At 39.1% G+C, this 56,331-nt stretch overlaps 3 protein-coding genes and 1 pseudogene across 5 annotated transcripts; 2 read left to right on the top strand and 2 right to left on the bottom strand.

The window, feature by feature from the left end:
• Window positions 1-12,522: 12,522 nt before the first annotated feature.
• On the top strand, window positions 12,523-18,451 carry LOC143588168 (homeobox-leucine zipper protein ATHB-15-like; annotated as a pseudogene). The gene is made up of 15 exons (XR_013145054.1): window positions 12,523-12,746; window positions 14,062-14,221; window positions 14,294-14,403; window positions 14,925-15,015; window positions 15,108-15,203; window positions 15,286-15,639; window positions 15,727-15,801; window positions 15,879-15,985; window positions 16,071-16,263; window positions 16,353-16,523; window positions 17,023-17,103; window positions 17,216-17,350; window positions 17,422-17,738; window positions 17,821-17,927; window positions 18,016-18,451. The product of XR_013145054.1 is annotated as a homeobox-leucine zipper protein ATHB-15-like (transcript).
• Window positions 18,452-28,944: 10,493 nt separating this feature from the next.
• On the bottom strand, window positions 28,945-31,220 carry LOC143586231 (gibberellin 20-oxidase-like protein). Its single transcript, XM_077067824.1, has 2 exons — window positions 30,692-31,220; window positions 28,945-29,590 (listed from the first exon to the last, which is right to left on the bottom strand). Exons 1-2 carry the CDS (start codon window positions 31,207-31,209, stop codon window positions 29,035-29,037), a joined length of 1,074 nt encoding a protein of 357 aa, XP_076923939.1. The 5' UTR covers window positions 31,210-31,220; the 3' UTR covers window positions 28,945-29,034.
• A 14,148-nt stretch (window positions 31,221-45,368) lies between these two features.
• LOC143586221 (uncharacterized) lies at window positions 45,369-46,289 on the top strand. The gene is made up of 2 exons (XM_077067820.1): window positions 45,369-45,749; window positions 45,840-46,289. The coding sequence occupies exons 1-2, from the start codon at window positions 45,523-45,525 to the stop codon at window positions 46,111-46,113; spliced, it is 501 nt and encodes a 166-aa protein (XP_076923935.1). The 5' UTR covers window positions 45,369-45,522; the 3' UTR covers window positions 46,114-46,289.
• A 5,425-nt stretch (window positions 46,290-51,714) lies between these two features.
• Window positions 51,715-56,037, bottom strand: LOC143588139 (protein IQ-domain 26-like). Of its 2 annotated transcripts, none has more exons than XM_077069237.1 (3): window positions 55,570-56,037; window positions 52,604-52,810; window positions 51,715-52,501 (listed from the first exon to the last, which is right to left on the bottom strand). In XM_077069237.1, exons 1-3 carry the CDS (start codon window positions 55,942-55,944, stop codon window positions 51,920-51,922), a joined length of 1,164 nt encoding a protein of 387 aa, XP_076925352.1. In that variant the 5' UTR covers window positions 55,945-56,037; the 3' UTR covers window positions 51,715-51,919. The 2 variants fall into 2 exon arrangements, with proteins under 2 accessions (XP_076925352.1, XP_076925358.1); XM_077069243.1 differs by having other exon boundaries at window positions 52,637-52,810.
• Window positions 56,038-56,331: the final 294 nt, after the last annotated feature.

Raw genomic sequence — 56,331 nt, 5'->3', positions numbered from 1 at the left:
AAGAAATAATAATAGGGGGTAAGTTTTACCTTTAGAAAAGTCGTGGGCAGAAAGCTTCCGAAGACGAGCGCCCAGTGCCGGGACCTCAACCTTGGCCTTCTTCTTTTTCTTCTTCTTGGGCGCGGCATCAGAAACTGGTGTTTTCTGTTTCCCAACAGTTTTTGATGCACCTACCCCCGCAGCCTGAGGTTCGCCCTCAACGGATTTAGGGCCACCTTCCTCACCTGCTGATGGATCAGTGATGGCCTTCAAATCTTGCTTACGGGTCAAACTTATAGACGAAGGTGAAGGGTTGGCAGAACCAATCGGTAACTCCTCTTCACAGAGTGATGACTCCTCACTGGATGAAAGAAGAACTATCACTCCGCTTGAGGTAACGGCGGTTACAGGGCGGGATTGAAAAATACCTTCGCATTTTTTGACAAATTCCTCACCTTGGGCGTACATAGCCTCGGAGACAGTAGGCTCCGGCGTAAGGGTTATGGAAAAGACGAAGTTACTTTGCATACGCTCCAAAAAGGGTACGTCACGCTGAGTAATAGGACGACGAACCATCATGCCTCCTATCTTGTCCACAAGCGTAGAAAGGATCGTACCTTCACCTACAATAGAAGAACGTTAAAGAAGGAACACTAGGAACTTGGAGTATGACAAATAAACACTTACTCTCATCAGAATTCTCATAATATGGTTCCAAGGTAGGAAACGACCACAAACGACTCATCCGGGCATGAACCATCGCCCCTTCGTGAATGGGACGCACGGGTGTTGGTGTTTTGGTCAAAGTGCTTAACCACTTGTGACCCTCATATTCAATAACGGAAATTTCGGGCGCTTCGTCTTCCGGTTTCCGTTTTGACATGGCAAAAGGGATGACATCCTCCCGAATCCAAAAGAACTTGGATTTCCATCCATGAATACTCCGGATCCATTCGAAACCAATTGGACCCTTTCCAGTGGTAGTAAAACCATACCACCCATCACGATATGTCATTTTGTAGAAAATGGCAAACATGCTAACAGATGGTTCATAATCGTGGGATTGGCAACAGAATTCGAAGTGACGAATTCTCAGCATCCCGAATGGGTGGATTTGAGATAAATGAAACTCATACTTTTGTAATATAGACCGAACAAACTTCGTCACGGGCAACCGGAAATTACCCGTAGTGAAGTGGTCTAGGTATACGGCCATCTTCTTCGGTGGTCGTGCCGTTGCAATGGCCCCTAGGGTAGGGCGTTCAGCCTCCCACTCCGGAGGGAAGCCGTACACATTTCTAACATCCTCGAAGTCTTTCTCTTTAATATCACACCCGACTTCACTAATAGTGGGAGAATTCCTTTTCTGAGCAGCCATTAGAATCGAATACAAATAATGGATAGAAGAAACAAAAGTTTTATGATATGAGTAGGGGAAAGAATATGTAAGTGATAAGAATGAATTGAAGACATCAAGGCCTATATATACTCATCGCAATTAATGCGACCGCCTGACTAACGGAGGAAAGAGAAAAATTCGGGCCACAGGATGACTGATACGTCAGGCGGGAAGTTCGAAAAAAATGGTTACAGGCTGTCAAACAAACGTCTTATCAACCCCCGCCTCGAATCCTCTCTCCGCCACGTCATCAGTACTATTCATTCAACTTACACAAGTACAAAATTCAAAAGGAAAAGATATCTCACAAAAGATATTACTAACATAGAGTTTCTTTTCATTAATATTCAAAGTAGTGATTACAAAAAATATGAAAAGAAATTACAAATCCAAGTTTTAACGCCTACACCTATCCTAAGGGTTAGGAGGCATCGTATCTTCCGGAGCAGTATGAGCCACATCTTCCGCCTTGTCATCATCAGATTTGTCTTCATCAGACTCGTCATCATCAGATTCATCATCAATGTATACCCGCAATTGCTTCACACCATCTTCAGATGAAGCAAATTCCGGAAGAATATTTTGTAGCGGGAAGACAAGGTCATCATACTCTTGGACCCGCATGCCAAGCTCTTGCTCCGCGTCAAGTCCGTGAAGGGGATGGCTTTCAATAGGTTGTTCGGACTGGGTGAATGCCAATCCTTCGTTAAAGCCTTTTACTCGGCCAACCCCTTCAGAAGCGGTCGTCAAGTTCACGAAGCAGTCAGTCAGCTCCGTGCTTCTCTTAACATGACGGATGACCTATAAACGAAGTTTGTTAACACCATAAAAATTAAAATGCGAAAGTTAAGTAATATCCAAGAGAAACTCACTGAGTCAAGACAACGGTTGAGGAGGTATTGCCTCTCCCGTTCAGCGCGTTCCGCCCTGCCACGAAGCTCTTCTAATTCGGTAGAGGCGTGGTCACGTGTTTCGATTTGGGATTGCAAGAGGGAGTCGTATGCAGATTGCATTTCAACGATAGTCTTATCCTTCATTTCAGAATACTCCCCTTGCAATCTTAAAGCTTCCTCGAGCTCTTTGATCCGGGCGTTCTGCTGAGACACTTCTTCCTGTGCCTTTGCCAGTTCGTCCTTCTTCCTTTGAGTTTCAGCTCGGGAAGCTTCAAGGGTGGCATTAGACCTTTCACAGGCCTCTTTCCAACTCTTGGCAGCAGCAGCACTTCGATCTTTTTCCTTTTGGAGTGCAACTTCAGCATCGGTTTGTTTCCACCTAGCCGCAGTCGCTGCTTTACGATGTTCCTCGGCTTCCTCCTTGGCAACCTTCAAGGCCTCGGAAGCCGCACCAAGCTTCCCACCCATCGTTCGCCACTCCCGCAATATTTCTTGACTACAAGCTAAGCTGTTAGTCAAAGAAGTAGCAAGATCGGTATGAAGGTCCTGGCGGGAGCGAGTTCGCTGATATGCCATTTCAGCGGGTGGCATACAGTGCTCAACGAAACTCATACAGGTTTTGGGATTGGAGACCCGCGACCCGTTGACAATATCCCAAGACGGGACGAATAAATCATAGTCTCCTCCCAATTGAACGTTCTCGAAGTACTGGGAACTGGAATTACTGAGACGAACAGGAGTAGAGGACGATTGTTGAGGTCCGCCTTGCAAGGAACCTCCTCCAGCTTCGTGGACAGATGGTCCAAAAAAGTAATCATCTTCCCCGCCCGGTGCAAAGGGCGAAGAAGTAGGATTGAATTGAGGACCGGATTGGAGAGGAGGATCATCAACCCTGAAGCCTCCTGCAGTGACTTCAAAGTCACCATGCTAAAAACCAGTGGTATCCCCACCTTGAAAAAGATAATCCAATGACCCGGTGGCCATTGGCTGAGCGTCAGACCCCTCCGCAGTCGTTTCAACAGGAGGGGTAACAGGGTTGTCCGCCTCCTTCTCCGGAGGAGGCGAAGGTTGCTTCTCAACATTTGGTGTCGGCATTGACAGCTTACCAAATGTGCATCCTTTAACAATGGACGGGTCTGCATAAGAACACCATAGTCAGACCTCTTTATTACGGTTGACAAAGTTAGCAAGTAAAAACGTACCTTTCACTGTCCCCAAACGTTCCGCAAGTTTGGGCGGAGGTGGTTGCCTCGGACGATGCGTCCGGCGTTTCTTGGCCTTCGGTTCCTTCCCGGCATCCGCAGTGCTAGTACCCGCGTCACTCGCTTGCGATGCACGGAGAGACCTCTTCCGGTACAGCTCTGCCAATAAATGAGAGACAAATGAAACTTTAGGAGCATCATCTGAGCTTTCTTCCTCAAGAATGGCAGAATCGTCACTTGGAATGACGATTATCCCGTCGGAGGTCAGCACGTTAAGAGGAGGAGGGTTTAAAATGTACGCACCTGTTTCAAAGATAGCTTCCGAAACAACCGGTTCGGCGCGCACTTTGACAGGAAAAAGGAAATATTGAGCAGTCTTCTCAAAAATAGGCACATCCTTTACGTCACGGATAGCCTTGCCCACACAGCCCTTACCATCATCTAGGGTGTTTAACATTGATCCAAAATCTGAAGCATAAACGTAATTGTTAACAACAAAACACAACCATGGAAAGATAGGGAAACAATATGTTAAGACTTACGGCCGTCTAGCCCAATAAAGACAGGCTCCATAAAAGGAGAAGACCACAAGCGATTCATGCCCGCCCACACAAGGGCTTCCTCGGGAAGTGCCCGCATTGGTGTCGGAGGAATAGTGAACTTGCGAAACCAATCACGCTTCTCGTGGACAGCCGGCGTGATGTCAATAAGAGCGTCGTTTGGAGAGCGACTAACCATGACCTCCGGTATCACATCCTCGGAGATCCAGAAGATTTTTTCTTCCAATCCTTGGAAGTTTCTTCAATAACATTACCGATAGTTCTATCCGGCAAACTATGGCAAGTGTACCATCCGTTCCGATTCGCCATCTTGTAAAATACAGCAAATCGATCCAACCGAGGTACTAAGTCATGTGCCATACACACGAACTCGAAATGTCGAATTCGCATGACAGCACGCGGGTGAAGTTGAGAAAAGTGAATCCAAAACGCCTTAATCACCCGTTGGAAGAACTTTGTGACAGGAAGACGGAAGTTCCCAAGCTCAAAGTAATCGGCATATAACGCCATCTTTCCTGGAGGTGGAAAGCTGGCTATAGAACCAGTAGAAGGGAACTCCGGTTTCCACTCCGGTGGAATACCATAAGTCGTAATAAGTTTCTGGTACTCCCCTTGGTCCCAACAGACTTCTATCTCATCAACCTCAGATTGGGCAGGCGCCATTGAAAACACTTGGTAAAAATGTTTGGATTATTTCAAAGGAATCAGAAAGAAAGATTGAAAGATAGAAGAAAGAAAACAAGTTCGTAATCAAGATTCAAAGGCGATAAAACTTCAAAAAGAAGTTAACTCTCTCTATTTATACTCATCGCAATTAATGCGATAGGATATGGACAGTAGAGAGAGAAAAAACCGTCCAGTAACAGATCGCCACGTCACGCGGGAAATTCTAAAAAGAGAAAAATTTGTACAGTCGGGTACAGTAACAGCCGTCAAAAACGTCCTGTCAACTGCACACGCGCCTGCGAGTGGTCAACTTGTCCTATTTCATGATTATCCACAAACAACAAAAGATACTTTTCACCAACTTGCAAAGTCATAAACCCCCAAATCCACATTAAGTCCAGAATTTCACCCGCATAAAATACTTCACACGGAAGAAACACTGGACTGGGGGGACTTATAGAGGTAGGGTACCAAAAGGACCCAAATACCCTTAAGGACTACCCGCGGGTCACTCAGAAATCCCTCATAAGACACCCGCGGGGCACACAAGTCATCCGCATAATCATTTGAGGAAGAAACACTCTCATAGCACATGGGGAAGCATCATAGCACCCTCAGAGGTCATCCGCAAGAAGGAATAACCTTCCGCGTAAATGACCACGAGGTAATGCTCTAGGACAGTTGTCAATAACCAATTACCTTCTAGAAGATTTACCAAGATGCTTTCTTGGGCAATACGTGATCTTTTGGCCATTCAGCTAGTGACACCTGGCAAGGTCGTTATAACCGTGCACATGTCCAATATTCTCCCATTAACAAATGGAAAGAGGACGCGTGTCCAGGTTGTTATACATGCACATGCAACGTATAAGCTAAACCTAACACACAAGGTCACGTGTCCAGACAGTTATGCAGGCATCTTCCTAAGGGACAGCTGGTCCAATCACCTTCCCACACCCTTCGGCTATAAATACCATCTCGATCATCATGAGGTATTCATTCACAGTCACCATACTCTGAAAATTGACTTAAGTACTTTATCTCTTTGTAAGAACGGTACTTATTCTCACGCCGGAGGGTGGTTACGGGAAGACCCCCCCTCTTATCCTTCCCGTAACGAGCTCACGGTGTTCTGTTTTGCAGGATTCACGTCATTGGATTTTAGGAATTGTATTCATATCGTGTTGACAGTAACCGTATCCTACCTTGTGGACTCATTGGATCCAGGACCCATCAGTGAGGATTAGATCCGTGTTTCTTCACATGTAATATTTAACAACTGTATTAATTTATAAACAAGTTTATTATTATACACTTTTTTAGTTCATGTTTATTTTATTAAGCCTTCAATTTTTTTAAACATCTCAAATTGATGTTCTCAAAGATGGATGCACTTAAGCATTGTCCGAAGGACGACACATATTAACCCCTTTCTTATCCTTTCTACCCCTTCTCAAAAGCTTCGATCATGGTGTTCGCCTGCATAAATGACGGTCACCTCTCTCTCTCTCTACCCCACATGAACTCTCAAATCCCTTTTTTTCCTTTCATGAACACCCTTGAAGTCATGAGCCCATGAATGAAAGACGTTGTTAGACAATCCACAGTGTTATGGACGTCCTTAAAGGCCCTTAGGTGTCACTTATCTACCATGTCGTATCCTTAGGAATTCTTAAAAAATGTCATTTCATTTCCAACCGTATAAATATCTTTACAATTCTTAGTTTACACCTCATCATATACACCCTACATACAACATTTAAATAAAACGTTTTCTTACTTAATGGGGCGCACTCATATGGAAAAAAAATATAAAAAAAAATAAGGCCCTTATGGAAGGGCTTGATTACTTCAAACATTCAAACATGTAAGAGCATGTAATTTAAGGAGTGCTTGGGAGACAGTCAAGGGCGGACCTAGCATGTTAGATGCGGGTTCACGAGAACCCACTGAGTTTCGAATTTTTAATATAACGCCTACAAATGTCACAATTACCATGGATGTGATGTGTATGTAAGAACCATTAACGCCTACAACATTTAAATAAAACGTTTTCTTACTTAATGGGGCGCATTCATATGGAATAAAAAACAAAAAAAAAGGCCCTTGTGGAAGGGCTTGATTACTTCAAACATGTAAGAGCATAATTCTTCAATGGTAAGAGCATGTAATTTAAGGAGTGCTTGGGAGACAGTCTTGTAAATTTGTCCATTTAGGTGATTTTGCCTTTATTTAAAGGGAAAATTCCTAAAATAGCCCACTTATAGAATGTGATTTTAAGTTTGTCCTCCCAAATTCAAGTGTCCAACTTTGTCCATTTGGTATCTCTTCGTCGGCGACATGTTAGCGAACACCGACGATGTGTTAACATAAGATACGGGTTGACAATGCGTTATGTTGCTAACATAAGGTAGCAGCGATGCGTTAATGTTTAAAGCGGAGGTTCCACGATGCGTTAGTTGATAACGCATCGCTGCTACCCTATGTTAGCAACATAAACGCATCGTCAACCCTATGTTATGTTAGCAACATAAACGCATCGTCGGCGACTTGTTGACATAACATAGGGTTGACGATGCATTTATGTTGCTAACATAGGATAGCATCGATGCGTTATCAACTAACGCATCGTGGAACCCCTGCTTTAAACATTAACGCATCGTTGCTACCATATGTTAGCAACATAACACATTGTCAACCTTATCTTATGTTAACACATCGTCGGTGTTCGCTAACATGTCGCCGACGACAAGATACCAATGGGACAAATTTGGAAACTTAAATTTGAGGGGACAAACTTGGAACCACATTATATAAAGGAGAAATTCCCATAATAGCCCATTTAAAGGATGTGTTTTCAAAATTATCCTCAATAATTCAAGTTTCTAACTTTGTCCATTTGTTATCTCATCGCCGACGACATGATAGCGAACACCGACGATGCTTTACTGAAACAATTAGGATAACGACACGTGGCCGAAATCTGGCCGGAATAGGTCGTCGACGATGCTTTAGTGGATAACGCATCGCTGCTACCCTACGTTAGCAACATAACGCATCGTCAACCCTATGTTATACGTAACGTAGGGTAGCAGCAATGCATTATGTTGCTAATGTAACGTAGGGTAGCAACGATGCGTCATGTTGCTAACGTAGGGTAGCGTTATCCACTAATGCATCGTCGACGACCTATTCCGGCCAGATTCCGGCCACGTGTCGTTATCCTATTTGTTTCAGTAACGCATCGTCGGTGTTCGCTATCATGACGTTGGCAACGAGATAACAAAGGGACAAAGTTAGAAACTTGAATTATTAAGGATAATTTTGAAAACACATTTTTTGAATGAGCTATTATAGGAATTTTCGCTTATATAAATGGGCCATTTTAAAATTTTTCCCTTATTTAAATTCTACACCCATCTACTTTTAACGATTGTAGACAGTAGACGTATCATTATAAGTCTAGTCCTTCACAAAATTGCATTCACTAAAAAATCTGCTTAATCTTAAATGCACAATCTACTTTTACTTTAATTTATCCATACCGTATATTTTTTCCAACCAACCCAAGCATTTATATACCTTTTTATTGAAGGTTGAATACACAATAAAGTGGAGGTACGTACTGATTTGTTTTTACTATATAATAATAATAAGGTATTGGGTATTAAAGACAAATTCTAATACATTGATGATGAACATATATTTTTACAAATAATATTTGTAGCATAATACAAGTAATGTATTTGTTGGTGTAAAGTATGGATGAGCTTGGTATGGTACCGTCCTAGTATCGATTGGTAATAATCTTACATTTATCTAAACCTTAGTATGTATCGGTATTCAAAATACTTGGTTCGGTACCAATACTGTATGCAAAAATTTAGTAAATAGTAAATACTAGTACCAACCCTGATTTTCTTGAAAACTTAATACTGGTACTGAGTGCTTGTTCAGGTAGCAGTTCAATACCGAAACCCAGAATCATTTGTTATCCCTAGTATAAAATTAACTAAAAGCTCTAGAAGAGTTAATACAAATTTATACATAAACAAAAATTTTAAGGGAAACTTTTCAAAATAGCACTTAATGGTGGGAGATTTCAAATATGTAATCTTAAAATTGTTTTTTCAGATTTGTCACTTTGGGAAATTAACTAACGTCTCGTTGATGAGTTAGCTAACACATAGTTAATGGTGTGTTAAGTCTTCAAACACATAATCAATAATGTGTTAAGCCTCTAGATACGTAGTTAAAGATGTGATAAGGCCATGTGTAGTGGGGCTTGGGCTTGGGCGATTTTGGGCGACAATGGGGCGCGAACACCGTCCCCCGGGCTACAAAGGGGCAAAATGGGGAGGGCGATGTTCTGTTGTCGCTGCTTCCTTGTTTCATTTATTATTATTATTATTATATTTTGTATGTGTGTGATAGATATATGTATGTATATACATATATATATATATTAAATAATTTAACAGTTCTGTAATGATACTCATCATATATATATATATATATATTACTATTGTAGCCTCTACACCATTACACCCTAAAAACAAACTCTCATTACTTGCTGACTGGACGCCACACGACGCAAAACGTCCTAATTTGTAGCCTCTCGACTACGCATAGCTTAAGTGTTATGGTTGATAAGCATTTTTACAACCATTTTTAACAAAAATTTAGTGTGATTTTTCTTACGAGGTGTGAATTGTGAAATGTGAATTTAAACTGATAGGGCAGTAATCCAACGGCTAAGATAAGGGCAGTCTGGCATGATCACTGGTGTTGTCCCCACGGTATCCTGGCTTTAAAAGAAAAACGGGCCCACATTAACATCTTCTCAATTTGTCATTCGTCAACATGTCATGTCTTTGTCACGTCAATGTATGCGAGTATGTTATGCTGGCGCACACTGCCCCCCCCCCCCCCCCCCAACTTTCATTTTTGTTTTATTATACAAACACCACCTTATTATCTCACTATTTGCTTACTAGCCTTTTAAGTCCATATTTTTTTTTACTTCTTCTAACTTTAGTCCTCCAGTTTTATACCTTCTTTTTAGAATAATTGCATGTGCAATGCTACATGGCTAGCTCGTTCTAATAGTTTGATCTCATGGGTTTGTTGGATGGAAATGAATAAATAGTGTGTGTTATGTAGATTGATGTAACGAGCTAGAGGTATTGGTAATCCATTGAAACTAACCAAACTGTTTGAATCATATCAACGATTTAAGATTTAGCAGTTTACTAATACAGCATATGGTTTCAAACATGTTGTAAATCAAATTAGTTTAAATCGTTAAATTGTTAACCACTAATTAACGTAGCCGTGCCATATAAGGTGAGGGGTTTGCAACATGGCGACAATGCGGTAAGGGTGGTGTAAGGAGGAACAACAATGCCGCCCTGGATCAAAGATAAAGCACAAATGCTTTCAACGGACTGTTGGTGCTAGATAGCAGTTGATGTATGGGAATCCGTACCCACAAATGAATGTGGTATCGGGTATGACACATTTTCAAATACCGTAGCTAGGCTAAATGTCGTGGTATAACGTTGCCGGCGTTAGGCCAGTCCGACGTGGCAGAGAAAAAAGCGCCCACACACTGTGCCAATGCGGCATTATCAAACATTACAAGGGCTACGTTATGACGGGAGGTATTGGATTAATGATGAGAATAATTGATAGGGCGGCATTATGGTGGGTGGGTGGCAATAATAGAAAATGCACTCTCTAAAATCATTGTTCCAATGGTGTTTATAGGTAAAGACAATTTAGTCAATAGATTTAAAATATAAAATCTAAAAATGTTGTCGCAAAAGCCAATGACTTTTTGTTAAAGGTCTTGGAGTTAAAAGTAAAAAGGGAAATTGTAAAGGAGTGAAAGTGAAAAATTCTGAAACCAAAGAACGAAAAACAGTAAAAAAAAAGTGTATGAAAATGAAAGGTGTTTGAAAAGAATAAATATAAAAAAGAAAAGGCAAAATCGAGGCGCATGCAAAGCCGTCATCATGGTGTCCTCTTTGTCCCACGAAACCTCCCATGCCCACCCTTCCTTCTTTTTATTAAAATCTTTCCATTTAAACCCTGTTTTTATTATTTATTTACCTTTATGCCATCCCACAGACCACTAAATTGGTAGGTTTCATGATATTTTGATTTAACCAAGTTATTTTGTTTATAGTTTAAAGGAGCCTTATTCTTTTTTTTTTTTTGAAATACAATACATGCTCGAAAAGTTAATAATATTAAATACATGATTATTTCAATTGACACATGAAACTTATAAAACATATATTATAGATTTCTGGATTAACATATACACTGTTCTATTAAATATGAGATTGTGAAAAAGAAACGTAGAATATTTTAGAATACAATCCTACCATCCTTGTTTATTGATTCATCGGTCCACCCATTGTACGAAACCGTACAAGTTATGTAACCGCTTTCTAGTGTGGCATGTCCGACGACGGGCACAACTAGATCATAAGGACATTGATAACAATCCACATCAATTCAATATTACCATTTTCTATTTATAGTTTTATGATGGTGGGTAAAATTATTAATTTAGTTGCATCATTATTTATAATGTCTATCTCATAATTTTAATTACTTTCTTATAGCATTCTTAACTCATTCTTTAAAGTTGTCAAACTCATATAATTTATGGTAAATTTTTAAAAAACCATCAAAATCATCTCTCCAATCCATTCCCTATTATATGGATGAGTTATATGGCAACTAAAGTAAATCCCTAAATATAGGGACTCATTTTTTATCCATACCATATAATATATTACATATCTCCCAATCACCATTTACTATATAATAAGATAAAAGAGAAAAAAATAATAAAGAATTAATTTATGGATATGAATAGGGAATAGAATGTTGAAGAATTTTGAAAAATGATTGATAAATTTATGAAATGATGTTTTTTTAGCTAAATTATAGGGAAAATATATAGAATGAGATGTGAATGCTCTTATGCTATATGTTAACAGCATATCACATATGCAATTATCATTCTAGTTTATTCACATACTTATCTTTTACATTTTTTTTAATGACAAAAAATTTCACGTGTAAATCTATTTTTTCGGGGATACGTCCAAGGAAATCGATTTTTCGACTGCAGTGAGACCATACTCACTGACGCACAGGTTCCGAATGAAATCCGTAAACCCTCACCTCTTGTCGGGGTTGAACTCATGATTAAAGCTCTGATTCGTCTCTTCACACATACATCATTCGAATTGGTTCAAGTGAGAATCAAACATACGACTCCGTTAAAGAAGCACAAACCTCTTACCACTAGACCAACTTTTAAGAATGTCTTTACCAATCTAATAAATATATAAAAAAACAACTCATTTAAGTAACAATTTAAAGGTAAAAGAAATATTAATTAAAATAGTTAAAATAAGATAATAAAATCAAAATTCAAAGCACTCTTATAAAGGGGTAAAACCGTAATTTTCATAAAGATTCAAATATATTCATTCCTAGAGATACAAATAAATAGCCAAAAGCAAACCAACAAACAGCATATCAGGCAAACAAACATCCACCCAACAACTTCACATTTCATATCATATCATATCAATCACCAGGCAAAGATCTCTCTTCTTCTTCTTTACTCTTCTTCTCTTCCTTTATTATTATTTATTTATTATTTATTAAATTTTCTTTTACTTATTCACAGAAGAACCATCAAAATGTTCCAGAGACTAGGCACAATCAAATCTCACCAACATTAACGTGTTCACATATATTAATAATATATAATAAGAGTGAGATAGTATATTATTATGATGGCAACGAGCTGCAAGGATGGTAAAGGCGGGAATAATAATAATATAATGGATAATGGCAAGTATGTGAGATATACGCCTGAGCAGGTTGAAGCTTTAGAGAGGCTGTATCATGACTGTCCCAAACCCACTTCGCTTCGTCGTCAACAACTCGTTCGTGAGTGTCCGCTTTTATCCAATATCGAACCCAAACAGATCAAAGTTTGGTTCCAGAATCGAAGGTTGGTTGTTGATAATGTGTTGTTTGTTTCAACTCTTAAGTATGTGTAAATGATGGTGTAAATGCGAGATGGTATTGATGTTTGTTATTAAAGGTTTTTACAAGTACGGGTGTGAACGAGCCAAACCCGAGCGTGACTAGTTTTACTGGGAGCTCGAGCTTGGCTCTTTTCAGGCTCTTTCTCTAAAGTTTGAGCTCGGCTTTTGAGTTGTTATCAAGCTTGATTGTTTCAAGCTTTTTTTAAAGCTCGATCTCGGCTTATGAGTTGTTTTTAAGCTCGTTTCACGCGCTTGTTATTATTATGTATTAATTACATTTTTATATACTTATATTTATTTTTTAATTAAAAATTTGTATATAACCTAGTATATATTGTTTAGTTATAGTTATTTTTATCATAATTTTCTTATAATACTGATTATTAAATAAGTACACACTAAATTAAAAATTTACAAACAGGAGGCCGGTTTTAGGATTGTAAGCGCGCTCTAGTTCGTAAGCGAAGCTTGGCTTGTTTGTGTTTGGGATTGTTTATTTTCACCAACTTATAACTTATTAACTTATTAAAAAGTAATTAGTTATTTGGAAGTTTTTGGCGTGAAAGAAAAAAGTTAATAAGTTACACTTTAACTTATTGAAAAGTAAGGGTGTGTTTGGGATTGCTTATTTAAATGAAAATGGACTTTTTGCTAAAAGAACTTTAACTTATGAATTTTTTAAAAGAAGTTTACAAAAAAATGTTTGGATTAGCTTATGTGTTGGGAAAACCAAAATGACTAAAAAGTACACTCTTTTTTAAAAGGAGTGTAATGGGTTTTGAGGGTTAGAGGGGTGTAATAGGTAATTCAAATCCATGAAGTTAATAAGTTACACATTCCTAACTTTTCGAAACCCTTTTATTTTGCCTTGTCCAAAAGTTAAAATCCATAAGTCCTTATGGTTTGCCAAACACCTTATACCTCTTATTAACTTTTCAAAAAGTTTATAAGTTATAAGTTGATGAAAATAAGGAATCCCAAACACACCCTAATTAGTTATTTGGAAGTTTTTGGCGTGAAAGAAAAAAGTTAATAAGTTACACTTTTTTTAACTGATTAACTTATTGAAGAAAGTTATAAGGAGGTAAAACAAGGAATCGCAAACACCCCCTCAATAGCTTATATTTAGGCTCGAGCTCGTTTGATTCGAGGTTTTCCACTAGCCAATCTCAAGTAGACCTCTATTTACAAGAGGGTGTTATATATATATATATATTTCAGCCATTGTGCTAATATAGTAATATAGCTTAATGTATTAGTTTGATCTTGGTGTTGCAGATGTAGAGAGAAACAAAGGAATGAAGCTTCACGTCTTCAATAAGTGAACCGGAAGCTGACTGCTATGAACAAGCTGTTAATGGAGGAAAACGACCGGTTGCAGAAGCAAGTGTCTCAGCTTGTGTATGACAACGGGTGTTTTCGTCAACATACACAAAATGTGAGACATTTTATATATTGTGATTTTTTTTGTGTATAGAAATTGAAGTTTATAATGTTTTTTGAATTGCAGACTAAGGTTGCTACTAAGGATACTAGTTGTGACTCTGTGGTTACTAGTGGTCAAGTTGGTCAACGGCAGTCAACTCCCCAGCATCCTCCAAGGGATGCTAGTCCTGCTGGGTCAGTTGGTTTTTGCCCTTTTGAATTCATTTTTGTATTCTTTTTGTGATTTAGAAAGTATTTTGTTTAAATCTAGTGTTTCCAAATGTAACACATATGTACCTGTTATACGTTATTTAAGAGTGTCACTAGCCAGTTTGGTCGGTTTAACATTTTGGTTTTGCGGTTTTTGACAAAAAAATATTCTTTAATGAAAGCATAGAGTTGTATTAAGTTTTAAAAATGATAAGGATTGTTCATGTAATCGGTAATACCTACACACAACTTAATGTTTTTTATAACAAAATAAATCAGTAATAAATGTAAACGGTTCGCTTTACACTCCCAGTTTCGAGTTTCAAACCGTCGAACCCTGAACCGAAGCGTATATATTTCAAAACGGCTGACATTATTCTGTTAGGCCGGTTTCAGGGGTTTACGAACACCACTGTATAGTGTATAGCATATTTATTGCCACTGAGGGATTTGAAAATATATTGTTTTTTAGCATAATCCTCTAATTTCTTGTTTTTTGTTTTCAGACTTTTGTCCATTGCAGAAGAAACTTTAGCAGAGTTTCTTTCGAAGGCAACTGGAACCGCTATCGAGTGGGTCCAGATGCCTGGAATGAAGGTACCCGCTTAATTTATCATCACACTCATTTATCTACATTTAGAGAACAACAGGACTTGGTTAATATGTAACTGTTTCTTTGCTTATTGTAGCCTGGTCCGGATTCCATTGGAATCGTTGTTATTTCTCATGGTTGCACTGGCGTGGCAGCACGAGCGTGCGGCTTGGTCAGTCTCGAGCCTACAAGGGTAAGTAAATTTCATATTACAAAGTTTTAGTTTTATGAAACCACTTAAAGCCAACTTATATGTATTCAAATTCAAATTCCAGGTCGCTGAGATCCTCAAGGATCGCCCCTTGTGGTTTCGTGACTGTCGAGTCGTTGATATCCTCGATGTTCTGCCCACTGCCAATGGTGGAACCATTGAACTTTTATACATGCAGCTTTATGCCCCTACAACTTTGGCTACGGCTCGTGACTTCTGGTTGTTGCGCTATACTTCCGTTACCGAAGATGGCAGTTTAGTGGTCTGTGAAAGATCAGTAACCAACATCCAGAACGGTCCAAGCATACCATCCGTGTCAAATTTTGTACGGGCTGGAATGCTGCCTAGCGGGTACCTTATCAGACCTTGTGAAGGGGGCGGGTCGATAATACACATTGTGGATCATATGAATTTAGAGGTAAAGATTATGATGCCATATTTGCTATTTATTTACATATACGATATATTTGGAAATTTGATTATTATTATGTGTATTGCTAAACAGGCGTGGAGTGTACCCGAAGTGCTGCGTCCATTGTATGAATCACCAACCGTTCTAGCTCAAAAAACGACGATGATGGTCATACCTTTAATCCTTTTTTTTTCAAATGTATGTAACGGGCTTGGGGTTTTTAACGTTTGATCATTGTTGGACAGGCGTTACGCCAGCTGAGGCAAATAGCTTTCGAGGTTTCTCAGCCAAGTACTCCTAATTGGGGAAGACGGCCTGCAGCTTTAAGAGCGCTTAGCCAGAGGTTAAGCAGGTAGCTAATAACATATTTTGTGTCGCATTTATGTTATCAATTTGGTCCGCTAGAGATATAACATACCCTAAATTGTTCTTGTTAGGGGATTTAACGAGGCTGTAAACGGTTTTACTGACGAGGGGTGGTCATTAGTGGGTAATGATGTAACGGATGACATTACAATTCTTGTAAACTCTTCACCTGAAAAGCTAGTGGGATTAAATACTTCTTTCTCAAACGGATATCCGTCTGTTAACACCGCTATCTTGTGTGCAAAAGCATCTATGCTTTTACAGGTCAGCCACCAAACACCAACGTTTGTATGGATCAAGAATTTAAATTATATTCATTTACTTATGACCTTAATATTTTGTGTATTTTGTAGGATGTCCCTCCGGCTCTCTTGCTTCGGTTTTTGAGGGAACACCACAACAATGTTGATGCTTACTCGGCTACAGCGATCAAACTTGGTCCTTGTAGCTTGCCAGGTGCTCAAACCGGTAATTATGGGGCTCAAGTTATTCTTCCTCTCGCTCAAACAATCGAGCATGAAGAGGTAATCAATCACTTCTAGTTTACTTGCTTTATTAATTTAAGCAGTTAATACGGAAAAATATCGGATATCCATCAATCGATATTTTAAATATCGGTTACCATGGTGAGATATCGATGGGATACTGGTAATTTTAATATCATGTAAAATTCATATATATAGCAATTTAACACTAGTAATTCAGTATAATATTCTACCATTAACAAATTAACCTTTTGCAACTTGCATAACACTAACTATCGTAGCAAGTAGGTTCTGATTAAGACTTAAAACACTAACATTGAACATTCAAAATTGATAATTAAGAGTTAAAACGAGAATATCGGTGATATATCTGTCAAATGTCCATCCAATATCGATCAATATCGCCGATATTCTGAACGATATTTTTCCAAGGGACCGATAACCGATATATCAAAGATATTTCAGTGATATCGGCTGCATAGTAATTAAAAAAATCCAAGCATGTACCTAATCAAATATACATCTTTGTGGTATACAGCTTTTGGAGGTGATCAAGCTGGAAGGTGCCGGTTTTTGTTCCGAAGATGCACTAATGGGTCGAGACATGTTTTTACTACAAGTACGTGTTGTTTTAACGGTTCTCGTTTATTGTTCTGTTTTAACATACACTTCACACAAATTAATAATTTTCTGATATTTTTTATTTGATTACATTTATGTAAATATAATAGCTATGCAGTGGTATGGATGAAAAGGCAGTCGGTATGTGTTCAGAACTTATATATGCTCCAATCGATGCTTCGTTTTCTGACGAGACACCACATTTGGCTTCCGGTTTTCGCATCATTCCTCTCGATTCTTGCAAGGTGAGTACTTACATTTTATTCCTTAAATTGTGATAATTTAAGTACCTAATTACACTATAATATACAAACAGGGGGATTCGAGTCCAAACCGAACACTTGATCTTGCTTCTGCACTAGAAGTCAAAGGGTCCGGAAATAAATTATCTGGTGAGCGAGATGTCGGTATCGGCAGTGCAAGATCTGTGATGACAATTGCTTTTGAGTTTGCATTTGAGAGCCATATGCAAGAAAGTGTAGCTGCTATGGCTCGCCAATACGTTCGCAGCATAATATCATCGGTTCAGAGGGTCGCTTCTGCACTATCCCCGTCTCCAAACAGTGGTGTTCAGGCACCATTGGGTGCTCCCGAAGCACATACTTTAGCCCGTTGGATTTCCAATAGTTACAGGTAATGAATGTCAAAATGGTCACCTAGTCGTGTCAGGTTGGGTCGATCTGGTGAACTTATAATACTTTCGCTTATGAAACAGGTGCTATTCGGGTATGGAACTGTTTAAAGATGCGGGTGGAGAGGGAGTGACTCGATTCTTAAATCTATGTGGCACCACTCGATGCAATCATATGCTGCTCAATGAAGGTTAGTCATTATTGAAACATGCGCTCGTGGGTTATGTTTTGGTTATAACTTATATTATTGACTACTAAACCTCTACGGTTTAATGCAGGCGATGCCGGTTTTTACATTTGCAAATCAAGCTGGTCTTGATATGCTTGAAACCACATTATTGGGACTACAAGATATGAGTTTGGAGAAAATACTTGACGAAAATGGGGAAAAAAATTTGTGCTCAGAGTTCCCGCAGATAATACAACAGGGTTTCGGGTGTCTTCAAGGGAGTTTAATCTTGTCGAATACGGGGAAGCCGGTATCTTATGAGCGAGCGGTAGCATGGAAAGTGTTGAATGAAGATCAGGCTTATTGCATTTGCTTTATGTTTATCAACTGGTCGTTTGTTTGAGTCTTAATCGGGTCGCTAAATGATGGTAGTTGTAGTTCTTTTGATGTTTGTTTTGTTGGGTAGTAAAAGGATGGTTAACTCTTCGGATCTTGTCTTTTGAATGCGTATTTAATGCAGGCTTTGATGACGTTTAACGTGTCAAGTGTCTTGCTCTAGGTTAAAGCAAGCTTGGGTTTAGGCTCGAGCTTAAACTTGTTGGGTTTCAACGGTGGTCCGAGACAAAAATGGTTAAACTATTTGAACCTGTTTTATATGTTAAGTGACGTTTTGATAAATATTAATCCATATTAATATGTATATTTAAACGAACAACAAAAACGCAGAGGATGTTAAACTAATTAAAATGAACCAAAAACCGAAACCCGAACCCGGATACCATTACAAACGCGTATGAGCACAAAAAAAACATAAATAATCAACCATAGGGTGTTTGTCGATATACCTCGGTATGAAACCGGGACGATACACCACGAGCTAACGAGATGCACTAGAAAAGGGGACACAATCAACGGCCAAAAGTTGATCCGGCGGCGGAGCTCCGGCAGTGTGTACGGCTCAGATCTGGAGGCTTTAAGCAACGAGGTACGCCAATAGTCAACAGCAGCAGCTAACAAGGGCTTCTAATCACCAAATGGACCTCACCGGAAAACCGATGGTCGCCGGAGAAGACGAACCAGTAGCCGGAAAACCGTAAATAGGGTTTTAATCACACCGGGGCTAATAGGGAGCTGCGGTGGTGATTGGAGAACGATATTAGAGGCTGTGTATGTATGTTTGGTGGCCGGAATGGCTTCGCCGGAAAACCGGTCGCCGGAATTGCGGCGCCGGAATAGTGTAGCTGCTAGGGTTTTATGGTTTTTCAAAGGGTTGCCATAAATAGTAAATAAGTTATCTATTTATAGTTTACATACTAGGGTTTAACAATTAAACCAACTTGGGCTTAAGCCCAAATAACCAAATAAAACCTTTTAACCAATATCCAGTCCGCGTAATCGATTGTGTCGGGCCTAAATAAATAATATTTAAAATAGGCCATGATCTTGTTACCCCCGGTGTAACTCTATCCGGGTCACGTTCGGGTCGGTCACGTTGACTTGACCCGAAACGTCCATAAAATCCAACAGTCTCCCACTTGGACGTATTTGGGTCAAGTATCACAACGCTGACAGCCAGAGGCGTTCTAGCTACACATAGCTGACCCCGACTGAATATGACATTTTAAATCCATAACCAAAGTATCTTGGAATACCTTATTGCAAGACAATGAATTTATAGTAATCGTTGTCATCTATCCTTTCTGTATAAGACATTAATTGAACAATGAGACATGGATCAAATCAATCTCATATGGTGTTCAATTATTATAGTTCTCGATATAGAGTCAAAGTGGTCCAATCAAACACACAGTCAATTTGGGTGAGGCCTCACACTTTACCAGTTTGAATCAACGAGGGCGCCAATATGTCTAACTGTTACATTTAAATGTAAGAGTACAGAATCCCATCTTGACTACATACAACTCCCACTGAACTCCAGAACATTCCCAACCAATGCCTTTATGGCTGGCAGTTACGCAACAACGGTTGACATGATCAAAGAATATTCCTTGGTAAACGAAAGTTCTAATATGTATCTCAGGTCTAAGGATACAAAATGAGCATACTATTATCAAAACATCTTATGATAAAGATCCATGAAGATATTTTGAAGCGAGTTACATCCAACGTCATTCATAATGAGGTCTGTGAGTTTGGAAGTCAACAACTTGAGTCCAAGGTCAGAATAGTCTTAATTCGGAATCGCTCCCATGAGTCTGACCGACTACGGATAATTTAGAATACAATATTCACGGATTAAACGTATTAAAATGAACACAGTTGTATTATTCAACGTTTGCATTTAACCATTAAATCAAAAGTGAACAGAAAAGTACAACTGATAAAACGTTCATACATTCAAATACTAAATCAAAATAAATCACTGGCAAGTCTAAGCCCGATAGCATCTCTATGCTGGCCATGTTTGTACTGAGTCATTGGCTTAGTGAACGGGTCGACTAGATTTTGATCTGTGTCTACTTTGCTTATCACGATGTCACCTCGTTCCAATATTTCCCGAATAAGATGGAACTTCCTTCGAATGTGCTTGGTTCTGTGATGAGACCTTGGCTCTTTGGCTTGAGCAATAGCACCTATGTTATCACATAATATCTCGATTGGTTTGTGAATACTCGGAACCACATCGAGATCGGTGATGAACTTCTTCATCCAAGCAGCCTCCTTAGCAGCATCAGATGCGGCTATATATTCGGATTCGGTGGTAGAATCCGCCACAACACTCTGCTTAGAGCTCTTCCAATAAATAGCTCCTCCATTGAGAGTGAAGACGAAACCCGACTGTGAGCGAGAATCATCTCGGTCAGTCTGGAAGCTAGCATCAGTGTAACACTTTACAGTGAGCTCCTCTTCCACTCCCCCAAACACCAAGAACATGTCTTTAGTCCTATTCAAGTACCTTAAAATGTTCTTCACAGCAATCCAATGGGCAATCCCAGGACTCTGTTGAAAACGGCTGATCATGCTCAAGGCATACGACACGTCAGGTCTGGTACATAACATAGCATACATGATAGAGCCAACCGCAGAAGCGTATGGAATTGCTTGCATACGCTTAGATTCAATGTCCGTTGCCGGAGATTGCGATTTGCTCAACACGGTTCCCTTAGTCATTGGAACAACTCCTTTCTTGGAGTTTTCCATTGAGAAGCGTGCCATCACTTTGTCTATGTAGGTACTTTAACTAAGCCCTAGAATCCGCTTAGATCTATCTCTATAGATCTTAATTCCCAGAATATATGCGGCTTCTCCAAGATCTTTCATTGCAAAACAAGATTCCAACCATTGCTTAACTTCCTTAAGCATAGGAATGTTGTTTCCAATGATCAGTATGTCATCCACATACAAGATGAGGAATGATATAGTGCTCCCACTAGCCTTTCTGTAAACACAAGGTTCATCTTCATTCTTGATAAAACCAAACTCTTTGATTTTCTCGTCAAAGTGAAGATTACAACTTTGAGATGCCTGCTTAAGCCCATAAATGGACTTGTTCAATTTGCAAACCTTATTAGGATATTTTGGATCGACAAAACCTTCGGGCTGACCATATAGACATCTTCAGAAAGATGTCCATTTAGGAAAGCGGTTTTGACATCCATTTGCCATATCTCATAATCATAGTATGCAGCAATGGCAAGCAATATCCTAATCGACTTGGTCATAGCAACGGGCGAAAAAGTTTCATCATAGTCAACACCTTGAGTTTGAGTGAAACCTTTCGCGACTAGCCGTGCTTTGTAGGTTTGCACATTTCCATGCATGTCGGTTTTCTTCTTGAAAATCCATTTGCTCCCTACTGCCCGACAATCGGAGGCTAGCTCAACCAAGTTCCAAACTTGGTTATCATGCATGGACTGCATCTTAGCATTCATGGCATCTTGCCATTTCTTGGATTCCGGATCCAAGATAGCAGACTTGTAGTTAGTAGGCTCGTCCCCAGACTCGGCTACTAATAAGACTTCGGCACCATCTAGATGACATAAGTATCTAGAATTTGGTACGGGAGTCCTACTACTTCTGCGAACGCTTGTGTTCACGTCTGATGTATCAGCAACAGCAACCTGTTGATCAGACTCTCCAACTACCTCAGCGGTTGATTGTGGTTCTTGAATTTCTTCAAGATCGACAATATTACTTCTAATTCCTTGACTAAGAAATTCTTCTTCAAGGAAGTAGCCTTTCCTCCTGACAGAAATCGTATTTGTATCAGGATTAAAGAAGTAATAACCGCTCTTGTAATAGTATCCGACGAAAACAACTTTTTCGCCGCGGGGATCAAGTTTGTCATCAGACTCACTTGTGATATAAGCATCACATACCCATACTCTAAGATAAGACAACTTGGGTTTCTTTCCCTTATGCTATATCTCATATGGAGTCTTGTCTATCTTCTTAGTTGGAGCTAGATTGACAATGCGGGCGGCGGTCATAAGGGCGTAACCCCAAAAGGAGTGAGGCAAGTTGGTTCTACACATCATCGATCGAACCATGTTTTGCAAAGTTCGATTTCTCCTCTCGCTCACGCCATTAAGTTAGGGTGTGCCAGGTGGAGTGAGCTGTGAAACAATTCCATGCTCTTTTAGATGAGTGATGAACTCTGTGCTGAGATACTCTCCACCTCGATCTGATCGAAGTATCTTAATGGTTTTGTCAAGTTGGTTTTCCACTTCGCTTTGAAACTCTTTGAACTTTTCAAAAGTTTCGTGCTTGTGTTTCATAAGATACACATAAGCGTATCGACTATAATCGTCGATAAAAGAAACTAAATATCTTTCATGGTTTCTAGTCATGGTTCTAAAAGGTCCACATACATCAGTATGTATGATTCCTAATAGATCACTTGCTCGTTCACTTTTATTAGTGAAGGAGTCTTTGGCGAGTTTGCCAGCTAAGCAAGATTCACAAGTGTTAAAAGAGTCCGGTCCTGTGTATTCAAGAATACCTTCGGATTGGAGTCTTTTAACTCTTGCCTTGCTTATGTGGCCAAGTCGGCAATTCCATAGAAAAGTATCGTTGACACTAGTCTTGATACGTTTTGAAAGATGATATACGTTATTGTCAGGTTGAACATCAATCTCATAAATACCATTTCGAGGTTTAGCCTCAAAATAAAAGATATCATTTAAGTAAGCAGAAATAGCCATGCCATTAAGAACATACTTAAATCCTTGTTCAAATAACAACGAAACTGAAATGATGTTTTTGGTCAAGCCAGGAGCATACAAACAATTATTTAAAGGAAAAACTAGGCCAGATGGACAAGTAAAATGAAATACTCCAGTTGTCAGAACTGGTACTCTCTTCCCATCTCCAACGATGAGTTCCATGCTGTCTTTATTCAGTTTCCTCCACTTCTCAGGCTTCGGCAAGACATTAACGATGTGGTAACCACATCCGGTATCAAATACCCATGTGTTGCTAGAGACAGTGAAAAGTTCAATAACGTATATAGAAATACCTCCAGAAGAGCCTTCACCATTTGCTCTCTTTTTTCTGATCTCAGCAAGGTGCTCGGGGCAGTTTCTCATCCAGTGCCCCCATTTGGTTGCATTTGAAGCACTTGCGCTCCTCAAAGGGCGGCGGCTTTTTCTTTGCAACCACCTTGTTAGTGTTGGTGGCAACATGGGCAGCAATAGTAACTTTCTTCTTGCATTTTCCCTTAAAACCCCGATTCTTTGGTTTTGGCTTCTTGACACCAGCAGATCGAATCATCAGAACTTGATTGGTCCTACAAGGAATGTTCATCTCAGCCGTCTTGAGCATGTTATGAAGCTCCGACACTGTCTTCACCCAACCATTCATATTGAAATTCATCACGAACTGGTCGTATGAGTTGGGGAGAGAGTTGAGGATGAAATCCGATGCCATTTCATCGGGCATGGGATAATCAAGTTTCTTGAGTTGATCGATGTGCCCCTTCATCTTGAGAACATGAGCACTGACGGGAGACCCTTCTGCCATCTTGCAACTTATGAGTTGTTTCATGATGTCGAAGCGTTCTTGACGGGCTTGTTTCTGGAACATGCCCTTGAGTTGCTCAAGCATCTCATAGGCACAAAAGTCTTCCAAGCCTTTAGCAAGCTCAGAAGTCACGGTGGCTAGCATAATACAGGAGACCTCAGCCGAGTCATCCTTATGCTTGTCAAGAACCTTTCGTGCAGCGGCTGTGTTGTTTTCAGGCTCGTTTGGAACAGGTCCATCGAGAACATACAGGCGCTTTGCCATGGTTAGAACAAGTCTTAAGTTGCGGTGCCATTCGATGAAGTTGGTACCATTCAGTTTATCCTTCTCAAGGATAGTCTTAAGGGCGTAGGGTGAAATTTCGTTTGACGACATCTGATTAGTTAAGCAAAAGTAAATTTAATTAGTATTTTTGACGTTGTAGTCCTATTATTAATGACCCAATAACATTAATTAATTAGAAGTATGAGAATCTGGCTTCCAGTTATTAAAGGCAGCTGTAGCACACAACATTAATAAGTGGTTAGGCAGACCGACAACGATTGTCAATTGTGAATAGAGCACAACTCTCGGTTATGAGGCCTATAGAGACAACGATTGTCTGTATAGATACGTTTAGCCTCATCTTTGCCCACTTTAAGTCTCCAGACAGCTTTACCACGTAACAGGAGAGTAAAATAATAGTTGTCCTAGTACCATGACGTGTGAAAGAGCCGGATGTGTCAACGAAATACTTTCACCTTGATGGGATAGGCTAGAAAATAAGTGTGGTGCTGTAGCTCCAAACACTCAAAATTTCGCAGTATGCCTCAAGTGTGACTTTTAATAGGATTGGCATAAACTATTGGTTTTAAATTGGGATAAATTTTAAAATTACCAAATAGAGTAAAAGTCAAATTTTACTGTATTTATTACCGCGACGCATAGATGAACCCTTTCATCTCTCAGGACACTTAGTTTTAAATAACCTATTAAAACTAAGTTTGTAGCGATACGACTAACCAATTTTAAGTTATAATAACTTATTAGTTTTGGAAATCAAAACGCTTTAAATTTGCAAAACAAAATTGGTTAATAAAAATGTTTATTTTCCAATTTATTTGGTATTAGGTTGGTGATATTATAATCCTATTATAATCAAACCAAGCAACCACAAATAGCAAATAAAAAATATGTAAATCCTTTATGGCCAAAAGTTGATCGGTCTCGCTAGAGCCAATTAAGGAGACCGATCGGGTCAAGGGGTCACAAAACAAACAACCACAAGGATGGACTACGCCGTGCATCCCGTCGTCTTGCCCGAACTCCAACTAACTTCAAAATGGTCCTCGAGCTCGTCCTCGGTTATCTTCGCGTCTTCTTAATTACAAATTTATAAACTAACATTAATATGTCCTATTACAAATTTGAACCATCTTAATGGCCAAAAGAAAACCGAAAATTAAATAATAACCTTTTTACAACTTTTGAACCAACCATATGGCCAAAACAAGCTCAAACACCAAACACAACCAAACAAACACAATAAATAAAATTTCGGGTCGTTTTGACTTGGTCAAATAAAATAAACAAAACTTTGACCAACTCAAAATCACCCGAAAATAATTCTAGATCTATAAACTTTAAACGATTTAAAGTTTAAGATGTAGATCCCGTTTTAAACGAAACGGTATCGACTCGTACGTTGTAACCGCGGCTCTGATACCACTGTTGGGTTTCAACGGTGGTCCGAGACAAAAACGGTTAAACTATTTGAACCTGTTTTATATGTTAAGTGTCGTTTTGATAAAATTTAATCCATATTAGTATGTATATGTAAACGAACAACAAAAACGCAGCAGATATTAAACTAATTAAAACGAACCAAAAACCGAAACCCGAACCCGGATACGATTACAAACGCGTACGAGCACAAAAAAACATAAATAATCAACCATAGGGTGTTTGTCGATATACCTCGGTATGAAACCGGGACGATACACCACGAGCTAACGAGATGCACTAGAAAAGGGGACACAATCAACGGCCAAAAGTTGATCTGGCGGCGGAGCTCCGGCAGTGTGTACGGCTCAGATCTGGAGGCTTTAAGCAACGAGGTACGCCAATAGTCAACAGCAGCAGCTAACAAGGGCTTCTAATCACCAAATGGACCTCACCGGAAAACCGATGGTCGCCGGAGAAGACGAACCAGTTGCCGGAAAACCGTAAATAGGGTTTTAATCACACCGGGGCTAATAGGGAGCTGCGGTGGTGACTGGAGAACGATATTAGAGGCTGTGTATGTATGTTTGGTGGCCGGAATGGCTTCGCCGGAAAACCGGTCGCCGGAATTGCGGCGCCGGAATAGTGTAGCTGCTAGGGTTTTATGGTTTTTCAAAGGGTTGCCATAAATAGTAAATAAGTTATCTATTTATAGTTTACATACTAGGGTTTAACAATTTAACCAACTTGGGCTTAAGCCCAAATAACCAAATAAAACCTTTTAACCAATATCCAGTCCGCGTAATCGATTGTGTCGGGCCTAAATAAATAATATTTAAAATAGGCCATGATCTCGTTACCCCCGGTGTAACTCTATCCGGGTCACGTTCGGGTCGGTCACGTTGACTTGACCCGAAACGTCCATAAAATCCAACAAAACTAACTAGTCATATCGGACTGTATGTTACTATCACTACAAATAAGTTATGTTCTTATCAGTTCTTTTTGTTTTGATCACATACAATGTTGATGATTCAAGTGTCAGCAAAGTCATTTTAAAACTCTTTTCTTACGTTTCACAGATAAATCTGTTTATCTGTGAAAAGTAGACGTGCACAAATCGGGTACTGATAAAAAACCCGAGCCGGTTTGGAACCGGGTTTTTTCACACAGGGTAGGAAATGGCACCGGTTCCAGTCAGGAACCGGTTCGGTTTCAGACCCGAACCGATGCCTCGAAATACCAACTTTTAGGAACCCGGTAGGGTAGGAACTGGGACCGGTTATTACGTAAAAACCGGTTCCGCCGGTTTTTTTTGAAATTCAAATAAACTAGCCGTTACAAACCGGTTCTAACGGCTATATAGCCGTTTTTGACCGTTGGAACCGGTTTTTTTACTATATTAAGCTTAAAAACATACTGTAAATAGCAATGTGTTGTGTGTTGTTAGTTAAACCACTTTCAAAACAATATAACACACTCTAAATCACAATTAAGGTTAAACCGACAAGAAATGGCAACTAATGACGACATTCTTATGGTGATTGAAACAAAACGATGCCCCGATGTTTGGGTTCATTACGATTTGTGTGTCATGACCGACGCACAAGAGATGGCTCGTTGCAAATATTGCTCGAAGTTTCTTAAAGCAGGGTCCAACTCGACATTACAAAAACATACGAATAAGTATTGTCGTGAGAAAAGAAGTTTGGATGCTAAAAAGGCGGAAGTGGGAGAGTCGTCCGGCTCTACAACCCAAGCATCTACCGCCGGTGACAGCGCTTAATCGTTGTAGAACGCCGGATTAAAACGACGGACGTTGTTTTTTAGTTTAAGTTGTTATGTTTAGTATCGTTTATGTTTTAATAATGTTTGTAATAGTTATTGTTTAAATAAATAAAATGTTCGTCGTTATAAACAAACTAACAAAAATTAATCATGACTAACAAAAGTAGTTATTATTAAACAAGTCAAAACTAAATATTAGTTGAACTTGTTACAAATAATTACTAAAACAAATAAAAAATACAAATTACAACTCTTCTTCGTCTTCACCCTCGTCTTCATTCTCGTCTTCACCCTCGTCTTCATTATCGGAAGAAAGCCCATCCTCCGCCTCCTCATCATGAATAGGACGCTCTATTGATATTTCGTCTTCAAAGTTCGCCTTGTGTTGTACACGATCCACCGCATTCAAATGGTCTATTAGGCAAATGCAAACCTCTAGAGACTCGGGAGTTAATTTTGTTCTTCGCATAGATAATACCCTCCCACTAAGAGAAAAAACCGATTCAGAAACAACCGTTGAGGCTTGTACGGCAAGCAAATCACGAGCCATGGCGGATAGAATAGGAAGTTCGTTTTGTTATCCTTTCCACCAAGCCAACAAATCAATATTGCGAATTTCGTCGACCGTTGCGCCCTCAACATAGTTTGCTCCACTATATCGCCGTTGGAACCGGTTACAACTGCTATAATACTCTCAAAAACCGGTTCCAACGGCTATATTACCGTTGGAACCGGTTCCAACGGCTAGTTTGACCTGTAGTTGACCTTTTTAAAAAAACCCGCTGGAACCGGTTATTTCGGGTAGGAACCGGACCGGGTACAATTTGGAACCGGGTAGGAACATTTTGGAAAATGCAATTCGTGGAACCGGGTATGAATTTCGGGTACAAAAATACCCAAACCGGGTATGAGGTACATCGGGTAGGAACTGGAACCGGTTCCGGGTCGGTTCCACCGGTTCGGTTCCGGAACCGGTTTTTTTTGCAAGTCTAGTGAAACGTAAGAAAAAATATATTCACTTGTTTAATAGGACATTTCAGTCATTTTCTGCCTATGAGACTATTTATGTAAATTCAAAACTTTATATTATAAGCAGTAACCTGGTCTTGATTTTCTGCTTATGAGACTATTTATGTAAATTTAAAACTTTATATTATAAGCAGTAACTTGGTCTTGAGCAATAAGTTATTACAATCGCTTATCGACACCAAAACAGTTACATTATCTACATTGGTTAGAGCTATAGTAGCACCTATAAACTCGTTGAGTTAGCTCTTACATCATATTTCCACTAGTCTTATAAAAAACACTCATTTCCTCTCTATTCATAGTTATAACAAATCCTAGTAATCACCACTTTATAAGGTTGAAAATAGTTACTTAGTTTTGTACTATAATCCCTTAAAAAGTTCAAAACAAATTTTAAGTGTCACTTACAAAAGCTTTATATAAACTTTCTTTACAACAAATAACTGAAATGTACATATAAACATAAAATAAGATTAAATTGCCATGTTTTGTAATAATACAAATATTAAAATCTCAAACTTGTTACAAACACAAAAATATGTATAATCATCAAATTTTCGCAATAGAATTCAACAAAATAATTAGGAATTTTACAATGAAATAAACACTCTTACAAGATTCAAATAACTTAATTACAATTACAATAAAACTTGAAAAATAAGGCCAAAATGAGAAAAAACAAAACTTGGTGACCAATTGAAATAGTTTTCTCCTTCATGTGTGGAGGATTATACATAAAAGCCATTGAAACACAATCACCACCTTTAAGCATTAACTTACCCATTACATGCTTATACTTCCCTTCACTCCATCTTTGCAACTGATCACCAATAGCGATCACCAGCGCGCCTCGCTCTGGAGAATACGACACCCAGCCTTTCTTCGAATACACACGAAACTCGGATCCATTGCATACGTGAACACATAGTGTGTGAGAATGCTCGGATCCTCTAATCAGCATTCGGATCATGTCGTACCATAAGGAATTCGTGTGGTCATTTTCATTTGTGGTTGTTTTTGAATCCGGATTTTGGCGGTAGAAGTAGCAAATGGATCCGGCAGTTTGTTTCGTGCTTGATTTGTCATTGAGAAATGTTGATATTTCTCGAGTGTTTTTGAGTAGAAACTTGATTATGATTCCGCATATCTTCTCAATTTCGGAAGTCAGGATCTCTAGGCTTTGGCTGTAAGCAAGTTTTATTGTGCAGATGATTCATGTTATTATTGGATATTTATATAGATTTTCTTAAAGGGATGAACGATTGCATTAAAGAATTAAAGAGTAGTGCTTTCATCAGAACATAAGACAGGCAACATACTAAGCCACTAGTCCTTTTTCAGTGGCAAGAACTGTTCTTGAGTTTTTTTAAAGGAGGAAAAGAAAAGGAAAACTAAGGATAGTTAAAAAATGGGTGTTCTTGAGTTTTTATTAGGATGGAAAGGAAAGGAGTAAGAGGAGTTAGGAGGGATTAAATTAATGTATTTTTTAAATAAGTTATCCTCCAAAAAATGGGTGTTCTTAAGTTTTTTTACTAAGTCGTTTATAAGCTACCTTAATTCATAATTCTTAGTGTGATAATATTACTATTAATGACTTGTTTGACTTAACTAAATAACTCAACAGCCTCAGGTGCAACAAAATCAAAAGAATTAAATGCAAATGTTATAAACCAAAACTAAGTAACTCTCTCGTCCCGTTGGATATTAGTTTGAAAATTTGAATTTATTGGAAAGCGTTTGGATCTTTGAGTCGATCGAAGCATGTTTATAATTTTATCATGAGCCCATTGTTAACTAGCTTTGTATTCCATTCTCGATGTTTGTAATACATTACTCTGTTCTTATCATTATCGTACTCAGTATATCCCACAAATAGCAAAGCTATGGTAGAGTCTGAGGAGGGTAAGATGTAGACAGCCTTACCTCCACCCCATAGGGATAGAGAGACTGCTTCCGGTGAGACCCCCGGCTCGATAGTAGTTTTGCATCAAGCCTTTGACATAAGACACATAACACACAATCATCGGGACACCGGCTGATTGGTGCATGTACCCTTGTCTTTCGGCTATCAACGCCACCACATGATGCCTGATTAACCTTCCACCACTTTTAACGTTATTTTCACGATATTAGTAAAATAACGTCAAAATTAGTGCAATTTTACTTTTGTCCGCCAAGGGTTCACACATATATACATTATATGTGTGCACCGCAAGCAGGGCGTTTCGTTCTTATATATTGTAATGCATTATTCAGTTTTTTATATATTGTTATGCATTATTCACCTGGAATTTGATATCCGAGGAGGCAAAATGGCCTCCATTTTCGACCTCAACGCCTCGTCTCTACACCATACGAATTCCTCACCATTTTCCTTCTCATCTCCATAAAAATCAACAAAACCGTACATCCTATCACTCGATCTCGCCATAACCGCCTTCTTCTCCGGTTCCAACTCAAACACTCCAGCAGCATAATCCGAAACCAACCGAACAAGCTGATCAGATATTCCATGATTCACCAGCTCAAAACAACCAGTTCTCGCAATCACATCAAACTCTTCAACGTCAACCGAGTCCAGTAACTTGTAGTCAAGTTTCTGAAGCTTCTCGGTTTTCGACTTTTGCGTTGGAGATACGCGATCAGGTAACACGAGATCAGGCACACGAAGGGAGTTGTGAAGAAACTCGGTGAGAAACTCGTCGTTGGCGACGGAAGAACGACGGCCGGAGGCTATAGGCGACGGCGGTGGTGCTCGGAACTCGGTTGGATTGTGGTGGAATGATTGAAGCCAATTTGCCATTTGATTAATTAGTAATTGAGACTGTTTTACTATTGATGAGATTAATTAAGCAGTATTAGTTGTTAATTTATATAATTGTTTGAAGGCATAAGTTTTAGTTTAATAATAATTATGAAGGCTTTATGACTGTAAAGAGGCTTTAGAATGAAGCAGTAATGATGGCAGTTTTGCTTTTCCGGCGATGGTGGTGAATGAGAAAGGTGGTTATTATTGCCGTTGGTGACTTGGTGGTGTGACAGCGTGGATTAAGTTGGGCTAGAAGAAGTGGTTTGGGCTTGGTTAATGGGCTTAGCTTTAAGTTTGGGGTTTAAAAGCCCATTTCTTTTCATACCATTGTCTATTACAAGTTGGGATTTAATCCAATTAAGGGTGTATTTTTTACCGTATCCAAAGCAACCAGAGACCCGAATAAACTCTTAACCCGAACTCAAGAATAAACATCCGGGTTGATGTTTGGGTTAAAATATCAAAAATCGGGTTGATCCGAATAACTCTCATTCTAATTTTTTATAAACCTAAGGTAATCAAATGTCTCATGCTCTCAAACTCTTGGTTGCTGCATGGGTACACAACTACACATTAATATTTTAATTGAGGCATGCTCTTCTCATTCAATTCACAATTTACATTTCAAAACCCTAAAATCTCTATTGCTTTTAAGTATTGCTCGGTGGTTTTTTTTCATTCCAAAATCCACAGCCACACATCACATAGAATCACGCAAAACAATGAAGCACTCCTATCATAACTACACACAGCATGTTTCATTCAAATCTACGCCAGGGTATCATTTTAAATCTTTTTGTTTAATCTAGTCTGATCAATGACGCCTAGTGTTGTCATTTTTGATAAGTTCCCATAATACTTATCGAATTTTAGGTTTCAAACATTTTATTTATGTTAAGTTTTGGAACTATGAAGGTTTGGATTTTGTTATAGTTAAATATGGTTGTATGTTGAAATTGACTTGATTATGTTTTTACGAAGGTTTGAATTATGCTTTTATTTATGATTTTGTTAAATGTGAGTTTTTTATTTGTTAGACCCGAAACCCAACCCGAATTAACATGACATGTTCAACCCGAAACCCGAACAACCCGACTTGATTTGGGTCGGTTCTTGGGTCAATTTGCTTTGAGATCAAACCCGAATAACCCGAAACCCAAACAAATAATCCGAAGAACACCCCTAGATCCAGTCAGGGATCCCAACCCAAACCAATGTTGTGTGTTTTCACAATTGATGATGTTATAACTTATAAATAAAAATATAGAAATATATTTAAAGATTATCATGTGATAAGAACAACAATAAATTTCAAGTATAATATAAGTTGTTATGTAAGTTATATTTATGTTATAAAGAGAGATTGTTTTCTTAAAAGAAAGTGAAATAACGAAGAAACTTATTAAAATTGAAAAACAGTTAAATGGAACTTTCATATGAAGTATTCTCGCGAAGATTCGAGCTCAAAACATACGTATCCAAACTGTTGCCCTGTTGGTATTTTTGAACCGTTTACACAAGTTGATGAATACATGACAACAAAATTAATAAACGCGTCAAAGTTGGTGTAGTAGTTAGATTATAACAACTTAGTTAAATCCTAATTAGTTAGAGCATACACATCTGATGCTCTAAAAAGACTCTTATATCTATATTCTAGTGAATAGTATAAAGAAATACACAAATTCACATCTTCATCCTATTATCTATATAGAATGTACATTTTTAGAAGGTAATATTTCATCCTCTATATAATCATCGTGAGTGTATAAAATAAGAAAAAATAATAAAATAACTTTTTTGTGAATATGATAAATATAGAGATGAAAAATGGGGATGTGAAAGGTCTTTTTAAATAGACACAACCTACCAATTCAAGTTGTAATTTACCGAGCCAAGATTAATCTATAAATACCGAGCTGCAGTACCAGTCGTAATAACTTTTTTGAGATATATATTTTATTTCTTGTTACAACAAATATTTGAGATATATCCAGTTTCGTGTTTTGGCGTTCCTATCTATTCTAGAAATTAGAAATGAACTTCGTAAAAAAATATATATTTTACAAAAAGATCAGATCCGGTCTTCAAGACGTTACTTTCGGGAAATTTAAGGAGATGATATGAGGAAATCAAAAGAAAAACGCCATTACCACTTTGGTGGGATGGTAAAGGCTTTGGCCTTTGGGTGAGAGGTCCAGGGTTCGATTCTTGGCATTGACGGTATAATGTAAATAGTAGGAGGAAAGCTTGAACATTCAAAAAAAAAAAAAAAAAAAGGTTAAGAACGACTAACATGTATTTCTTGCCAGTTGACTATTTGACCATAGACATAGCAACCTAAAAAGAAAAAACTATCAAAGCCAAGGACAATAAACGACTTGGTTCATATTGTTGAGTCAAGCATTAAGACTTTTCTAGCTAGGCTTATATTATACGTAAAATAATAATCGTGGTATCTTAGTATTCTTATCCAAAGGTATTAATAAAATAAGCTTCTTATATTTTTTCTATAATCAACATTGTCGGTGACTCGGTACTGTATATATATTTTTAATCCATATCAACGTTTTTGTTGTTCTAGATTTTAAGCTTTTCAACTTAGTAGTTGTAACTAAAATAGGAAAGAGTTCACATCCATATACGGTATACTCTCTTTATTTTTTTTAAAATTCATATACGCCTGTAAATAAGTTTTTAATACGTAGAGAATTTACCATATGTATATATTAAATTCTCAATAATACTAAAATTTTAACCACTTATTTTTTGTATATTGTTGGGAGGGATGTAGGCTTCGATTCACTTCGGCCAGCCGATTAGAAAAAGAATGTTAAAGTGGAAGCATGAAAACTCAATGAGTTCTCATGTTTGGGGTTGTAGCAATGATATCAGACCATGCGCAGTCAAACCTAGACATATCCGGATATTTTACGTCATGTGGTGCCTAGTTAGCTTTTGGCATTTTACAAAAAAATGGTGTAATGGAAAATGCCCCCTTAAAACGACTCTCTCTCATCCCCCTCTATCTACATCTCGCTCACAATACCCTTAAAACTTGTGTCACACCAACGTTATGTACAAATCACTGGTACCAAAAAGTAACCCCAAAACACCGAGAGGGGCGGTGTTCCCCGACGTTTTGGCTCCAAAACGCCACGACTATGGACGGTCTTAGAGCCAACATGGAGAGAGCTACCCATGATCAACCATCAACGTGGGCGTTTGCCCCTATGGATGCTGGATTGTTATAGATCGAAACTATTGCATGGCATAAGGTTTGCCTCACATCGGTTGTATCAGTGACAAATGTATGGTTTGTAGTCCAAGCGAGCTCTCGCACCCACCGGTCTTGTCTTTTGAGTCGAGTTTTCCTATTTAAGTTGTAACAAATAAGGAATAGCAAGGTTCGGCCGGAACCAGTAGTTTCTCTAATTGCTTAAGTAAACAAGGGATTAACCTTAATTATGTTTCCTTATTAGTTTAGTTGGTTCTCTATGTTTCCTAATTAGGTCATGTTCTTTTGGTTTATTAAAACGTATGAAACAAAACAAAAACACGTTGAATAGTACTTAGAAATACATATAATAATCATATAAATAAATAAATATATAAAAATAAATAAAATAAATAGAGGAAAAGGATATGCATGGAATGTGAGGATGGCATGGAGAAATAAACAATTTAAAGCTTATCCTCGACACGCTTTTCTTTCTTTGGTCATATTAATCCGCCCATGGAATTCCATCATAGATAGTGACCACCATTTCTCTCATATCCAACTAAATATATTCCTTTAATTAATTCTAACTTTTAATTTCTTCCAACATTGTCTAGGAATACATTTTTCTTAAAAAGTGTTTTTGTTTTCTTAAATAGGTATAAAGTTGGTTTTTACTTTTTATTTAATTTCTTCCAGCATTTTTATGTAACGTTTGTATGGGAATATGATAGATGATTTGATACCAAATTCTCTCTATATACATACATACAATAAAGATGTATATTTCAAATTAAGTTTTACATGTGTTTTTATTTTGGTATGCACATTTACTTTAAAGAAAAAACATAGTTGGGTTATACGTAAAGGTTGTGAAGAGGTAGGTCTCAGTAAAGCCCAGTTGGACCCGCAAGACTCACCTCAAAGAGGGACGTCTGCGCAGTTGAACCCGCAAGACTCACCTTCAACAGGGACGTCTGCGCAAAGGCTAAACTCGCAAGACTCACCTTGAAGAGAGACGTCTGCGCAGAAACCAACTGGATCCGCAGGACCCACCATGCTCAGAGACGTGACGTCCTTACGCGCAGTACGCAAGCTGTTCCCGCAGGAAAAGCCTCCCAATGGTCGACGTACTCCGCTTGTTCCCGCAGCAACGGATACTAGCCATCAGGGAAGGCTACCCGCGCAGCAAGGCTACACGCACAAGGCACTTAACTCTTAAATAATTCAGTAATGTCACCTGAAGTAGGAGTGAGCAAGCCGGGAATACTTCCGCCCAAAGCCGGGAAAACTCCCGCCCAAATGAGCCAGTCCGTACGCTACTGGAGGATCTTTTGTACTGTACCTGACGAGGTATGGACAAAAGATCTGACCAAAGCTGCGACAGCTCACTGACAACAGTACAACGAGCAGCATGCTCTATTACTTAATCTCACTATCAGCCGCTGCCTACTCACCAACCTGTCGTAGCACGTGCATAGCCTGCAGTTGGTGGAAAAGGAATAGTACACAGCCGGCCTGGTCACTATCAGCCGCTGCCTACCCACCAACCATCAGCATGGCACGTGCGTAGCCCACAGTTGGTAGAACAGGAATACTATTCAGCCGGCTGTACCTGCTTGGAAACCTACCTTCGGCTATAAATACTCCAACACCTTGGAATGGTATGGACACGTTATCTTATATCTCCAAATATTATCTGATATCTGCTCTAGTCATTTCTCTTAATATACACTTATATTCAACAGCAATCTAGTCTGATTCTCACGCCGGAGGGTGGTCACAAGGAGGTACCCCCCATTCTCAGTGACGAGCTCACGGTGTCTGTTTTGCAGGTCATCGGAAGAATAACCATCTTGCCGGACACAACCCTCGTGGGAAACATCTATTTTACCCCCAGATTATCCGTAATCTGCTCGGGGTCCATTAGTGTTTCTTCATTGGCGCCATCCGTGCATAAAAGCTAGAACTTGAATCTTTCAGTTTTTTTCAAAACTTCTGGAAATATGGTTAACGTTACTCCGGTCCCAAGGCCAGCGAGTGACCAAGAAACCCCGGTAATCACAACCCCAGCTACTGGGAGGAACACCGGCGAATACACAAATTTTACGAACACTACCCCGGTTACCCAAGCCGGGGCAAGTGCAGTAAACAATCATCCCCTGGGATTCATTGATACCCAGGTGGAAAGACAACAGACGAGGCTCCCCCGCCAAACACTTGAACAAGTTAAAGCGTGGGCGGAAGCACGTCAGAAGGAATTCCAAGCTGAGTTGGACGAACGCTTACGTTCCATCCAACAGGCTGACGAATTTGGAAGCACTCAACAGCTCAACATGAGTAGTGAGTGCGAGTACTCGGAGGAATCCGACACCGACGCAAACCCTCGCCATAGGGCGAAAGGGAAGCGTAAGGAAACGGACTTCCAACCGAGAAGGAATTTCAGAGTCACCTTCAAACCAAGGAACGCGGGGGGAAACCCACGCGACTTCTCCAAAACCTTTAGACCAACTGCTGCAAATGCGGGAACATCCAAGTTTGCAAGGGACATTGCGGAAGCAATCGCCCCGAGAAGTGCCAAACAGATGTCCAACATCGGCACTTATGATGGTATATCTGACCCAGACGATCATTTGAACAGATTCATAGCGGGGGCAACCGTCAGCAACTGGACGGAACCCACGTGGTGTTATATGTTCCAGATGACGCTGGTTGGAGCAGCCAGAGCGTGTTTTAACCGTCTACCGGTCCACCACATCTACGATTGGGCAGATTTCCAACAGAAGTTCAGCCAACACTTCAGTCTACAAAGAAAGTACACTGAAGAACAATGGACGATCCTCAACTGCATCCAAGAGGAAGATGAATCTTTGCTAGACTTCATCACTCGCTTCAACTCAAAGAAGCTGAGTCTGGGCACTATTAGCGAAGATCTTGTTCGCGCTGCTTTCATCCAGGGCGCGAAAGATCCAGAGCTCATCCGCACCTTAACGGGTAAAGACGGCATGCCATCCACATGGGATGCCATCATGACAGCAGCTAAACGCTTCGCGGAAACGGAAAAGCAACTGGGTAGAGATCTTCCCCAAAGCACAAACCTCTACACCCAGAAAACAAGAGAAAACTACATCCTTACCGCCCGACTAAACAAAAAGAGGAAGCTAGGCATTTGGCAGTCAAGGGTAAACTTTGACACCTCGTCCGGCTCGCACCCTCAGTTAGGCGGAAAGGATAACATGCAGTCGTCGAACCGGAACTCCAGATGGACGCCACTCACCAAAAGCGTCACCGAGATTTTCGACACCGAGAGGCTTCCATGGCCAAAGGCTCCAATTATCCGACAGCGTCCAAACGCTGATCAAAGCAAATTTTGTGACTTCCACAGGACAAAAGGCCACACCACCGACGAATGCATAGACGTGAAGGACATCATCGAGACATTCGTCAGAGATGGAGAACTCGCACACCTCGTGGCGTAAAGGATGCTGAGCAGGCCAACGCGTGTAGAACCTCAGTTGGGGAAAACACGGATAAAACTGCAGCGTCAATGTTGGAGACTACATACTGCGTAAACAACGAGATTCCGAACCAGGTGAATATCGGCTCGAAAGGCTCGATGACACCCCATCCCAAGAACATGGGAGTTCAATTACACAGTTTGCATGTAGATCAATTCCAAACTTGTAAAGAAAAGGCCCAGAGCCACTTCTAATGGAAATGATTCTTCTTATCACATTGACGCTGATGGTCTTACATTTATACTTATGAACTTTCCACACTGATATGCCGGTATTCACCGCATAAATAAGTGGAGACGTCGTTGCGTGTGGACAGCGGCAAAACCCGCATAAACACGAAAAACGGCAAACCTTCACGCAGGTCAGTTATAGGTAAAGTTTGGTCATCCCACTAAATGAAAGTGCCGGTTCTATCCGCACAATCATGATAGAGGAAACTGAACTTTAACCTATTGACAGCCGCGCGTCGAACGGTAACTTATTCAATACTGATGCCGGTATTCACCGCATAAATAAGTCGAGACGTCGTTGCGTGTGGACGGCGGCAAAACCCGCATAAACACAAAAAATGGCAAAAATTTCTAAGAGATGAGGACAACCTTCACGCAGGTCAGTTATAGGTAAAATTTAGTCATCCCACTGAATGAAAGTGACGGTCCTACCCGCACAATCATGATAGAGGAAACTAAACATTAACCTATTGACAACCGCGCGTCGAAAGGTTTCACTTATTCAAAACACTGATATGCCGGTATTCACCGCATAAATAAGTGTGAAAAGAAGTCGTTGGGTGTGGAAGGCGACAAAACCCGCATAAACACAAAAAACGGCAAAAATTTCTAAGAGATGAGGACAACCTTCACGCAGGCCAGTTATAGGTAAAGTTTAGTCATCCCACTAAATGAAAGTGACGGTCCTACCCGCACAATCATGATAGAGGAAACTGAACACTAACCTATGGACAACCGCGCGTCGAACAGTTAACTTATTCAAAACCCTTGGAAAATTGCTGTTAAACTAAAGTATGCATGAGCAAGTCATATAACGTTTATAAAGCAAGTCATCCAGTGAAATTGGCGGTCCTACCCGCACAAACATTTATATTTCATAAAAATTCAAACATTACAATGGCCGGGTATCTACCCGCCTACAGAAATATAAATCTATCCTAAAGGTGGGAAGGGATCTCAAGGTTTAAACTTCAGGACCACTCCCTCCAAACCCACTCGTACCCGCACCATCAGTTGGCTGTGGCGGTTTAAGGAAAGTCTTGAGGATAGTTAGCCCATCATCAGCGGCAGCAACTTCGTTCACCTTCTCCACCACTGGATGCGGGAAGGCAGCATACTGGTTCACTGCTTGGTCATAAGCAGCTTCAGTATCCACATCATATAGAGGGAAGTTGGAAGGCGGGATGCCCTTCTCAACAAACCTTAGACCAAGCAGGAAGCCAGCCTTTTCCCCATCCTCATGAGAAGCGTTGAGGGTTGCGCTCATGGCATCGTCATAAGATGTATTCGTGAAGACTCGATGCACAACCTACAAGAAAAAATACAAGTATCAAAACCTTTTCTAAGCACAAAGAAAAGCGTAAAGATATTATGAAGCTACGCATACCTGCGACAACGCTTCTCGTAGAAGCCATTCCTTGGTAATCAGAGCTTCTTGGAGGGCAGCTTGAGCTTGGTCACGGGCGCGTTCGGCTTCATTCTTGTTAAGGTTGGCAAGCAACACTTCCTTAGCAGCAGCCTCTTCAACGCCCTTCAGCTTACGCTCAGTATGGTCAAGCATACCCCTCTGATCCAAGATCTCTTGGAGCTTCTTGGCGTCTTCCATAGCCAAAGCATCATGAGCCTGCTGAAGCCTCTCTAATTTGGCTTTGAGCTCCTCATTCTCAGTGCGTAGAGGCTCAGCAACAGCTTCAGCCTTGGTGGCCCTCTCAGTTGCGTTCCGTGCAGTTTCCTTAGCCAACCGAAGCTGTTCATTAACAGCTTGGGTAGCCTTGGAACGGGCTTCGAGACGGGCCTGAACTTCAACCTCGAGGGCCTTGAAGGCCTTCTCCTTCTCCGCAGCAACGGCGGAGAGTCTCCTGTTCTCCTCCCGGATAGCCCGCGCCTGAGCTACTTCTTGGATACGAGCCGCCTTTAACTTGTCGTTTTCACGACAAAGCAACTCGACGCGCGGCTGCATTCGGGCAAGGAGAATCCGGAGCTCGTTTGTCAGCCTACCCTCCTGGTAGCTTGACATAGCTTCCCCCAGCGCCCCACTTGGGGCGGCGTGGCGCGCCCACTCGACGCAGTCCACAGCCGTCCAAAGGGTTGTTCCTCGGCGGATGTTCCAACGTGGAACATACACTTCATTGGAATCCGACACTGTAAAAACAAAAAACAGTTAGGAAAAGATGATAAAGAAAAAAAAAAGAGGCCAAAATAACCCTACGCACCTGTAGGGTCGACAACAGGCCGATAGCCACCAAACCCATCACCTGAACCTAACGGATATCCATCCAAGAGGTCAGGCAGATGGGAAGGAGGCAGAGATTGGCTAGACGCCCCAACCCCAAACATACCTGCTGAACCGGCCAGGGACGAGGTAGTCGCCGGTGCCGGAGGAACGGTTGAAGCCGCCGCGGTAGAGACCATCGGTGGTGAACTCACTGGAGGTGAACTCACAACCGTGGCCGCCGCTGCGGGAGAATCCGCAGAAAACACCACCGCCGGCTCAGTAAAGGATTCCGTGAAAATGGCACTGACAGCCGGCGGAGATGATGTTACAATTGGAACAGTTGCCTCAACGGGATGAGCAACTGAACCAATGCTGCACACAGGCACAGCCGCCTGGGTCATCGCCTCGGGTAGGTTGACCAAACCTACCGTCATGGGCCCAGAGACGCTCCCTCCCGCTCTACTCTGGAATGCGGTAGCATCCACGCCTGCATGAAGACAAGATATATAAGTATAATGGCGGAAAGATATACAGTTAAAGCAAATGAAGTTCATATTTACGAGTCCTCTTGAGCTTGAAGATGCGAACAGGCGGAGACGAACCCGATGGAGCCGGCCTCTTCGCGCCGGTCACCGTCGTTATACTGGGCTGCCCGGAGGTGACAGCTGTCTCAACCTCCGGAACAGTGGTCTCACCACCACCAGGGTTACCCGCCGCCTCCTCGCTCTCGGTCTGAGTCAGACCGGTTCCCCTGATCGGCGGTGGAGGCAACCTTCGCCTTCCCCTTCGCGCCAGCCGCCTTCTTCTTCCTCACGAAGAAAGGACCATCTGCGGATTCCTCATCAGAAGATGACAAAATTAGAGGAATTCCAGCAGAGGTTTGAGCATTGAGAGGGCGATGGTTAAATAATCTTTTACCTGGCCGCGTGGCGCTCAGTATCTCGTGGCCTGGCGGGTAGGCCTCCACAAACCGATCCGCCGTCTGCTCAAGGATGGGCAACTCGTTCTCATCAAGAGCACGAGTACCCAGCCGAGCGGGACCACCAGCCTCCCGCGGATGCAGGAGCGATTGTAAGTCATTCCCCTCTGAAATAAAAAGAGAAACAGTTAGAAGAAAAACCCTTAATCAGCAAAGAAGACGGAGCATACCGTAAGGGATAGAGTTCAAACCGTATTCGAGGACGATTGGAATCTGAGGCGCCTCTGCCCCAGCATCCTTCCATACCCGGCTCATCCCGAGCATCACCATCCCAGACTCCGCGAAGCGGTAAACCGGAGTCTGGATCCGGGAAATCTTGGCAAACCATTCCGCCTCCTGGTAGTTGGAGACGTGAAGGCTGGGGAGTGCTCTCCCGTTCTTGAATGTCATCGCAATAGGGACGACACGGGCAGAGATGTAGAAGAACTCCCGCTTCCAAGACCGAAGACTGCGCTCGGTAGCGCAGATCTTCAAACCCTTGATCCGAGTGACCAAGGTATACCACCCCTGGATGCACCTCCAGGAATAGAAGGTCATCAGGCGGTCGACATGGGGCTCCACGCCCAGAATGAGGCACACCCATTCAAAATGGCGAATCTTGGCGATCGCCATTGGGTGTACCTCCGTCAGATGTACACCGTGTCTCTCCAAAACACGGTACACAAACTTCGTCAATGGGAACCTGAGATTCCCATAGACGAAGAATGCGGCATACACCCCTATCTTGCCCTTGGGAGCATCGTACACCGTATGATGAGGCTTAGGAAACTCAGGCTCGAAAGGCTCGAGCATGAACTTCCTAACAATGTACTGGTACAGGTCGACGGTAAGAGCACACTGGCACTCACCAGCAGTACTCTTATCGTCCTTATCAGAAGTAGACGACGGATTCTCGGCATACACGTCAGACTCCTCGGCGGTAGCCTCAAGATCATGAACGGGAGACATGTTTTGGATGTGAAGAACGATTTCAGGAGAATGCTCGACGGAAATGTTAGAGTATTCGCCGGAAATCGTTTAGAAGAAGAAGAGTGAAGTGAAGGTGTGGATTAAGATGCACCCTCTCCCCCTTTATATACTCATCGCAATGAATGCGATGAATTTAATGCGGAAGAGAGAGGAAAACGCTGGTGCAATGAAACTATGACACGTGGAAAAAGCAAGCTGGCAACAGCTGTTGACAGGACGCGCGCCGTAAACTTCGCGGCCACGCGCCCGAAAACTCGCGCCCACGCGCCTGAAAAAGCGTCTGGATTGACCATATACTGTCACGTCGCCATAACTTCCTGCACGTCCCGAAACTGTCAGAAGAAACCGTCAGACTACGCAACCGTCCCTTCAACAGTTTGGACCGTTCTTATCCTTTCACCAACCCTTAGAATTTCAAAAAGATTCAAAAAGATTCAAAAAAGATTCAAAAGTAAGCGGGACTATACCCCTTACCTTGGCAACCAAGTAACTATAAGACAGGTGCGAGTACAGTGTTAAGGCAAAACCCTTCACATACTTAGCACCTGCAGGGAATTGAAGCCAAGAATACCTCGGCAACCAAATAACTATAAGACAGGTGCGAGTACAGTGTTAAGGCAAAACCCTTCACATACTTAGCACCCGCAGGGAATTGAAGCCAGGAATACCTTGGAAGTAAAGTAACTATAAGACGAGTGTGGGTACAGTGTCAAGGCGAAACCCTTCACATACTTAGCACTCCGCAGGGAATTGAAACCAAGAAGGATCTTCTGGGCCGTGCGTGCGGAAACGGGAATAACATCCCCGCATAGCGGGAACGTCGAGAACTAGATTGTTTGAAGCTCCAAGATGGAATTGGTTGTTTTAACATAATTGATCACTATGTTCAAAACTACCAAAACCTCATGGAGAATCTACACAATTGGAACTCAACACTCCTGACTTGCGAGGAGGTTACAGACCTACCCGCATCATACCCAAAGATCAAGCAGAAAAGTCGGGAATTTCTGCACGTGACATTAGGACTTCCGCGGGAAGAATCCCCATGAAAAACCTTAAAACTAAACCCTTTTCAAAACCCTTTGCTTAAGTCCAAAAGTTCACCTCACTTGTTAACAATTCATGAGAAGAACATTGGACTGGGGGGACTTGAAGAGGTAGGTCCCAGCAGAGCCCAGTTGGACCCGCAAGACTCACCTCAAAGAGGGACGTCTGCACAAAGGCTAAACTCGCAAGACTCACCTTGAAGAGAGACGTCTGCGCAGAAACCAACTGGATCCGCAGGACCCACCATGCTTAGAGACGTGACGTCCTTACGCGCAGTACGCAAGCTGTTCCCGCAGGGAAAGCCTCCCAATGGTCGACGTACTCCGCCTGTTCCCGCAGCAACGGATACTAGCCATCAGGGAAGGCTACCCGCGCAGCAAGGCTACACGCACAAGGCACTTAACTCTTAAATAATTCAGTAATGTCACCTGAAGAAGGAGTGAGCAAGCCGGGAATACTCCCTCCCAAAGCCGGGAAAACTCCCGCCCAAATGAGCCAGTCCGTACTCTACTGGAGGATCTTTTGTACTGTACCTGACGAGTTATGGACAAAAGATCTGACCAAAGCTGCGACAGCTCACTGACAACAGTACAACGAGCAGCATGCTCTATTACTTAATGTCACTATCAGCCGCTGCCTACTCACCAACCTGTCGTAGCACGTGCATAGCCTGCAGTTGGTGGAAAAGGAATAGTACACAGCCGGCCTGGTCACTATCAGCCGCTGCCTACCCACCAACCATCAGCATGGCACGTGCGTAGCCCACAGTTGGTAGAACAGGAATACTATTCAGCTGGTTGTACCTGCTTGGAAACCTACCTTCGGCTATAAATACTCTAACACCTTGGAATGGTATGGACACATTATCTTATATCTCCATATATTATCTGATATCTGCTCTAGTCATTTCTCTTAATATACACTTATATTCAAGAGCAATCTAGTCTGATTCTCACGCCGGAGGGTGGTCACAAGGAGGTACCCCCCCCTTCTCAGTGACGAGCTCACGGTGTCTGTTTTGCAGGTCATCGGAAGAATAACCATCTTGCCGGACACAACCCTCGTGGGAAACATCTATTTTACCCCCAGATTATCCGTAATCTGCCCGGGGTCCATTAGTGTTTCTTCAGGTTGTGTAATCGTTCATACAAAAAATGTTTAGATGAAGTTATCATGTAATGTAATAATCAACTTGTGATGATAAGCTATTTTGGTATATCAATGAGTGTGGATGATAAGCATAGAAGTTTAACCTTTATTTCATCAACTTATTTAGATTACTTTAGCGAAATCAACCGTTGAAAATATGACAAACACCTAAGATCGCGGGCATATGATCATCTTTCACCAAAGTGGATACATGGCTAGGCTTTTGCAAAAAACTAAAGTTTTCTAAGTATAAGCTGTTAGCCATCAATTTTTAACCTTTTAAACCATATGTCACACAATAAGCCTAGAATTTACATTAGTTTATACGAATATTCACTTCATATATCCTAACCATTATTATGATTTTCCTTACATTTACTTGGTCTAATTGTAAACCCAGTTACAATAAGTTAGTTACATTCAAATCATACGCCTAATGGAATATAATCATAAAATACTATCCACAATGGTGTTATCTTAACTTGAAAGAAAGAAACCACCCTAGAAGAAGAAATTTACACATACATTTAAATTACACATTTTAATATATTCTGTTTCATGAATCATGATGTCCATATCAATTAAAAAGGCACTCAATTATTAAAAAGTGGTTTACTAGGATAATTATATATAATATATAAATTAATTAATCTTGAAAAGTTCCATCCATATCCATATCCATATCCATATCCATATCCATATCCATATCCATATCCAGAATGGCATTTGGGCAAGTGGGTGCAATTGGTAAGGTACTAAATCCCATTCAATGGAACCAACATATGTCTGCCACGTGTCCAATGTAACCCTAAGTCCCATATATGTGTGTGTATATATATGCTCCCCATATAACTTCCAAAACCCATGTTTAGTATTTCACTATTTCAACTCCTTTGCTCTTTGACCACTCATTTAGAAAGAGTCATCAAGTTTGAAACTTTCTTTAATATTAATCCTTAAATCCCATATCTTATCTTTTGATGGATACTCATACAATGAATACAATGAATGAACACAACAATCATCATTATCACAAATCATCATCCATTGATGAAGAAACTTCAACAATCTCAAATGAATCATCATCTATCTCTTCATGTTCTTCATTTGATTCACTAGATGAAGCTTCATCATCATCATCTTCACTCAACTCAAATGGATCTTCAGTGATTGACTTATCTGACCTCATGGTCCAGTTACCTATCAGGTAAGTTTTATTTCATAATTCATTTAATATGATTTTCAAATAAAAAAACAATAACATATACTAAACATGTTTTTTATATAATTATTATAGGAGAGGATTATCAAAGTATTATCATGGGAAATCAGAATCATTTACAAATCTTGCAAGAGTGATGAGCATAGAAGATCTTCCTAAAAAGATTAATAATCCTTACAACAAAATGAGGAGGATAAAAGGTAACAGCAAGAGTTATGGTGGTGGTCTAGATAGCTACAAGTCACACACCCTCCCAAAACCACTTATTTCAAAGAAACACTCACCTTTCTTAAGGCAAAGAAGCTTTGCAAGGTCAACGCAGGTTCATGGTCAACACAACAACAACTAAGATCATCTTATAATACTTTGAAAATTTTGGGTCAGTGTATTTATTGAAGATTAAGAAAATTTTGGGTGGTATGTTTGTTGGAGAGTTGAGATTATGTATCATAAACAAAGAAATTTTGAATATTTACTATGACTAATTAATTCCTCTTGATATTTTATATCTTTCTTTCTTGTAGTAGTTATTGAAATGTGTAGAAATTTAATAATTCTACTATGATATTTTGGTTGCTAATTATTTAAAACTATCATTTCAAACTGTTTGTTACTTTATTTCAAACAAATAAGCAATCAACGAAAACTAATCATGTAGTGTGTATCAATTAGCAAATCCAAAAACGAAACATATTATTTGGCAAATGAGTATCACCGACGAACACTTTCATTAGCAATCTGTCGGTGAAAGTCATTACTGATGAGAATCCGTCGGTAAAGGTATGTCGGAAGTATAGGGATGGGTGACCTATTTGCGCAAGGATTACCTACCGTCCCCCATAGAACTTTAGCAAGAGACCGTCAATATTCTCGGTGGCTTACGAATCCTCTCCGGTGGAGCGAGTACTATTAAAAGCATGTTTGAGATTGAGTGTGGAAAATGTTTATTGGCTTATAAAGGCCAAAATGTTTAAATGTGTTTAACAATACAAAAAAATTTTCTTCTTTTAGCTTTTTGAAAGGGTTAAAAAACAGTTTTCCAAAAGCCTTAAATCCTGGCTTAAGTTGTTTTCTGCCAATAAATAAAAAACACTCTAATTTTAGAAACAGGTTCAGAGTCGAAAAGTAATAAAGTTCACCAATAAATATATATATATATATATATATATATATATATATGAAAATTAATACAAATATGTAAATGTATATAATTTGATATTCAATACATAATTAGTTAATTACAATACTCAAGTGATGATATCTTATTATGGACTCGGTTTGAGCACATCTCTGTTGATGATATTTTGTTTTGGACTCTATTTAACACATTTCTCATGACAAGCATGTCCAAAGATCCAAGGGTGTTTAAAAAGGCTATAGCTGGTCTTTCTCATAAGAAGTGAGCTGTTGTATATATGATGACAGGACTCCTACAATCAAGGAGTAACCCGAAATATGTTTTATGCACCTTTTGTCTTTGTTCATGAGTTCATGACTTAACACTTTATCTTCTTGGTCTACAACAAAAGGTTAGGTTGTTCATCACATATGGAGAGTTCATAATAGAAAAGAAAAAAAGGTTATGGAGAATATAATAGGAAAGCAAGCTATATTTGACTCATTTTATGTAAAATCATTGAAGGTTACATATTTCAATATAAATGTTTGTTAAAATCGTGACAAATTATAAACTTTAGCATACATTGTTGTTTTAGCGACCATAAAACTTCAATCATGGTGCATGATATATTTGACTAAGTGCCGGTGAAATGTGGGCAGTTGGAGTCTTGAAGACACAAAAAGATAGAATTGTTAGTGTGTGACCGACAGTATTTGGTGAGCAAGCTTGGAGTGAAAGAAAAGGTGCAAGTTCAATTTTATCATTTCCCTTTATGATTTATCTTGTAATTTGCTTCTTTGTTTGGACGTTCCTTGTACTTTAGGCTTATTGCGAGTTGCCTTTTTTAATATATATAAAATATGGTCCTTCAAAAACTAAACTTACTAATAGTAAAGGTGTATGCATGTAAAATATTTGTAAATAGTGTACATGACTTTGTGAGAAGCAATTTTGGTGATGGTTTTATTCTCTAATTTGGGTTGAAATGAATATTTTAAGATTAATTACTTCTATTATACTTTTAAATGGTATGATTTGTGTATTATATTTGTACTATAATTGGTTACAATAAGAAATTATTATTTTTGTAATCTAAAGGGGGGGTGGCGGCGCAGCTTGTTGCCCGCTTACCTGCCTCTTTATTGTAAATAGATCCTTTTATTTGAAATTAACGAATTTTTGTAATCTGACCTGACACAACCAGACTTACATTCTTAGATATTACATTTGAAGCTTGTGAAATCTCGATTTTTATGTTAGTTTCTTAGGACAAACAATTTGAAATGACAACAAAGTCCTTAGGTGTTTGGATGAAAGAGCATTCCATTGATAATGGATTCATGTCTGGCCCGTTGAAGAAGTATCACTGGGCTTTTGATATGAGCCCATTGATAAACTGTAAATATGGCCCAAAAGATGAGTTGAGGAAACAAGACCGTGTTCGTATGGGCCTTAGTTATTCCAAAATATTATGGTAGAAATATATGTAACAAACTAACAACACACACATAAAATAAAATAATTTACGATAATGAAGAGTCAAATTATCACTCCAAAGCATTTTAGACTTTTATATCCGTTTTAAATCTTATTTGATAAGTTCTCAGGCCAGAATCATTTGTCACAATGTTCTAATCTCTAAATTTGGTCTGTTAAATCTTCTAGATCTTGCTTTGTCTATTCTTATAATAGCAGTTAGAAGATGTGAAATATATACCCGTAAGAAATATTTTGAATCTCATACTAATCAATTAACATGAATTGAATGCTGAAATTAAGTTCATTATGCTTAGTTAAATAACAATGGTTAAAGTTGGCCACTTATTGAATCAACTTGATTAGTAGCTTAACATGAATCGTGTTACAAATGCAAGTTTGAGAATCGTTAAAGTGGAGTATCTCTCTCGTTGGCTTTCGAAAGATAAATTTGACATTGCTAACTCAACAACGATACTTGACCGTTAAACTTTAACGAAATTGTCATTCATGCATGAATCCCAAATCATTATGCATGACCTAACTGTTATCCAGCAAAACTGAAATCTTTTTTATTCTCTCTTTAAGTTACATTTTATTTTGAACCCACATCCATTCAAAACGACCTAAAATCTTATCCAGTTTTCTAATACAGCTAGACCAAATTGTAACGAATAACTAAGTTTTCATGAAATTATGCAACATTTCATGGAATAATACCTGTTGTAGAAGGGTATAATTGTCCGTATACATAAATTTGTTTTGCGCATCCGTTGGTACATTGATTTTCGTAATTAATTCCCTAAATCATGGTTTAATTAGTTATTAGCATTTTTTAATACTAATGTACAGAGTTTTTTGAATTCTGCTGACGAACCAAACGTCATTCAACCAATCATCACAATTCACACTCTTACATGTTTCTTGTATCCCGTGCCTGTATTTTAATGTTTTGGTTATGGGTTAATTATAATTTTTAAAATATTTAACAACATTCAAAACTTTTTGAACGTATTGAATAGATGTAGTTATTTAGCTTCAAAATAACTTTAAATTGGTATAAACTATTTTTTTGATTTTCCTTTTTGATATATATTTATCGTAGCTCTTTCAATCCAAAATGAAAAACTTTCAAACAAATAAACCTATGGGGTTTAGATTTGATTGAAAACCGGTTTTGCCTATTAGACTAGGCTATTATCAATTATCCCTTGTTAAGATTACGGATAGAGTAAACCGCAAACAAATTTTAACTTTCAGAGCCAAAAAGCAATTTACTTGAATGTTTTTCTATTACTTTTAAAATTTATGTATTTATTTTTTTATTATTCTTTAATTAACTTAGTTAAATACTAATTAACCGAACATGTTATATTTTTTGAGTTTTTTTTTTTCGTTTGGTACCCGCTCCAACATGTGAGTTTGGTATTGAGTTTGCATGTTACATAATAAAAAAACAATGAAACGAATATGATTATCTTTTCGTTTATACTACAGCCATATTTTTGGTTTTTCCTTTCGTTTTTTTTAGAAAATACAATGAAACCGAAAAACTTTACACCCAAATTATTATATTTCATAAAAAATAACTCAAATAAAGGGACATGGGGCGTAATGTTTAATAGAGACCTTAACTATGCAAGTTTTATATATTTATTTTTTGAACGATCAATGAATAAAGCCTGGCTATTCGGGGTAACTCTGTGACAGACAATATTGAGTAGACCAATCATTACCATTGACCTCCTACTATAGGAAAAACTCGTTGTTCAAACGCTCACTACCTTAAAACTCGGTTATGATTGAATTCAACCTTAAACCTTAAAACCTTGTGGCCTACGGTATAAATCTCCTCTTCCCTTCCGATGCATTGTTTGACAAAAACTCAGTGATCAAGTTTTATTTATCTAAAAATATATTTTGAAATAAACTATATACTTATATAATTTTGAAAAATATGGCCAAGAAGAATAAACTAGAGGGTATAACCTTATCTATTATTACACACTGCACGAAATATACAAAGGTGATGCAAGCCAAGGGAATAATGATATATTCATAGATCGCACACTTTGCCTTAATTACCCTCATTAGCCGTACGAATTATCATTAAATTAATTTATTTGAACCTTTTATCATTATTATAATATTATATACATGATATTTTCTACGTAATTACGGTGTTTAACATTATAAAAAGACTAGGATTTAGACTTTACGTAGACTAGTTTACTTAATCAAAATTGATGTTTGAAATTTGAGGTTAGGCTAGTTTATTAATTGGGGCTTCAATTTAAGTTTAACTCATTTAGCAAACAAATTTCAAATAACGCCCAATTGGGATGGGACTAAAATCCAAACACAGTTAACAGGGTTGACATAGTCGGCGTTTTTACCCTTTTAGTTTTTAAGTTTTGTATTTCAAATATAACCACAACAAATTGTTGCAACTCTTTATAAAGAGTATTATTGTTTAGCTATTATAACCGTTCAAGTGAGAAAATCGTCAGTGTGAACCATGCACACCAACGTTTCAGGTTCTCACTTTTTATGGAGCTATAATTGATTCAGTAGTTGCAACTCTTACACAGTTGTCACTGATGATCGATCGAATCCAGTGTTTAACTATTTGCAATAAAAATTTGTGACTCGTACCGGTGATGTTGGCCCTAGACTAAGCGTGTACATTATACCAAGTACCCCTTATCAATATGTATTCCTCACACCTGATCAACATCCTCGGCTTCTTGAACCAGAACCCTCAATTCCAGTTCCTTAACCGATGGAACAGTGGCAGGCCTGGCTCCGAGAATGTGAAAATTTTTTTGGTCCAAAAGCGAAATTTTTTCTAGGCCTTTAGTAAAATGAACATTTTTTTGGGTTTAAACAATTTAATTCCAAATGAGCTTACTTTATTATGATTTGAACTGTGTAAAAAAATTTTAGTTAAAAATAAGACTAAAAATGTCTCAAATAAAATTAGAACTCATAACCTTTTGGTTAGATGTCATACCCATTATCACTAGACTAAACTAGTGGTCATGCAATTGTGTTGAAACATTAAATATACATAGATTTTTTCATAAAAGTAAATATAATTTAAAAAAAAAAAATCGGGTCTAGCGGGGTGTCGGGCCTGTGGCCGTCGACTACCCCGCCATATCCTACAGCCGACTCTGAACAGTGGCGCTTGATGGTACCAAACCAGAAGGCTTACCCGACGAAGTCCCCGACACCCTAATACTTTAATGTAGCTACAATAGGTGTATGAGTTTTCTTTTTTACAATTAAAACCCTTAACCATTTCTCCAAATATGGTTATTTTAGTTAAAGATAAATACAATTAGCAAAATAGAAATCAACTTTACTACACTTCTAAACATCCTTGTTTTACATAAAGATGACATATTAGATTAATAAAAGAAAGGCTTCTTCACCCAAACAACTTGGACTAAAAAAGAAGAAAACAAGCCCTTCTTGCCTACTTACAACACAAACATCCCTAATTCTCTTATCAAACACAAAGTTAATTATGAGAAATATTAAACAACAAAACCCTTCATGAGTTTATAGCTTCTTGAGCTTTAGTACAAGACCTTTGCATCCTCAAGCCACTAAAACTACTTCTTAATGCCATTATTTCAATGAGAGATTGCCTCCTTTTAACCATCTCTGGCCTTTGCTTAGGAGCGCTAAGTGACCTTTGTTTCGCATTGAACGATTGCGTGTTCACCATGTAACCTGGATGGTTCAAATAGGGCCTAAAATAGCCGTCCACACATACACTTCGTGCGGGCGTTGGAGGCACGTTTGACTTGGCAAAACGGGGCGTGCTTTGTGTGGTGTTTGAGTACTTGTAGTCTTCACCAATGAATCCCCACTCGGGATCTTGAAAATGCCCACACTCGAGCATACGGGTTGGCATATTACAAGGGAGGGGAGATGACATGTTGTGATGGCAATGTGATTCGTCACTAGAATCCGTTGCACATGTGTGTATGCATCTGGACCGCGCGTGTGGTTTATACGTGTCGATTTCAACGATTTTTAGACTCTCATCGTAAGAATTAGTTGTTGATTCATATGAAGATGAGATCCTCTTGCTATGGAATTCACTTCTTGTCTCATGATCAAACCTCTCCTGAAAAATGTTAACATTTGTCACATATTTAATTAAAAAATCATTTAAAAATCACATTTCTTGTTATTAAATAGTTGCAAAGAACAAAAAAAAGGATCTTACAACAGATTTTCGGTGACGGGTTTCTGGTTGAACTCGACGATCTTTAAACGATCGGCGAGCCTGTTGTTGGGACCGAACCGCGGACTGAGCTCTATGGAGAGCTTGCATACTATATAGAGTTGCGGCTGCTCTTTTCCTAACAAGAAATCCTCTAACAAGAGCTTGTAGCTTCACTAGTCCTCTTAAAGCTCTTAGAGCCTTTCTTGCCTAAATTAATCACAGATTAACATTTATAAAATTTATTAACAAAAAAGCAAATAATTAATAAATTGAAAGTAGTTTCGGAGTCAACAAAGTTTGACCAAGATGTTGTCATCAAACGTTTCAAACGTGTCACGTACGTTAAATCAAACCAAAATGACAAAAATACCGTGCTTGGTGATCAAAGCATTAAAAATTAAAAATAGAAAAAAGCATTATATTTGGAAAGGGTTCTGTTAAATATACTAAAAATATACCAAAGTCAAAGACTTTTAAGAAAATTTACTTTCTGTCAGACTGAAAACCAACAGTTGTCAGCATTTATTTGTAAACCTAGAAAACAATGAAAATTTAAATCTTTACATAACCCAAAATACAGTTGAAAATTTATACCATAACAAAACAAAAAATACAGTTGAAAATTTATGAACAGATTCAATATTATTTAACAATAACAATAACAAAATTCTTAGGATTAAACTAAACTAATATTCCGATTTCTTACCATGGCAGATAACGAATTTATCATGACTACACCACAATTTTTCACTCATCAGGTATAATCAGTGTTGGGTTAGGTTTTCTTTCAAAATCGTGGTGGTAGACGGTGGTTAGGGTTTCGATATCGCCGGCGGTGGTAGCGAAGAACGGAGACGGCGACCAAGATAGGGCTAGGTGTGGTGGTGTGACCAAAACCCACGGTGGTGGAGAAAAGGAGACGACAGAGAAGAGGTTTTGAAGAAGAAAGGCTAGGTGTGGAGATGGCGGCGACGGTGGAGACGGCGGCGACGGCGGCGGCCATGACGGGGAAGGGTTAGGCGTCCGATAGCAAAGAACGACGACGAAGATAGGGCTAGGTGTGGTGGCGGTGAAGACGGAGACGACGGAGACGCTCGCAAACAGAAACGACGCCGTGACCAAAACCCACGGTGGTGGAGAAGAGGAGACGACGGAGAGCTCGGTGGTGGTAGCGAAATACAGAGACGGCGAAGAAAGGAGACGATGGCGCGGGTATCCTGCGGTGCGGAGATGGTGGCGACGGTGGAGACAGTCAACATCACAGAGCTCTTACAATTGCTTTAGTATTTGGTGAGACCCATTATGTCATGGTAGAGTTACAAGGAGAATCCCCAATGCCTGTTATCACGCCTTATTGGAATCTTAACAATATTAGCCGGTCTGCAGTTAGGTGGGAAACAATGTATAAGTCGCGTCTAGAACTGTATAGCCAACTTTAACGTCCTGAAAGTGGGTTTGTGGATTTAAGTGATTAATTATTTTAGTGTTTTTACATTCATAATGAATTTGTATTTTCGTATTTATATATTTGAGTACTTTTTAGAAGACTAGTAATATTCATAATTGTATAATAAAATATTTAATATACTATTATTAATACTAGTATTGCAAAAAACTAATTACAATAGTCTTTAAAAAAACCTAATTAAAAAATAGATATTAGTAGTTTAAATAATTATTATGTAATGATTAGTAGTTATATTTAAATAAAATAGAATAAAAATGATGATTGATATGATCAGTAGTTGATTGAATGATTAGTAGGAGATTAATAGGGTTGACTTGGTATACCAAATAAAAACTTTTGGTATATATTTAAAGCCCCCCTTTGGAAATTAGGAGAGATACAAAAGTCAACAATCACACCTAGGTAAAGGCAATTTCAAACTCACATAAATTAATTAGGTGTTGTTAAACATACCCCTATTCTATTTTTACTAAATATATTTCATCCCTGAATTTATTACATAAATTACAATTAGCTCTTAATATTATTTATATATATATTAGTCCCTACAACATTATTTTCATTTGATAACCTTTATTACATATATCAAATTAAAAACTATCAAGTATTACTATTAATTTATTTTTTTAATATTAATATTTTTAATATTAATATTATAAATATTTATAATATCTTTTTTTAATTTTAATAGTATATATATTTATAATATCTTTATTTTATCACTTTATCTTTTACAAAATAAACCAAAAATCCAAAACCCTAAACCCTAAACCCGAAACCGAACCCTAAACCCTAAAACCGAAATCCTAAACCCGAACCCTAAACCATAAAACCGAAACCCTAAACCCTAAACCCGAACCCTAAGCCCTAAAACCGAAACCCAAAATCCTAAACTCGAAATCATAAAAAGAAAACGCAACTTGTGAAAAAAAAATATTAAATCCTTACTTTTGTGCTAATTTGGTAATTATATGATTTCAAGTGTTTTTTATGAAAGTTGGTTTTTTCAAGGGGGGTATGACAAGCAACCAGGTGGTACATTTAGACTATAATTACCTAAAAATAACTATTAATATATAAATTATAGTACAATATGATCGGTGATGAATTATCAACACTACATAAGAGTTTTTTTATAACAGTTCTATATTATACATGCATTTTATATTAAGATTATTTTATCTTAAAATTTCAAAAGTTTGAAAATTTGAAATTTATGGGTGCAAATTATAGCTACAAGAATTTATAAATTTATAAAAAGTAATATAATGAAGAGAAATAATGAAGAAAAATAAATATAATAAAGACAGATGAGTAATGATTAATGAAGTACTTCAACTAATGTACTTGCCTTCACAGTCTACTAAGGCTACCAAAAAGGAAACCAGAAGAACATAAAATATCTATGAAACATAAACACAAACACTAAAACACTAGACAACAAATTCAACCAAAAATCAAATAAAATTGTTGTAACATTAATATTAGTAAATCTTACCAAATAACCTCTAAAGTTTGTTTGAATCATGATGGCAGCCCACCGTTCGCCACCGCCATTGAACCGAGTTCCTCGGGCAAGGCTAGTAAGTCTCACAACTGTCATGGCGGCCTGTGCAGCCGCCACGGCAGCATCAGCGGCGGCAGCTGTGGCCGCCGTCACCGCAATTGCATGTTTGCTTTGTTCTTTTTCGGTTGCGGACAAAGTTCGCAACCAGGCAGACGGCGGGTAATTATTATCCGCGGTCGCCGCCTTTGGTGTCATTGGTTTCCCAAAACTCCATCTTTTCTTCTCTTTTGTGTCCAAATTGTTAATATTTTCTTTGTCTTTCTTCATACCCAATAACCCCTTTAACCATCTTGAAGCTTTACCCATACTTTTTCTATATGTATATGTATATCTCTCTCTTTTGTTCTTAAGTTAAAAACTAATATTTAGAGAGAGAAACACAATGCATTCGGATAAACAAGATGGAAGAGGCAGGTGGTTCAAAATACAAAAAGAGCCAAGTGTCTATTTGTTGTGAAGGAACATTTACCGTGTGTTGGAGTGCCTATTTAAATTGTAAAAAGTTAAAGTATGTTTATTACAAACTAGAGTATATAACGTAAAAACTTTATCATAACTTTTTATTTAGTACAAAAATGTTATCAATCTAAATTTAATATAGGAAAGTTACCGTACTTTTCTAAAATGAGTCTACTCATGTATAAATAAAAAAAAGGACCAATAAGATAATGTTTTGTTAGCGTATAAGACTCT

The sequence above is a fragment of the Bidens hawaiensis genome, unplaced genomic scaffold (genome assembly GCF_021521415.1).
Source record: "Bidens hawaiensis isolate Kalapana, Puna unplaced genomic scaffold, B.hawaiensis_p1.1 tig00001575_1, whole genome shotgun sequence".
Classification (NCBI taxonomy): Eukaryota; Viridiplantae; Streptophyta; class Magnoliopsida; order Asterales; family Asteraceae; genus Bidens; species Bidens hawaiensis.
Note: the sequence above shows the minus strand (reverse complement) of the source record. Positions and strands in the feature narration are given on the sequence as shown.

What these genes read in the sequence shown, in the direction of transcription:
- LOC143588139 (XM_077069237.1), bottom strand. Translation starts at nt 55,944, where the DNA reads ATGGGTAAAGCTTCAAGATGGTTAAAGGGGTTATTGGGTATGAAGAAA. An exon ending in CAAACTTTAGAGGTTATTTG is followed by an intron (nt 52,811 to 55,569) that starts GTAAGATTTACT and finishes TGATTAATTTAG; the next exon opens with GCAAGAAAGGCTCTAAGAGC. An exon ending in CCCGTCACCGAAAATCTGTT is followed by an intron (nt 52,502 to 52,603) that starts GTAAGATCCTTT and finishes AACATTTTTCAG; the next exon opens with GAGAGGTTTGATCATGAGAC.
- LOC143586231 (XM_077067824.1), bottom strand. Translation starts at nt 31,209, where the DNA reads ATGGCAAATTGGCTTCAATCATTCCACCACAATCCAACCGAGTTCCGA. An exon ending in CCTCGGATATCAAATTCCAG is followed by an intron (nt 29,591 to 30,691) that starts GTGAATAATGCA and finishes ACTTGCTTACAG; the next exon opens with CCAAAGCCTAGAGATCCTGA.
- LOC143586221 (XM_077067820.1), top strand. Translation starts at nt 45,523, where the DNA reads ATGGATACTCATACAATGAATACAATGAATGAACACAACAATCATCAT. An exon ending in ATGGTCCAGTTACCTATCAG is followed by an intron (nt 45,750 to 45,839) that starts GTAAGTTTTATT and finishes TAATTATTATAG; the next exon opens with GAGAGGATTATCAAAGTATT.